Below are 60,948 nucleotides of genomic sequence, written 5' to 3' on the forward strand. Positions count from 1 at the left end.
GGCAACGACCCTGAAAGGCGACCTGACTTTGGTTCTTCCACTGGAAAGAGAATCCCACTTTTTATGGATTGATCTTTATGTGCCAAGATAGCAAGATGTTTTTATCAGAGATAAAATGTCTCGTGAAATATATCATGGTTCTGCAAAACACAAATAATAAAGAGAAATGAATAATTAAACAAAACGAGTTAAAGAGAGAATATAAGAAAAAAAAATGATTTATTGCAATGACAAGAAATAATATGTAAACGTTTCGATATCCCTATGTAGGCGTCATCCCCGAAAGGATGGTAGCCGTGAGGGATACTTCACCAAATTAGGTGGCCTTGTCCCTCGAGTATGTGTGAGCCGGATGCTATTCCTATATAGGCGTCATCCCCGAAAGGATGGTAGCCGTAAGGGATACTTCACCAAATTAGGTGGCCTTGTCCCGCGAGTATGTGTGAGTCGGACGATATCCCTATATAGGCGTCATCCCCGAAAGGATGGTAGCCATGAGGAATACTTCACCAAATTAGGTGGCATTGTCCCGCGAGTATGTGTGAGCCGGACGATATCCCTATATAGGCGTCATCCCCGAAAGGGTGGTAGCCGTGAGGGATACTTCACCAAATTAGGTGGCCTTGTCCCGCGAGTATGTGTGAGCCGGACAATATCCCTATATAGGCGTCATCCCCGAAAGGATGGTAGCCATGAGGGATACTTCACCAAATTAGGTGGCCTTGTCCGCGCGAGTATGTGTGAGCCGGACAATATCCCTATATAGGCGTCATCCCCAAAAGGATGGTAGCCGTGAGGAATACTTCACCAAATTAGGTGGCCTTGTCCTGCGAGTATGTGTGAGCCGGATGATATCCCTATATAGGCGTCATCCCCGAAAGGATGGTAACCGTGAGAGATACTTCACCAAATTAGGTGGTCTTGTAAATCCATGGAGTATCTTTGCTGCAAGAGAGAGGAAAAAACAAACAAAAAAAAGAGAAAAGAAAAAACAAGATGAAGACAAACCTTGATAATTAGGTGAAGCGCGAAAGTTTGATATCCTAATTCCAATAGAAGAAGCGATAAAATAAAATTAGCTCCTAAAAAAAAGAACGCACTGTTAATAGAAATTGTTGGAGAAATACTTTTAAGTTGAAAAAAAGGAAAAAAAAATATTTTCTAAAATTTGAATACAAGAGAAGTAAAAAAAAAAAGAAGAGAAGAAAAAAGCAAAGAATGGGAGAAATTTTGAAGTCATCTTTTCACTCGACTTCTGCTGTGCTTCTACAAATGCACCAGAAGGCTCAATTTATAGGCAACAATTTGGGGTTCAAATCAGAATAACAAATCAAATCCCAACTCAAATATGATTTCTTTTTCAAATTATGGTTGGAAATTTGATTGGATTCTTAATTTATATTTGACCCATAACAAATCTCAGCTCAAATATGATTTTCTTTTTCAAATTATGGTGGGAATTTGATTGGATTGTTAATTTTGACTCAAATCAAATCGAAATCTGACGGGATCTTAACTCAAATCAGTCCAAATATCATTCTTCATTCAAATTCTAAATTTGATTGGATATTAAATTTAAATCCAAATTTTCAAATTCGTCTCAAATTTAAATTTGAATTATATTTCCAACTTTTAAGTTACGTTGGATAAATTCCAAAAAATCAAATTTGAACCATATATCCAGCGTTTAATTTAAAGTTGGATAAATTCAAATTTTTTTTAATTCATTCCAAATTTAAATTCGAATTATATTCCGACTTTTAAATTGGGTTTGGATAAATTCCATATTTTCAAATTTGATCAAAAAATTCAAATTTGAACCATGAATCCAGCGTTTAATTTAAAGTTGGATAAATTCAAAAATTTTGAATTCATCCCAAATTTGAATTCAAATTATATTCCCACTTTTAAATTCGATTGGATAAATACCATAGATTTGATCCAAAATTTGAATTTCCAACTTTTAAATTACGTTGGATAAATTTCATGTTTTCAAATTTGATCCAAAATTCAAATTTGAACCATAAATCCAGGGTTTAATTTAAAGTTGGATAAATTCAAAAATTTTTAATTCATCCCAAATTTGAATTCGAATTATATTCCAACTTTTAAATTGGGTTGGATAAATTTCATGTTTTCAAATTTGATCCAAAATTCAAATTTGAACTATAAATCCAGCGTTCAATTTAAAGTTGGATAAATTCCAAATTTTCAAATTCATCCAAATTCGAATTTGAATCATATTTAGACTTTTAAATTAAATTCAAAGTTAAAAAAACTTCTGAAAATAATTTAAATTTCAATGGATAATTTCAGATGTCTCATTTTAAATTGTGCAAATTTATTCTTAATTGGACCTACAACGATATCTTGGTCCACGATTAATATTTTCAAAATTATGACTTAAATTCATCTTTTTGATCGCACAATATTTTCGAAATTCAGCCACAATTATATTTGGCATAAATTTCGAAAAAGGGGCATTTGTAGAACCAAAAAATTTGGGCCAATCATAAACGGCCACGTCATTATCTATTTTATTTAGGGATTAATTATATATTAACCCTAAATTAAAATTAAAGATAATTTGACAATTAAAATATGTAATTGGGTCATATGAGTATTGGGCTTGGAATCGATTTGGTTCACAATCTTGGCCCAAAATCCAATTTATGGATTAATATTTAAATTTAAATAAATCCATTTAAAGAATTGGGCTTGACCCAAAATTACCCAAGCCCAATGACCCACCAAAGCCTATGGAAACCTCTATAAATAGAGGAAACCTCAATCATTTTGGAGGTTTAAAAGTTCAGAATTTCAGAATTGAGAGAATTCACACCAAATTGAAGACTCTCTGAAGACTTGAAGATTCGAAGACCAACTTGAAGACTTTGAACACTTGAAAACTTGAAAACTTTCGAAGAACATATAACTTCGATCCAAATTCAAGAACAAGCATTTCAATCTTCACATCAAGTTCAAGAGAAAGAATCAGAGGAGGATAAAGATTAGAGATTGAATCCACTATACAACACATACTACAAATATAAAAGTTCAACTCCACGAATATAATTTCCGGAAATTTCGTGTGAACAAACATCATCTCTTGATCTCTGTATTTATACTCCCTTATTCTCTTTCATTAATTCTTTGATCATCATCAATCTTCATCGTGGACATGCCCCTTTTATCATTCCTTTTGATCCCAATTTTCCACACTTTCCCATTCCAAGTAGCATTTATGATTTAGTCAATGTAAATTTTCTAGCACATCATTGACAATGGCAATGCTCTTCATTGTGTAGTAAGAGTTTAAAATGTAGATTAAAAAATGTTTTAAAAAAATTAATTTGTTGGTTGAACTACTTTTTTGAAAAAATAATTATGGGATGGTTATTTAAAATAAAATAAATCTTCATGGAAAAAAACAATTTAAAATAAAATATTTAAATTAGAAATTGCAAAAAAAAACAATCAAAACCAAATTAAAAAAAAATCAACTGCACAAAATTTTGATTTTGATTGTTTTATTTGAATTTGCAATGATTTCTTTACTTTTTTTTTACCATTTAGGGGTCGAAAGAAACCAACAAAAACCCAAACGAACTGTTACTGTTCGGGTAGGTTCGATTTATAAAATTTTTATCCGAACCGAACTAAAAATAAAATTCGATTCGGTTTCGGTTGTTGGTTTGTTTTTGACCTATCTATAAAGAACTACATGCACCGCCTCAACCCTTCCCACTCACACCCACTCGTACCCTCTCCCCTCCCCCCCCCTTCTATAACGACAACCCTCTCCAGCGGCAAACCTTCCAGCGGCGACATCCCTCTCCAGCGACACTCTCAAGCGGGCGGCGGAACCCTTCTCCACCGCTTGACAACATTCCCATCGGTGAGACTTGAGAGCTTGTGTGTTTTCTTTTCTTTTCTGGTCTTAGATAGATCGGTCAATGAGAGACTCTTCGCATTCTTGATTTGTGTGGAGAGCCGAGAATGTTTGGATGCTTGGATTTATTCTCTTGGACATGTGAGTTTTCTCTTTATTTTTCCTTCTTTTACCTCTGCTATTTTTCCTTTCATCTCTTAGTGGTGGGTTTGGAGTCATATTGCTCTGAATCTGGGCAAGAATAAAATCTAAATTGCTCTGAAATTTGAGTTTTTTCCCTCCGTGTAGTTAAAAGAGAAAGCAAGAAAAAAAACAAGAAAAGAGATTTTTTCACCATGTTTCTGTTTTGTTTTTTTATTATTAATATAAAAAGGCCACAAAACACAACCTAGATTTTTTGAGGCCATTTTTTTAATTGGGGCTTTAAAGTTAAGGCCCTTTAAATAAATAAAAAAGGAAAAAATCGAAAACCAAAACCGAACAGATTTCAGTTATTTCTTTCTACTCGAAAACCGACCCAACCCGAGATTTTTCACTCCTAATTTTGACAAAAAACCACCCCCAAATCTAGCCAAACACCAACGCTTCGATTTCCTGAAAACTCCATTTATTCCGTCCTCTGATTAGCCTTCTGATTCATCTATTTTGCTCATGACCCAACTCATGTCGACATATTCAGATGATGGTGGAGACGAAGTAGGAGGAGGCAATAAAGACCCGGGAGCGAGATTTGTTGGTAGAGGCAATGGAGGAGAACTAATTGTGGAATACAAATAGAAGAAGAAGAGCACGGTGAGTATGAAATTCTGCCAAAAAATCTACAGAGACCAATAATGCACCAAAAACAAGTACGAAAGAACTGCACAACAAATCGAAGCGAGCTCGGACATTTTTTATTCACGATCTTCAACAAAAACAACAGTGAGAAGAAGAATTAACGTTGGAGGCACTGTGACAAATATGGGGAATTCGAAAAAAAAAAAAAAGACGAAACAAGGCGAAAGGTCATCGAGAGACGTGGTGGGCTAGCAAGTTGTTGAATTGGATCATCGGATGCACACCCGCACTTCGTCTGCCTCGTCAAGGGAAACCCTGGCCTTCTCTGTTCATCAACTCGAACCTTATTCTTCTACAGTTGATGTTACAAATCAGTCCACTTTTTAGGCCAGCAGCTTTGCTCAGCATCTTCTGGGTAGAGTTCTTTTTATCACAAGTCGTTCTTGAACTCTGAAACAAGCTCTCGATCTCCTCGGAATGGTCATTGATTGGTAGGGGTGGCTTGGGAATAGCCCTTAAAAAAAGGGAAAAACTTGTTAGTTCATAATGCATTAGTAAAAGTTTAATAATTACGTTGCCCTGTCCGACACGGAGTTATATAGTGCTAGGATCTTACCTACTCCCCAAAATTTAGCGTAGGGACTTCATAGATCGACCCCCCCTTTTTTTCTTGGTGGCGAGCCAATCCCTAGGGACGAGTAACAACACTATTTTCACTTCTTGTTAGATAAAGGCTTATAAATTAATTTGCCGAACTTCTTCATAACTAACAAATGAAATCTATCAAGATAGTCCTTATATGGTAGTTAACTACCTCATCTTTTCATGGATAGCCTTAGATACATTCATTCCATTGATTCTGAGTTTTGGGGCTGAAAAAGCTCGTCGATTCTTCCCTTCGTTCCTTTTATCTTGGACATCTCACTTGGAATGCTATGCATTCTTTTCGATCTTGTACTGACGCTGAATACCGACCCAATCTCGATGAATGAAAAAAGCAAAAACGTGCGCAACTACATCAAAAACCTCTATTCCTGAAGTAAGTAAACTCTAGTCGCTCTCGCTCCGCTCATATACTATTCGAAACCGAGAAAACCATGGTGGCGAGGAGTCGGTTGATGGGAAATCATTTTCACTTCTTGTTGGACAACTCGCTCTAATACCACTTGTTGGAATGGTATGACAACCCTGCGAAGGGTGAAAGGGTTAAATTAAACTTTAATAAACTTTGTTATACGATTGACCCAATTAAAAAATAAGTAAGCTTTTTACAAACAAATAAATTTATCTCAAGTTAAGCAATAAATTAGAATTCAAACACCTAATTAATTTTACCATCTAAAAATTATGAAGTAATTGAACTAAAATGTAGCAACTAAAAGTCCGATAAATTCTAACAAATTTTTTTTGAAACAACGAAAATTTCATTAAACTTAAGATACCATTAAGGCTACAAAGCTTTGAAAATCAACTTCAATACGCTGACAAAGAAAAATGGGAAAATCAGAGACCCAAAGATGCATTGACCCAACCTAAAGGGCTTCCATTGCCAAATAATGAGTCCTCTGGTTTCCTGTAGATATGGTGGAAAGAAATCAGAGGATAAGAGCGAGACAGCTCTTTCATGTCTGAAATCCAATTTGCCGCTTCACTGATCCACTCGGCTTCTTCACAGATCAACTTAATTGTCTCCAAAGAATCAGACTCAAGCAGATCTTCTTCAAACCTAGACGCAAACGCAAGTCTCATGCCTCGCGAATTGCCTGAATTTCTGCCAAGAGAAGATTTCTGCATTCGTGAACATCCACCATGGCTGCAATCAAGTTCTAATTTTCGTCTTGATAAAATCCCCATACCCGATCTGTAGTTGTCACAAGCGCCGTCTGTGTTTATTTTAACCATATCCAAAGGAGGAGGAGTCCACACATTCTTCCAAGGTAATCTCGCATTTTTATCTTGCACACTACATTCTTCCAAGGTAACATCGCATTTTTATCTTGCACACTACTCTTTAAGGTCTTTGAGTATTCATTTGCATATTTGAAAATCCAATCTGCCTTTTTGTCACATCTGGAACCAATTTGTGATTGAAATAGCGTTTATGTCTTCCAAATGGCCCAACAGGTGATCCCAACAATAGTTAATTATGATGTTTATAAAATCTTCATCCACTCAGCCCAGCAATCACGAAAAACAACCATGAAAACTGCTTTGATCTCTAGGGACAGGATAATCCTCGTGCCAGACCTGCTTTGAGCGCTTACATCCAACAAGAGCATGAGCCACATATTCTTCCCTTCTCGCACAAAACTGGACAAATCGATAAGACATTCATCCCTTTTCTCCTTAGATTTGACGTAACCAGGATTATATCATGACATGTTTTCGTAAGAACACTTTGATCTTGGGGGCAATGGAATTTTCCAAAAGGATTTCCACCATTCCTCCTGATTGTTATCACTTGTTGAATTCCTGAGTAATTTGTTTCTCATTGCAATTATATAGCCGTTTTTAACTGAGTACATGACATTCCTATTATAGTGCCATGTTCATCTGTCTGCAACTCCACAAGAGTAATAGGAATTTTCTCAATTTCTTCAATATCGGCCTCACCTATCACCTCTCCGATTTCCTCAAATCCCACTGCTTATGGTCATCTATGAATGCTGCACCCAAGGCTTCCAGATAGGATTCGGGTTCGGAGAGATCAATCTAAAGGTGGATTCTCTAGGGACCTAAGGATCCTAAAAAATAACGATAGTTGCTCCATTCCCTACCACCTTTCTAAGTCCCAATTTTAAAAGATCCCTACACCAGACCATACCTTTCCAAAAATATGAGGATTGAGTCCCATAATCGGCTTCCAACAGAGAGCTTTCGGTCACATAAATACCACTTATACTTTTGACACAAACAAATTAGGGGATTGGATGAACCGTCAGAGTTGCTTGCCATGAGAGCCTTGTTAAAAAGTTCTAAATCTCGGAAATTGTAACAATTAATTTCATGCAATTTATAATAATATAAAATTAATTCCCCAAGCTCCTCTTGATATTCGATTGAAGTACATGACTCTTTCCACGGCTTAGAGTCCAATCGGTACAATGTTCTTTTTATAGAGCAAAGAACAAAACCCGGATTCTTTTTATGGTTCAAGATCAAACTGTTACAACGCTCTTTTTCGGGTCAAGAGCAACTCTTACAAAGAATTGAAATTTTGAATAACAAGCTTACAAACTCACTCAAAGAATGGATATACAAATTTAATTCACAAATTTTGTAAGAAAAAATCTTAAAAAATAAAGCCCTCTAATGGCTAAGAGAAAATAAAATTGGATAGTTCAAAGATCTCTCTAAAAATAAATCTCTCACAAGAATTCAAAGAAACATTGAAGCTTTGGAGAGAAAAAACATTGAGGAATTATTGAGAAAATTGTCGTTGTAAATTATGAGAGAAGAAGGATGATGAAATAGGGAGGAGAATGATTTGAAATTGGTTTGAAACTAAAATCAATATGGATCATTAGATTTTTAAAAGGTTAAAATGAAATGGTGAGATTTAATTTGAAAATATATATATATTAATATATATATTTATTTATTTATTTTCCCTCTCAAAGGATTTTTTTTTAATAATTATTTTTAAAAACAAATGACAAATCTAAGGTAGGTTTCAAAGTAATTACAAATTAGGGTAGATAATCGAGGGATAGGCTGCGATTTATGTCGAAATCGCGGTCATGACCGCGATTCACTAAAGTCGCAGCCATTGGCTACGACTTCTGCCTGACGTGGCGCAAATGGAGCACGTCTTTGCTGACTTCCCTTTGTTTTTTTTTGTAAAATTTGGGAGGGGCAGCCCTTCCCCACTTCCGTTTATTTTTTTTACTTTTTATTTTTTTATTTATTTTATCTTTTGAATTTAAAATTATAGCCCTGCAACTCCCACCCAATATCCCTTTGTTTTTTAATTTTATTTTAAAAGACCATAATTTAAGAAAAAATACTATCATCTAAATTTTCTATATTTGGAAAGATTTTAATTACCTACCACATGATGGACATATTCCCTATAATATAATAATTTAAACAAAATAATTGTAAAACAAACAAAACCCTAATTATACATATCCCAAAATTTGGTTTTTGTTTAAAGTCTGTATTTCGCGATGCAAATGACAAAACATGTGAGTTTCATGTAATTTCTACCTTTACTTTTATGGTTTATTAATTTAATAATGTGTTATCAATTTAATTTATATTAAATTTAAATGTATTTTATTAGAACATACGAGATGAAATACAAGAAGCTAAATGACATTTAATCATCGAATGGTTTAAATAAAGTTTAAACTTTTAGACTTTAAATGACATTTTATCAAATTTAAAAATAAAAAATAAAAAATAAAAAATTAATCACATCTTAATTAATTTCGCAAAGAGTAATAAAATCATATATAAAATAAAATAAAACAAAAAATAAATAAAAATGAGGAAGTTGCGACAATGTACCGATTCCAAAAAAATTTAAAAAATAAAAAGTGAAAGTCGCGTACATTGTACGCGACTTCCACCTAATCACTGCCACGTTTGCACGGAAATCGCAGGCATTGTAAGCGAGTTTTGACTTTTATTTTAACCTAACCTATTTTTGTCAATAGTTTTGAAACATAACTTACCTTTGAATTATTATTTAAATTACATTTATTTTGTAGTTTTTTTTAAACTAACATTATTTTTGTAATTTATTTTTAAAACTAGATAATTTTTAAACTCTTTCCCCTCTCAAACGGCTTTTTCCCTCTCAAAATAATATATAATTTCTTTTAAAAAAAAAGAAAAACTAGGAAATTAAACTTCCATTAAAGAAGGAACAACGTGTTTAATTAGCTTGTTGGATCAACTGGAAAAATGAGCCAACTTAAATATCGTTTTCAAAATTTATGTGGTTAAGTAATTAAAAATAATTTTGAACATTGTAAAAACGTTTTAAAATACTTATAGAAATAAAAAAAAATTAACTAATATCATTTTGTATAAGGCCGTCGAATTTCAAAACGAGTATAACTCAGAAGTAATTGACATATATCTCCAACCAAGAGGACGTGAGTTCGATCCCCCACCCTCATAAAAAAGTATTGTGTTTTGTCTTTTAATGGTTTTATTTTTTAAATAAAGGCTTCATTTGACAACTTAAGGAACTACTACCTAGGCTACGATTGACGAAATCTGAAACTCTACCTCTTTACAAGCGAAAAGGAAAAATAAAAAAGTCTAACATAAATCTGAAACTCTACCTCTTTACAAGCGAAAAGGAAAAATAAAAAAGTCTAACATATTGAGTTACCCTTACTAAGAGATTTCTTAGCAAGGAGATGAGGGGTCTTATATTGAGTTCTCTACTACATGCATGTAGAAATGAAAGAACGTGTAATATGTTCGATATTACAAACCAAGGTAGCAATTTCATTTTGTCAATTCATCGCCCTGTTTATCGCATAGATTGCCTCTAGCGAGTCCGAATCCACTTGAATCAAACTCAAATTCATCATCTTTGCTAACACATGTCGTCCTGGATGGCCAGTAGTATTTCAGAAACAGCTAAGCTTCTTGTAGTAGAAGACAATGTCTTGAGAACATATTACTCTTGTTTCCATAATAAATAATATCGAAGATTTATGCGATCCATTACATCCATTACATCAGGCACATATGAACTAGTGTGTTACCACATGTAATACCATTATTTCTTAAAAAAAATTTCACCAATAAAAAGTTAAACAATATCACTATTTATTGACAAAGAATTAGTATAAAATGTCTATAAATAATTCAATTATGTTGGTGAAATAATTTGGAAGAAAAAATCACTTTATAGTTATAGAGAGAGTGAAAAAATCATAAAACTTTTGAAATTTAAACTCAATTATTAAAGCTTATAGTTAATATAAGTAAGGATAAAATATTTCAAAAGAGTGAATGACAAACTTTTCATATTCAACGTTTCTAAATTTCACACATTGACTTGGTGCATTTAAAATTTTATTTATTAAGAGTTAAGTTCCAACGATTATATTTTACTTAATAAAAATTTTATTAAACTTTTTTTCTTCTAATTTTTAGCATTATGAACTTATCAAAAAAAAAAAAAAAAAATATATATATATATAATATACTACTCGTATCATATTTATTCTCAATCCACTCTTAATTGATTATATAATTTAATGAGTTATTATAAATTTATAATTAATGAGAAAATAGACTTTAGAATTTAAATTAAACCATCTTATTATCTAATATTGATAATATTTTAAATAATTAGTTCAAATATTTTTGTATTATTTAAACAAAATATTCCTATAGCTCAAATATGTCATTTTTTTTCAAGAGAGAACTCAAAAACAAAGACAATTGAATTATTTATCAATATTAGTAGGAGAGAATTAATGAGTAATTCATATTACATAAATAAAAAAAAAAACTCAGTAAAAATTAAAATCAGAATTATCACCATTTATGAACTTCTTAAATAAAAATAATAATAATACTTATTGTAAAATAAGTTATAAACACTTATAGCAGGGATTCATACCTATGTTTCAAAAAACATTTCTCAAAGATTGTCCATCTTTGATGATATGTATGAAACCAAACTATAAATAACACTATCTTAAAACTTCTATAATTGAGATACTCAATCACAATGTGTTAGGTCACTGTGTAATATGGTCTTGTTAAATCTATAAAATTTAGAAGAAGAAATCAATAAATAAAAAGAAACAATTAAGAGAGAGTTAAGTTAAATTGTTGCAACAAAAAAAATAGAGAGGAACTTCATATAAATATACGTAGGAGATGAAGTTGGAACTTTTGAGATTCCAACACTTTTAATTACATTATTAATTCAAAAAAGTAAAATCATAAATCGTTAGAAATAAATAAACAAAACTTGTTGTATTGAGACTATTCACATCCATAACATTGATATTTTTATTAATTAAAATTATTAAAATTAAAAGGTATGTTTAGTAAATATAAAAATTTGATAAATGACAAAATTGTCTAAAATTGTTTTTTCAATATCCTCCCTTTTTAATATAGTATAGATGTTCGTGAATTCCCCAACACAGAGTATTCCAGCATAATATTTTCATGGATGCTCTCAATAAAATGTTGGCTCGTAGCTTTGCTAATTTTAATCTTGATACCTCTTCAAATGGCTTGGTGGTAATGTAATCCAGACTTTAATACTCATACTTTCACCTAGTAGAAACCTTCCTCGTCACAATCTACATCTTCGAAAACATCGGTAGCATGCCCAGGCGAATCCTCATTGTTTTATTCATACATACCAGAGGTAAGTAATAAAAAAGAATCTATATAGTCACAAATTTGAACTCCATATCAGATGGTTTAATCATCCTTTGTGACAGTTTCAAAATAATGAGAGATTTATCAAAAGACCATGGACCCATCTTCAAAATCTTCATATGTAAGCACTCTTTTCTAAAACAAAAAAGAAACAAATTTCCTCAAAATAGTTCCATAGCTAATGAACTCTCCACGAAAGTCTTCCTTGAAACCTCACTGGATATAACTCTGTTTGCAAGAAGCTTCCCTACAAGACAGGATCAAAACGTTTGCCCGTAACCACAGTCGAAGTTGGTCTGTTGGAATTAATAAATTAATTCCTTAAATGGGTAACAATTTCTTGTAAATTGTAGGTATTGCTATTCAGGGGAAAATAAGTGGTTTAATTAAGATCCATAAACTTCCAATTAGTGTGTGACCTGTTGGGTAGATACCGACCCGTTAACCCTATGGGATTATGGGAAACCCTAGAATCAGTCCTCATATTTGGTCTAAGCTGCATAACTAAGGAAGACTCAAACCACATAGATTCTACTACAGTAAATTGGGAATATCTTCTCATAGATCCAGGTAATTCGAAATAACTTATAGTTCTTGACTTACTCCCATGCTCAGAGGTTCTATTGTTGAGTGAACAAATGCCAAATGTTTTCTAAAGAAAATGGAATGTGAGTAGTACTTTACAAAAAACGATAAGGGTGAAGTGAGTACCCTTATGGTAAAACTCACCTCTTCAAGATACGTTGGTAAAGGAAACATAAGGGAATACAAATGCAAATGTCAAATGTTGCTGCAAAACTTAAGGCACGGAAGTTGGAAGTTTCTTAAGACTTTTAGTGCATTTGGTTTTTTTAACTCTCTTCCAGCAGGATATAGCCACTTCAGGGTGAGTTACAACACTCAAAAGAACAAATGGTCCCTGAATGAGCTAATCTCTCATTCTGTTCGAGAGGAAAAAGGAGAGGATGCAACGAGAGAAGATAGAAAGTGTTCACATGACTTTTACCTGAAATAGTGTAAAGAGAGAGAGTGAATGATACTGCGAATCTTCTAGCAGAAAAAGAAAAGGAAACGGGATTCAGGACCCACTTTTTGCTTTTGCAAGAAGACTGGCACATGAAAAAGCAGTGTGCCAAATATGTCGTCTGGCTATTGAAGAATGATATGTTTCTCTCCCTTATTTGTTATGAGATTAATCTAGCTTCTAGACCTATGCAAATGTGGTGGGTAGATTCAGGTGCTACTATTCACATAAGTGTATCTATGCAGGGTTGCATTTGGAGCCAACCGCCACGTGATACTGAGACTTTCATCTACGTGGCTGACAACAATAGGGCAAAAGTAGAAGCAATAAGAACATTTAGATTATCTTTAGGAACTGATTTTTATTTGGATTTGTTAGAGACTTTTGTTGTTTCGTCATTCAGACAGAATTTAATTTTTGTTTTTTCATTGGACAAATTTGGTTAGTCTTGTTCATTTGCATGTTTCATATATCACGTGGTAGAAAGCAAATTGAATGTAAATTTTGGTACACTATACATATGACATAAAACGATTAGACATCTTCTAACACTAGAATTAAAGACTTGTGAATGAAGGAACTCTTAATTCACTTGACCTAACAGATCTTCAGGTTGTGTTAATTATATCAAAGGAAAAGAAACAAACAAGATAAATATAGGGTGCTGGAAGAGCTAAAAAAGTCTTAGAAATGATACATACTGACATATATGTGGACCATTCCTTACAGCTTCATGTAACGGACAATAATATTTATCACGTTCATCGATGACTATTCAAGATACTGCTACCTATATTTAGTTCATGAAAAATCTCAAGCTCTAGACATGTTCAAATCTTTTAACGCAAAGTTGAACTTCAACTTGATAGAAAATTAAAACCATCACATCTAACCGTGGAGGAGAATATTATGGTCGATATGATGGATAAGATAAACAACGTCCATGACTCTTTGCACTTAACAATATGGTATAGTTCCTCAGTACATAATGCCTGGGAAACCTAGCATGAATGGAGTTGGTGAGAGGCGAAATAGGATTCTTAAATATATGGTAAGAAGTATGATTTCTCATTCTTTATTGCTAGAATCTCTTTGGGAGAAACATTAAAACCACAGTGTACATACTTAACAGAGTACCAAACAAAGTAATAAAGAAAACCTCATATGAGTTGTAGACAGGAAAAAGACCAATTCTAAGGTATTTACATATTTGGGATGTTCAGCGGAAGCAAGCCTTATAGTCCAAATGAAAAGAACTGGACTCAAGAATCATAGTTACTATTTTGTTGGGTATGTTGAGCATTCTCGGGGCTTTAAGTTCTATAATCCCACTTCAAGAACCCTTTTCGAGACGGGAAACATTCGATTTCTTGAAAATATTAAGTTTAAGGGGAGAAATAAAAGTAGAGATGTTGTCTTTGAAAAAAAAAATACTACTATTAGGAATGACGTGGTTACCTTACTTACCGTCGTTAGTAAGTAGTTTTAGATAATAACACTCAAGATGAAGTTCCAACATTTGATGCGATTACCTCTCAAGACAACACCGAGGACACATCACTCTACCTCATAGATCAATCTCAACATACTCAATAAGTGTCATTAAGAAGATCCACTAGAGAAAGAAAAAGTGCAATGTAAGATGATTATATTGTATTTCTTCAAAAACATGAGAATAACATTAGCTTTACAGAAAATGATCCTATCAATTTTTGACAGGCAATGAAAAGTTCTAAGGCAGATAAGTGGATTGAGACTATGCAAGATGAGATGAAATCCATGAGTGACAATGACATTTGAGATCTAGTTGAGTTGCCTGTAGAAAAGAAACCTATTGGTTGTAAATGGATATTTAAAACTAAAAGAAATTTGAAAGTTAACATTGAAAGATATAAATCAGTTTTGTTGCAAAAAGTTTTACTCAAAAGGAAGACATAAATTATAAAGAGACTTTCTCTCCAGTTTTTTTTAAAGACTTTTAGAATTATTATGGCACTAGTGACACATTTTGACTTAGAGTTACATCAGATGGATGTTAAGACGACTTTTCTCAATGAACACATTGTTGAAACCATTTACATGGAGCAACTATAAAATTTTGATTTAAGAAATCCAAAGTCAACGGTTTGCAAACTAAATAAATCCATCTATGGACTTAAGCATGCTTCTCGTCAATTGTACCACAAATTTCATAATATTATTACTTCTTTTGGTTTTGAGGCTAATCTAGTTGATGAACGTGTGTACTGTAAGAATAGTAAGAGTAAATATATCTTCTTAGTATTATATGTAGATGACATCTTATCGGCTTGCAGTGATTTAAACCTACTACAGGAAACCAAGAACTTTTTGACAAAGCATTTTGAGATGAACGATCTTGGCGCTATTTTGTCTTAGGTATATAGATACTGCGAGATCATTCAAGATATCTTAGGATTATCACAAAGAGTTACATTGATAAGTATTTGAGTAGGTATGACATAAATGGATGTTAACCAGGAGATACACTCGTAGCTAAAGGAGACAAATTTAGTTTGCTAAAAAGTGATCATGAAAGGAGTGAGATGCAAAAGATTCCCTATTCATCAACCGTAGGGAATCTAATGTACATTCATGTTTGCACTCAACCTGATATAGCTTTTATAGTGGGAACGCGGCAGATCTTAGTAATCCAGGTATGCAACACTAGAAAGCAGTCAAGAGGGTTATGAGATATTTGCAAATAACTAAATATTACATGCTCACATATCGGAGATAAGATAATATAGAGATCATTGCCTACTCCGACTGTGATTTGCTGTTGTTAAGATAGCAAGCAGTCTAGATCTGGTTATATTATTTACATTATGGCAGAAGGTGCTATTTCATAGAAAAGTGCAAAGCAATCACTTATAGTCCCTTCAACAATGGCAGTAGGGTTTGTGGCATGCTATAAGGCATCGATCATAGAATATAGCTTAAGATTTTTGTCACAACACTTAAGATAATTGACAATATTGAAAGACCATTGAGAATTTACCGTAACAATAATTAAGCAGTGTTGTATTCCAATCACAATAGGAGCTCGATAAAGTCAAAACATATTGACACATACAGTATCTTGTTGTCAAGGAGTGAGTTCAAAATAATCTGATAGCTATAGAACACACATGAACACATAACATGGTAACTGTTCCTCTTACTAAAGGCTTAGTACCTAAGAACTTTCATGATCATGTAACTCGTATGGGTATCATTTCAGTAGATAATGTCTTGGTTGAGTGGGAGTAATTTTACTTACAACTATGTTCTTCTATACTTTTTATGTAGAATAAAGATAATGATTTATTTGAATTCACAAAATATACTTATATATGTTTATTGTATTGATATTTATAAAGTATGATTATGACCAGTTGAGAATAGACATGAACAGATCACTATGAACGTAATTCTCATGCTGCTCTTCCACACTTGATCTATGTCATCAAGTATATTTGGTGTGGTGATTATTAAAGGTTGAGTTGCACTTTCACATGTAATAAAAATCGCCTTGGTTCCACATTGGTCTACAAGATGAACCAGATTATAACTAAAGGAGGTTTGTTTTTTTAATAATATTTTGGTTGTGCACTAAAGGGTAAAATTCATATGATTTATCATAGAATCTTGTTACCCAAGTAGGATATTGTTGGAATTAATTAAAATAATTCCTTAAATGGGTAACAATTTCTGGTGTAATTGTATGTATTGGCCGTTCATGGGTAAAATAAGTGGTCTAATTAGAACACATAAACTTCTAATTAGTGGTGTGACTTGCTGGCCCGTTGACCATAGAGGATTATGGAAATCTTAGAATCAACTTATAAATACAGAATTATGGTCTCCAACATACTATGCTTCTTTATTATCCTATTTCTCATCTAATAGGGAGGATGCCCATCTTTGGCTTAAGCTGTATGGTTGAAGAAGACTCAAACCACGCAGATTCTACTACATAAAATTTGGAATATCATCTCATGTATCCAGGTAATTTGAAATAACTTATAGTTCTTTGGCCTATCATGCTTATAAACACCGTACTTGGTCCGACTCTCTTTTGTTAAAAAAATTATTATTATTTATTTTATTAAGTGTTATTTAATTGTCTGGCTTAAAATAACATAAGGTTTTAATGTAATTGTTTTTTGTTGTTAAAAAAAGGTAACATAGTTTTAAGGTAAAGTTTTAATTAAATTAAATTTAAAAATAGATTTTTGTTTTAAAAGAATTGATTTATAATTAAAATAAAAAATAAATAAATAAAAAGATTTGTTTTTTAAATAAAGAATTTTGTTAAATAAAAGTATTTGTTTTAATTTAAAAAAGATTTTTTTACTAAAATTAATATTTAATTTTTTTTAGTTTGTTATCTTTCTCGTCAAAGTCCTGTTATGTGACCACTCCGACGAGTAAACGCGTAGGTGAGCAAAGGTGAAGAAAGCAAGATCTTTAATATTTATTTGGTATGCTGTTATATGTGAATGTGCATTCAATTCATGATTTTCAATATTTTTAGTTGTGTTTTTTATCTTAATTTTGTGGATATTTCTCCATTCTTAAGTTTTGTGCAGATTTGAATTAATATTTTATAATGCTACATGTGAAGGTTTTGGGAAGGTTCAACAACTATTTAACAGAGTAATAGGATGAGATATTTTAGGATTTTTGAATTATAAAACATTAACGAATTTGTAGGATTACAGGTTTATAGTTTAATATTTTAAGTTGTAGAATTAATATTCTGTGAGGTTGATATACGTTTAGACTTTGTAGATTTTTTTTAAAATCATTTTGACTGCAATTAGTTATTAGTGTGATAAAATATTTTGATTACTCGTGCCAAATAGTTAGGTTCGTGACACAATTATTTATACAAATGGTATTTCTCTGTGATAAAATATTTGCCCAATTATGTATTTTTTTTAATATTTCAAAGTTAATGCATAATTTTAAGGATTAGATTTTGTAGATTTTTCTTTTTTTTTTCTCCTCTAAAAAAAGACTAGTTTAAGCTTTCTAATAATTTAGGTACGTGGTTTATACCTTGAAATTATGTTGGTATCTGGATATTTATGTGGGAATTCGATTTGAGTTGGTTTATGATCGTTGTTTAGAAATAATGTGGTTGGTGATATTTAAGATTATAATGTTTAGATCTAAGTTGTGATCGTGGATGTTTAAAGTTTTGATATTTGAATGCTCTATCACTGTTTGTAATCGTTAAATATTGTGGGTGTTTAAAGTCTTGGATTTTCGAACTAATTATTTCTATTAATTTTTTATGCTATTGATGTCATTTTTTTAAAGACACACAAATCCTAAGTAGTGTGTTTTTGTTGAGTAGTTTTTGGGTTTCGTGCAAATAATAAAAATATTAAAAAAATCTTTGTTTGAATCCATGGTTAATAAAATAAAAGTTTTAAAATGAAAAAAAAATATTCCCGTATTAAAAAGAAAAATATTTTTTTTGTTAAAGAAAGTTTAAAAATAAAGGTTTGTTATTTGAAAAGAAATTAAATTTACATTCTAGGGGTTACGCACTAGTAAGAGGTTTGAGTTTTTTATATTTATGATTTTGGTTCAAGCCTTTTTGTGTGTAGGAACCAAGTCCTTTATTTTACTTATCATTATTTATTATTTATTTTTAAATAATTATTTCAGAAACTCCAATGATAGAGATTGGAGTCTTTCTGATACTCTTGAGGTGATAAATTTTTATAATGGTTTCCGTGCCACTCACACCTATCAATTCATATTTTATTACGAAGTGTGAATTAATAGATTGTGGGACATTTAGATATTTTTCTTTTGGACCAATAAAATAACAAGATAATTTTAGACAAAAATATGGTACCGTTTTTAAAATAAGTGTCGTAGGATGCTAACACTTCCCTACACTCAGTCGACACCTAAACCAAAAATCAGTTTTTCGCAGACCAAGTTTTTTAATTAGGTGACCAATCACACATCGTAGATGATTGGTGGCGACTCTAAACCCTTATCTCGAAACAGACCCTTCAAGCGATGACGTCGGCCGCTCCGTGTCGCGATAACGTTGAGACAGCTTAACGACTCCACTGGGAACTATTGAGAGTCAAGCCATATTTTTGTCGTTTATTATCCGTTTATAAACTATTTTGGTCCATCATTTTTTTGTGTGTGCATATATTGTCCTTATTATTTGCTTTTATAATTTCATATTATCATGCATTTCACACAATATATGAGCCTCCTACCCAGACTTTACTTTAAGATTAGACTGGAGATTGAGTAGTGTGACATTCGTGGAATTTCGGTTGCCCTGCGGCGTATGGAATTCTCACTCAAATGGACCTTACTGCGAAAGCATATGAAAAATTTGGGGGTCGTTTCCTCTAAGTTGTGTAAGCATTAACTTTACGCTCATTTTAGCACTAGCATAAGTTTTCGCTGTTTATTTTTTGTTTAGTTCTGTTTCGGTTGGTGTTAATAAAGTGAAGTATTTAAAAGAGTCTCATTGCATTTACATAAGCTTTTCATTTTTCACTTTATTTATTTATTATTATTATAATAATCGTTATTTTTTTACAACAATTAAAAAAAATTCACAACTTTCCCTTTTCCTTTAAAATTATTTTCCGCCAATTGTACCGAAATTGACCTAAATCTTAAATCATTAATATTGACAGTAAATTAAAGCATGAGTTCAAGTAAGACTCCTACCCAAGAATGGAAAGAGCAAGACCAAGAAAATGTTCATCAATGGTCAGAGAACATGCAGCATACTTATGGTGATGCATTATCATAGAATGTCGTCACACCATTTCAAAGTGTAGCGTTCCCAGAAAATCAGTTGGATGCCTTGAAACGATTATGGGAAGACTTAAGACCAGACAGAAATACTCAGTTCATAAAAAAATATGGCCTCATAGCACAGCTCAAATCGAGTACGGTGTCAAGCATGGTCGATTAACTAATATTGCTAGTGAGACATCAACCACAAAGAAGACAAGTTCTTCGAAGAAGAAAAATGGTAAGGTGCAAATGGTAGGAGCATACCGACACTCTTGAAAATAACAACCGTATGGTCGGACGATATGCTCCATATTATTATCCATCACCATACGGGTATAATCAACAGTATGTAAATAATACAACTTCACATTACTCTCCTTATGCCTTTCAAAATTTTCGACCCCCGGCTAGTCAAAATTTCCCACCTAGGGGTCAGTAGCATAATACGTTCTATACTCAGAGGCAGCAGAATAATAAAGGGGCACGTAAACAGACTCAATTCAACCCAATCCCCATGACTTATACTAAGCTTCTGTCTTAGTTATTTTAGAATAATCAGTTGGCGCTTGTACCTGTAGATCCGATTAAGCTTTCATACCTAAGATGGTATGATGCAAATGTCCGTTGTGACTATCACGCATGAGCCGTAGGGCATTCAACAGAGAACTGCACTGCATTGAAATACAAAGTTCAAGCTTTAATCAAGGCAGGTTGGTTGAACTTTAAAAAATAAAATGGGCCTGATGTAAGTAATAATCCACTACCGAATCATCAGAACCTCCAAATAAATGCAGTTGAATGCTAAGGGATCGAGTCAAAGAGTAAGGTTGCAGAAATTACAACCCCTATACAGGAATGATTTGAAATCCTCTTAGGTGGTGGGTATGTATCAGTGGAGTACCTATGCCCAAACTTCAAGTATAAAGGGTATGGTGAAAGTCTGACGTGCCTGTTCCATGCTAGGGCAAAAGGACACTCTCTAGAGCAATGCAATCATTTTAAAAAGAGAGTTTAAGAGTTGTTAGACTCAAAAGTCCTTTCTGTTACAAAATCTCACCAGAAGAAAGGGTAAATGTTGTGAATGATGTCTCAGCAGTTGAAAGCTCAAATGCCGCTCTTAAGCCAAAACCCTTCACCATATTTTACCTTGAAAAGCCTGATGCACCCAGCAATAGTCGGAAACTGATCACTATCACGGTCCCAGCTTCTTTCGAGTATAAAAGTTCCAAAGCAGTGTCTTGGAGATATGATTGCAAGGTAACTGTCTGACAAGAGGTATCATCTCCTTCACTCTCAGTTGACAATATCATCGGGGTAGGAGGTTTGACACGAACTGGGAGATGTTATACACCAGATAGCCTGCTAAAGCGTGTGAAGGAGCCTACTAGTGAAAAAAATAAAAAGAAAGCAAGTGAGAAGAAGAAGGAGAAACATACCAAAGCTCTTCACATCTCAATTAAGTGTAAAAACTTCCTAGTAGCAAAAGTCCTTGTTGACAATTGATCTTCTTTAAACATAATGTTGAGATCCATGCTAGAGAAGTTACTGGTCGATATGTTTTATATGAGGCCTAATAATGTGATAGTAAGAGCTTTCGATAGAGCTATCAACGCTGTTGTTTGGGATATTGAGATCCCAATCCAGATAGGTCCTTTCCCAATCCAGATAGATCCTTACACATTTGACATAACATTTCAGGTTATGGACATTACATCAGCTTATAGTTTTTTGTTGGGGCGATCATGGATACATTCGGCAGGGGCAGTTCCATCTACTCTACATTAGAAAATTAAATTTGCGGTTGACCAAAAGTTGGTGATCATATCAGGACAAGAAGACATTCTAGTCTCAAGGCTTGCTTCGATGTCATACGTTGAAGCAACAAAAGAAGCTTTTGAGTCTTCATTCTAGTCATTCGAGATTGCAAATGCTACAACTTTATAATGGAAGTTTGGAAGGCCTAAGCCACGACTATTGGAGGCCGTCTTTAAGGGAGACAATGGGAGTTTAGACAAGCTGATGAGGATGGCTAAGACCACAAAGAGGTTTAGGCTAGGGTATAAGTTAAATAGAGGCGACATCACTAGAGTGTAGAACCGTGAAAAAACAAAACGTCTAGCAATATTTGAGAATAGGGAGCATGATTACCCAAGGAGGATTGTTCCACCTCTCAGCCACTCTTTCAGAAGTGCCGGCATAATCCATCAGGAGTACGATGAGAGTTCTGCAGTGGCAGTAGTGACAGAAGAAAGAGAGGAAATCAGACCTTTTGTCTTCCTGTGCCCAAACGGTTTCAAGCTGAGCAATTGGAGCATGTTAGAGCTACCGTCTTTAGTGAATAATACGTCAAAGTAATTGTCAATTTTTTCTCTCATTTTCTTAATTAATAAATTAATTTTCTATTCCTTGTACATTCTATCTAGACCTATTATTTGTCTATAATTCTTCCATATCAATCAATTTTAAATTCACTCACTTTGTTCCTTTGCTCTGTTATTTTTCTTTGGGTCAATTTATTCATTTGTTTCTTTTTCTTTTCCTTTCTCCCTTATTATGTCTTAAGCAATAATATTGAGATTGAATGTGATAATGATTCAAAATACGAGCTCGATACATCTATATACAGCGTCGAGTCTGATGAGAAAATAAATTATGAGCTCTTAGTTGAGTTATTGAGAATGCTAGAAGAAGAAGAAAAGATGTTGGGACCCCATGAGGAATCAACTGAGGTAGTTAAGTTAGGGTCACAAGCCGATGCCAAATAGGTTAAAATAGGCACTAATATGTCTTCAGAGAGTCGCAAAAAGTTGATAGAGTTACTTCATGAATATGCTAATGTTTTTGCTTGGTCCTATCAAGATATGACTGGTTTAGATATAGATATAGTATGCACAAATTGCCAATCAACCCAGAGTTCAAGCCGGTGAGACAGAAGTTACGGAAAATGAGGTCAGATATGTTAATTAGGATAAAGGATGAAGTGAGGAAACAAATTAGGGGTGTTCACGGTTCGGTTTGGTTCGGTTTTGGGACCAAACCGAAACCGAACCGAAATTTAAAAAATGAGAAAAACAAAAACCGCGCCGAATCGCAAACAAGATGCAAACCGAATAGAACCGAACCGAAAACCGACGGTTTTGACGGTTCAGTTTTGCGGTTTAGCAGACAAATGAAGAAAGTCGTTCTTGTAGACGCAAGTCTGCAAATCTCGTCGGAGCAGAGAAACCGTAGCTTGGGGCGTCGGTCATGACGATGGTGTAGATAGTTGGATCTGTTGACGTTGTCAAAACTGTCGTGTTGTGAGTTTTCTTTATGTGTGTCGGCCATTGAAGGAAGAAGAAAAGATTCGTGGGTCTTGAAAAGAGAAGAGACTCATAAGCTATTTTGAAGAAGAAAAAAATGATAAAAGAAAGAAATTCGTGGGTTTTAAAAGGTAGATGAGACTCCATTTTGAAGAGAGAAAAAAGAGAGAAAGAAATGGGTGGGATTAATGAGTCTTTGGGAAGAGGGAGATTCATATTTTGATGAAAAAAAACATAAAAGAAAGAAACACGTATATGAAGAGACTCACGACTCATGAGAAGAAGAAAAATAAATAAATAAAGAAAAGACATCTCTGACATGACACCACATTATTTCTTTTCCTGCACGCTAACCTATCTATCTTTTACATCCTCTCACATCACCATTAATATATCAAACACTTTACATATAATATAATATAATATATGTATGTTTAAATATATAAAATATTAAAATATATATATTTAAAGGTAATCGTTTTGGTTCGGTCTGAAGTTCGGTTTTACTTTTTCAAACCGAAACCGAACCGAATAATTCGGTTTGTTTATTTCTCAGATCGAACCGAACCATGAACCCGATTAAACTAATTTTTCGGTTTGGTTCAGTTCGGTTTCTCGGTTTTTTCTGTTTTGACGGTTTTGACGTGCACCCCTAAAACAAATTGATGTAGGGTTCCTTACGGTATCTAATTACCTTGAGGGAGTGGCGAACATTGTCCATGTACTAAAGAAAAATGGACACGTAAGAATGTGTGTAGATTATAGAGACTTGAATCGTGCAAGTCCAAAATACAACTTCCCGCTTCCTCATATCGATGTGTTGGTAGATAATATTACTATATTCTTAACCTTCTCCTTTATAGATGAGTTTTCAGGATACAATCAAATCAAGATGGCACCTGAGGATCGCGAAAAACCCACAATTATTACACTATGGGGAACTTTCTACTACAAAGTTATGCCATTCATGCTAAAAAACGTTGGGGCAACCTACCAGCAAGCCATGGTTACCATCTTTCATGACTTGATGCACAAAGAAATTGAAGTTTACGTGGACGATATGATTGCCAAGTCAAAATAGCGCGATGAGCACACACCTATTTTAAGGAAGCTATTCGATCGATTGAGGAAGTTCAAATTGAAACTCAATCCCAACAAATGCATATTTGGGGCAACTACTGGAAAACTTCTAAGCTTTGTAGTAAGACAAGAAGGGATTAAAGTTGACCCAGATAAAGTCAAAGCAATCTTAGAGATGCCACCTCCACAGACTCAGAAAGAAATCTGAGGGCTTCTAGGATGACTCAACTACATCGCAAGGTTTATATCCCACCCGACAACAACTTATGAACCCATCTTTAAGTTGCTCAGCAAGAACAATGATAGGGTATGGAGTGAATATTGTCAAGCAGCATTCGACAAGATCAAGCAATATTTCTAGGACCCTTCAGTTCTTGTGTCACCAACTCCAGGATGACCCTTTATTTTATATCTCACAGTAACTGAAAACTCAATGGGATGTGTACCGGGGCAACATGATGATTCAGGCAGGAAAGAACAAACCATATATTATTTAAGTAAGAAGTTCACTGATTGCAAGATTAGATACTCTCAGGTAGAAAAAACTTGTTGTGCTCTAGTTTGAGATACCCGACGTCTAAAATAGTATATGTTGTATTATACAACATGGCTCATTTCAAAGATGGACCCCATAAAGTACATTTTTTAAAAGTCATCTCTCTCAGGTCAAATTGTAAGGTGGCAGGTTCTCTTGTCTGAATACGATATTGTTTATGTGACTCAAAAGACCATTAAAGGGAGTGCTCTGGCCGACTACCTAGCTTAACAACCTATAAATGACTATGAACTGGTGAAGTTTGACTTTTCAGATGAGTAAATCTCCACCATAACCACAGGTGAGGAAAATTTAGACCCACAAACTTGGACCATGATATTTGATAGTGCCTCTAACGAGCTAGGTCATGGGATATGGGCTATATTGATGTCACCTAAATGAGATTTATACCCTCTTACCGCCAGGTTATGTTTTGACTGCACACATAATATGGCTGAGTATGAAGCATGCTCAATGGGTGTCCAAGCTGCTATTGATATGAAAGTCAGGAAACTCAAAGTTTTTGGGGATTCTATGCTAGTAATTCATCAGTTAAGAGGAGAATGGGAAACAAAAGACGCTAAGTTGTTGCCTTACAAATAACTCATAATAGAATTGTCACAAGAATTTGATGAAATCTCATTTGATTATTTTCCATTTGATTATTTGCTAAGAGAAAATAATCAAATAGCAGATGCATTAGCCACATTAGTAGTGATGTTCAGTTTAGAACTCAATAAAAAGGTTCGTCCAATTAAAGTTGGGAGGAGAGATATCCCAGCTTCTTATATGAGCATTGAGGAAGAACCCGGCGGCAACCCCTAGTTTCATGACATCAAGCAGTATATCAAGAGTAAAGAATATTAACTCAATGCTTTAGAAAATGATAAGTGCACTCTCCGAAAGTTGACAATGAAGTTTTTTTAAATGGAGAAATAATGTACAAGAGAAACCACGACAAGGTTTTCCTAAGATGTGTTGAAGGAAGAGAGGCCAATAAGATTATGAAGGAGATCCATTAATGAGTTTGTGGTACTCATGCAAATGGCCATATGATGACTAGGCAAATTTTAAGAGCCGGCTATTACTGGTTAACTAAGGAGACAGATTGTATCAAATATGCAAGAAAATGCCACAAATGTCAAATTTACTCGGACAAGACTCATGTTATTGCCTCTCATTTACATTTTTTGGCAGCTCCCTTGGCCCTTCTCTATGTGAGGCATGAACGTAATAGTTCCTATCAAACCTAAAGCATCAAATGGGCACCGATTCATTTTGGTAGCCATAGATTATTTTACCAAGTGGGTAGAAGCAGCTTCTTATCAAGATGTAACAAAAGGAGTTGTGGTCAAATTCATCAAGAAAGAAATTATTTGTCGTTATGGTCTTCCTGAAACCATAATTTATGATAATGCAAGGAATTTGAACAACAAATTGATGAGCGAGCTTTGCGAGCAGTTTAAGATCAAGCATCTCAATTCAACCCCTTATCGACCCAAGATGAATGATGCAGTGGAAGCCGCTAACAAAAACATAAAAAGAATCGTTGAAATGATGACTGTAACTTATAGGAATTGGCATGAAACGTTCACCTTACATGGTTATCGCACCTCAGTTCGTACTTCAAGCGGGGCAACGCCATTTTCATTAGTTTATGGTATGGAAGCTGTTCACCCCGTTGAAGTAGAAATTCCATCATTGAGAGCTATCATGGAATCTAAGTTACAATAGGCTGAATGAGTCCAAAGGAGTTATGAGCAACTAAATTTTGTAGAAGAAAAGAGGTCGACGACATTATGCAGATGACAAACCAAAGAAGAATGATGAAAGCCTATGACAAGAAGGTGTGCCCAAGAAGGTTTAGAGAGGGAGATTTGGTTTTAAAAAGAACTCTCACATTGCAGAAAGATCATCAAGGCAAATGGACCCCGAATTATGAAGGACCATTGTGGTGAAAAAGGCTTTCTCTGGAAGAGCACTAGTTTTGGCCAATATGGATGGCAGCGAGCTTTTAAATCCGGTCAATCCAAGTCATGTTCGAAAGTATTATACATAATTTCCCGTGTATTTCGAAAAACTTCACTTTGATCTCAGTATTTTACTTGAAAGACATTTTGTGTATCCATTCTCTATTATAGCCTACAAATTTGAACATCTTTGAGATATGTGTCCTTTGTCATAATTGGAAATCTCATTTATAAATTATGTTCTCTTTTGTCTCTTTCTATTTATGAATGACGGCAGTTGCTTACATTCACGTTCTCCAAGGTCACTTGTTACTCGAAATCAAATGTAGGGGCATAGAAAGCCTAAAGATAAGGATATTTGTTCTCTAGAATCATTGGGGCAAATATGACATTACAAAGTTATCAAGGGCAAAGTCATCATCCCATTTAAGGAGTGTTTAGCCAAGTCTCAATTTGTCTGTGTACTCTCGATCCAGTTAAAAGGGTTTTGAAGGAAAGCGAAATGCGGTGATCGGGCTATTTGGACAATCCCAAGTTTATATTACAAAAGCAAGTGATTCACTCTATTTTTCACATCCAAGATAAAGTTTCCTGTTATCATCGTGCGTCAAACATATTTCATGCATTGTTTCATGCATTCTTTACATTTTTCTTGAATAAGTCTCCAAAAAGTCTTAGGGCAAGAAATTTCGTGACATCTCATTTTACTCGAGCAAGCGTGTTTAATTTATTTGTTGGTTAAATCGAACCCAATTAAAGATCGTGGTCGAAGCCTATGTCAAGCCAGGTACTTGCTTTATAATGTCCCATTGGTTAAATCGAACCCGATTAAAGATCGTGGTCGAAGCCTGTGTCATGTCAGGTCTGTTACCTTTTAGTTTTTCATTGGTTAAATCGAACATGATTAAAGATCATGGTCGAAGTCTGTGTCAAGCCAGTTCTTTGCCTTATAATTTCCCGTTGGTTAAATCTAATCTGATCATAGATCGTGGTCGAAGCCTGTGTCAAGCCAGGTCTATTGCCCTTTAGTGTCCCGTTGGTTAAATCTAACCCGATCAAAGATTGTGGTCGAAGCCTGTGTCAAGCCAGGTCCGTTACCTTTTAGTTTTCCGTTGGTTAAATCGAAGCTGATTAAATATCGTGGTCGAAGCCTGTGTCAAGCCAGGTCCTTGCGTTATAATTTCTCGTTGGTTATATCGAACCTAATCATAGATTATGGTCGAAGCCTATGTCAAGCTAGGTCTATTGCTCTTTAGTTTTCCGTTGGTTAAATCGAACCCGATCAAAAGATCGTGGCGAAGCCTGTGTCACGCCAAGTCCGTTGCCTTTTATTTTTTCCCCATTGGTTAAATCGAACCTGATCAAAGATGATGCTTGAAGCCTGTGTCAAGCCAAGTCTGTTACCTTTTAATTTCCTGTTGGTTAAATCGAACCCGATCAAAAGATCGTGGTCGAAGCCTGTGTCAAGCCAGGTCCGTTGCCCTTTAGTTTCCCATTGGTTAAATCAAACCCGATCAAAAGATCGTGGTCGAAGCCTGTGTCACGTCAAGTCCGTTGCCTTTTTATTTATCCCTGTTGGTTAAATCGAACCCGATAAAAGATCGTGGTCAAAGCCTGTGTCAAGCCAGGTCCGTTACCTTTTAATTTCCTGTTGGTTAAATTGAACTCGATCAAAGGATCGTGGTCGAAGCCTATGTCAAGCCAGGTTCGTTGACTTTTATTTTTCCCGTTGGTTAAATCGAACCCTATCGAAGATCTTGGTCGAAGCCTGTATCAAGCCAAGTTGTTACCTTTTAATTTTCTATTGGTTAAATCGAATCCGATCAAAGATCCAGTCAAGCCTGTCCAACAAGGTCTGTTATTCTAACCTTCTTTAAATAAAAATCTCGCCTTCCCAATAGTTTGTCTTTTGTCTTTGTCTACCCTTTTAGTTCTGCAATGATACACAAAGGGGGCAAGCTGTAGACACCGTATTTGGTCCGGCTCTCTTTTGTTAAAAAAATATTATTATTATTTATTTTATTAAGTGTTATTTAATTATTTGATTAAAAATAACATAAGGTTTTAATGTAATTGTTTTTGGTTAATAAAAAAAATGTAACATTAGTTTTAAGGTAAAGTTTTAATTAAATTAAAATTTTAAAACAGATTTTGATTTATAATTAAAGTAAAAAAATAAATAAATAAAAAAGATTTGGTTTTAAATAAAGAATTTTGTTAAATAATAGTATTTGTTTAAATTTAAAAAGGATTTTTTTTACTAAAACTAATATTTGATTTTTTTAGTTTGTTATCTTTCACGTCAAAGCCCTGTTATGTGACCTTTTATCCTTCATCTTTCCCCACTTTCTAAGTTTGTTACTGTTGCAAATCTAAGTATTTAAGAGAGGAGGCACACACAGTATAGGGGGAGATAAACAATACAAAGAGACACAAGAGAAGAGAAGAGCAGAATAATCTGGCAGCATTCTCTTGAACTCCAACGATACCCACTACGACGACAACGACGCACCATACCAGCGACGACAGGATTATCTCGATAACCTGCAACGACCTTTCCCTCTGCGCGACGATCTGAATTCCGACAGTGCAGATTTGATGACCCTTTGACAAACCAATTTCAATCCAATCTCAAACTTCACAGTTAAACACACTCCGGCGAGTAAACGTGTAGGTGAGCAAAAGTGAATAAAGCGAGATCTTCAATATTTATTTGGTATGTTTTTATTCTGTGGATGTGCATTTGATTGATGATTTTCAATATTGTTAGTTCGTGTTTTATCTTAATTTTGTAGGTATTTCTCCATTCTTTTAAGTTTTTGTGATACACATATTTGAATTAATATTTTATAATTCTACATGGGAAGATTTTAGGAAGGTTCAACAAGTATTTAACAAAGTAATATGATGAGATATTTTAGGATTTTCGAATTATAAAATATTAACGAATTTGTAGGATTATACATTTATAGTTTTAATATTTTAAGTTGTAGAATTAAATTATGTGAGGTTGATATACGTTTAGACTTTGTAGATTTTTTCTAAAAAAATCATTTGGACTGCAATTAGTTATTAATGTGATAAAATATTTTGCCCAATTCTGTAGTTTTTTTTTAATATTTCAAAGTTAATGCATAATTTCAAGGATTAGATTTTGTAGATTTTTTTTCTTATCTAAAAAAAACTAGTTTAAGCTTTCTAATAATTTAGGTATTTGGTTTATACCTTGAAATTATGTTGGTATCTGGATATTTTTGTTGGGAATTCGGTTTGAGTTGATTTATGATCGTTCTTTAGAAATTATGTAGTTGTTGATATTTAAGATTATAATGTTTAGATCTAAGTTGTGATCGTGGAGGTTTGAAGTTTTGATATTTGAATGGTCTATCACTGTTAGTAATCTTGTGGGTGTTTAAAGTCTTGGATTTTCCAACTAATTATTTTTATTAATTTTTTATGCTATTGATGTCATTTTTTAAATACACAAAAATCCTAAATAGTGTGTTTTTGTGGAGTAGTTTTGGTCTTCGTGCAAATAATAAAAATATAAAAAAAAATCTTTATTTGAACAACGGTTAATAAAATAAAAATTTTAAAATTAACATAAAAAAACAAATATTCTGGTTTTAAAAAGAAAAATATTTTTTTTATTAAACAAAGTTTAAAAATAAAGATTTGTTATTTAAAAAGAAATTTAATTTACATTGCAGGGTGTTGCACAATGGCAAAAGACTTTGAGTGTTAATATTTATGATTTTGATTTACCTTAACCAATTGAGAGACCGTTGGGTTTACAATTGAGTTTGGTTGGTTAATTAAAATCCAAATAAAACGGAACTCGCATTGGCTGCCCCTTCTCAAACAGAAGAAACCGAATCAACCGGTTCGGTCGAAACCGGTTGTTCTCAACTTTGGACGCCGGTTCGGTTCAGTCTGCATTTGGCTACTGCCTGCGGCCAATATGCAACCCTAAGTAGAGAAAGCAAACTCGGAATCATCAGTTCGTATCTGAATTCTCTCGCATTTCCGCTTCGTTAACAAGATTCTGCACTACGAACCTCTCCCAGATTCCCGTTCCCTATCGCCGGATTCCTAAATATCTCTTTCTACCTTCACTTTCGATTTCTTCTTGTCGCCAATCACTAGCTGAAGTGCGCATAATCTCTCTCTGGATACGCGTTTGTTTGTGTTTGTATTTGTGTTTTGCTTCTCATCTCAGCTGAGCTTCATTGTCGTTTTTTTGTTTTTGGATGTGGGGTTATTGATTTCTTTATGTATGTTGTATAATCTGTTGTTCTTGATGGGTTTGTTCTGCTGGTGAGAGATCTGATTATATAGCTGATTGATGTTGATGAGTCTAATTTTTTGGTGATCAATTTGCAGATAGGTTTTTTCGGGGCGGTAGCGTTGGTGGTTTTTGGGGTTTTAATTTGCCGATATCTCCATGGGTCGGAAGAAGCCAACTGCACGGGATGATGACGGCGCTCCCGCGGCAGCTCAGGGTGGTGGGAAGTCGAAGAAAAAGACATTTGCAGTAGACGACGATGAGTACTCCATTGGAACTGAATTGTCTGAAGAAGCCCAAGTTCAGGAGGAGAAGGTCGTGATAACGGGGAAGAAGAAGGGTAAGAAGGGTAATTCAAAAGCTTCACAACTTAAAGAGGAAGAGGACGAGGAGGATGGGGATGGTGTTTCAGAGATTGTTATCACCGGGAAAAAGAAGGGTAAGTCGAAGAAGGGTGGAAGTAGCAGTGCTTTCACTGCTTCCGCTTTTGGTTTGCTTGATGAGGAGGGGAATGATGGCGCTGCTGATGATGATGATGAAGAATCTGTGGTAACCCGGGGAAAAGGATGATGATGAAGGGGATGATTCCGTGATCAATTTTTCAGGTAAGAAGAAGTCGTCTAAGTCTTCTAAGAAGACTGGTTTTTCCGCTGCGTTCAGTGCTCTTGATGATGAGAATGATGAAGATGTGATTGATAATGAGATCAGAGTTGATGAAGATATTGATGACGAGCCTGTTATTGCATTTACAGGTAAGAAAAAGTCATCGAAAGGTGGTAAGAAGGCTGGGAATACATTTACAGCTTCTGGTTTTAGTGGTCTTGATAATGAGGATGAGGATGGAGATGCTAAGAAGGATGAGGATGAAGATATTGCATCAATTAGCTTCTCGGGTAAGAAAAAGAAGTCATCCAAGGCTTCAAAGAAAAGTGGCAATTTGTTTAGTGCAGCATTCCCTGATGAGGAAAATGATGGGGATGCTTCTATTTCAGAGCCAAATAAATTAAATGTTGATGGTGTTGATGAAGATGATGCCACTGTAATTGCATTTTCTGGAAAGAAAAAGTCCTCTAAGAAGAAAGGCAGCGGTATGGTTACTGCATTAAGTGATGAAAGTGTGCTGGGCAATGAAGTAAGAGATGTAGTCGGATCTGAAATATTGAATACAGCAAGTAGCAATATTGATTCTGATTTATCAAAAGCTAACAAGATGGAGGGGGTAGCAGAAACTTCAAAAAATAAGAAGAAAAAGAAAAAGAGTGGAAGGACTGCTCAAGAAGAAGATGATTTGGATAAGATTCTTGCTGAGCTAGGAGAGGGGCCTCCTACATCAAAACCAGCAGACCCTCCTCTTCCTTCACAAGAGGACAAAGTTGAGAATCCACCTGAGCTTGTTGCTCCTCCTGATGCATCAGCTGAAAAGGAAGCTGAAGAAGAGAGCACAGAATCAGCTGCAGCAAGGAAGAAGAAAAAGAAGAAGGAGAAGGAAAAGGAAAAAAAAGCTGCAGCAGCGGCCGCAGCAGCTGCTGCTGATGAGAAAATTGAGGAAGTAAACACTGAAATTATAGAACCCAAAAAAGGTGCTGCAAAAAGTAAAGTGCCCGAGAAGAAAGTGCCAAAGCATGTTAGGGAGATGCAAGAGGCAATGGCTAGGAGAAAAGAAGAAGAAGAAAGAAGGAAAAGGGAGGAAGAAGAGAGGTTGAGAAAGGAAGAAGAGGAGAGGCGTAGGCAAGAAGAACTTGAAAGACAAGCTGAGGAGGCTAAGCGTAGGAAAAAGGAAAGAGAAAAAGAGAAGCTCCTACGAAAGAAACAGGAAGGCAAGCTGCTAACAGGGAAGCAAAAGGAAGAACAACGTAGGTTGGAGGCAATGAGGAACCAGATACTAGCAAATGCCGGGGGTTTACCTCTAGCTACTTCTGATCCTAGTGCACCAGCTAAGCGACCAAAATACCAGTCAAAGAAGACTAAACCAGCACATCATCAAACAAATGGGAGTGCTCAAACTAAGGTAGTGGAACATATGGAAGAAAAAACACAAGAAAAAGATGTGGTAGAGACTGAATTATTGGAGTCTGAGAAGATTGAAGATGTGGAGGAGTTGATGCCCGTGGAAGAAAAATCAGATGTTGTTGAGGCTACTGAAGATAATGAAGTTCAAGAAGATGAAGATGAGGATGAATGGGATGCAAAGAGTTGGGATGATGCTGTTGTTGATCTTTCCTTAAAAAGTTCCTTTGCTGATGAGGAGCTTGAATCAGAGCCTGAGAATGGCATGAAAAAAGATAGAAAGAATGGTGCACCAGCTGCACGTGATGCAGGTAAGCTCAATAATGTAAAATCGACACTTGTAAGTTTAAGAAGTATTTTTTACTGGAAGGTTACTCAGATGAATTTAACGTTAATCAAAGTAAATGATATCAATTGATAAGGATTACTTTCATGGGGGCTGTAGATGCACATCCACTTTGATATGATCAATTGTTTTTTTTAATAAAGTTCTGTAGTTTACGTTGTTCATGCAAAACTTTGGGCATTTATTGTTGCATCTTTACTGATTTTTCAACCAGTTGAATTGTTACACTAATCTTATCAGTAATTTTCCGTATAATTTTTCTATTGGTGGCTGTTGTGTGTCACCTAAAAATATGTCTTGGTTACTTCAATGGGATGTGTGTGAAGGAAGGGCTTTGAAGAGAAGAAGATTTTTTTTTTTGTTTTTTAATGATACTGTACTTAATCATGTTCTGGTTCATTTAGTTGGAGTGACTCAATGGATTGCTGAAGAAATGTTTGATAACCTCCTCGTTTATGGGATAGCATTAAAACTTTGTCTTCTTATAGGACTGCTAATTTGGTTGATGTATTGAGATAATGATTGTGTTCGAGTTATTGTATTCAACCTTTTCTTTATATTTTTGTTCTTTACATGACATTTATGACAAAACACAGTGAAATGAGATATACATTGGATGGGGTTTGGAAATAGTGTTTCCAATCAGGTGCATTGTGCGTGTTAGGCGAAGAATTTTGTAACTACCCTAATCTTATTTGACATCTGATCCTCCCTCTTTCCTCCATATCCCCCGTGCCAGAGTAGATTTGTTGACATTGGTACATCTCTTGCCAATGATTTCTCTCTTAGATTCTGAGTCGGTTTTTATTCTTGCTTGATCTTGGTGTAAATGCATTTTCTCTCTCCCTTTACTAATTATAGCTTAAGTGATCTTATGGCTAATTGAAAGGATTTTATGTAATTTCCTTTAGCTTTGGAATGTTCATCCCTTCATATTTTGTATATTTCATCTACTATCTGTTTCCCATAAAAAAGAAAAAATTGCCTAAGGGTAGTGCCTTCAATCATCATCCATGGAACCTAAACCTTGCTTTTGAAGTCATGACCTACAGAAATTTGTAAGAGTCAATCTTAGGTGTCCCCAGGATAGCACAAATGTTAGTTAAAGTCTTGAAAATAGGAGTTCCATATTTTATAAGCCAGAATGTACCTCATAAATAGGTGAGTTTGTGATTTTGATGCCTTATTACTGAGTATACCCATACGAGGAGAGAGACAAGTGTCTTTTTTGTTTGTCTCTCTTTTTTCTCCAATTCTATCCAAGGTTTTGATCTTTCCATGAGAGAGAGTTCAAGGCTTAAAGCGTAGACTTCGAAGATAAGGATTATTTGTAAGCCTCATGTATGTTATCATGTCCTTTTTCAAGGAATATTTTATTTGTTTGTTTATCAATCTTTTGTTTTATTATATTTAGGTGTTATCTTACTGATTTTCATCTCCTTCTAAGCATTTTCTTTCTATTTTTAATTTTTAAGGTAGAAGCTTGATTTTGCTGTTTTCAAACACTTGCTTTATAGGTGCCAAGCCAGCTGCTCCTGCCCAAAAGAATTTACCTTCTCAGCCTTTAAAATCTCAAGATATTGAAAACAAAAAGAAGCAGCATGAGGCTGAGATTGTGGACAAGGACAAAAGAAAAGATGATGCTGTTAAGAAAAAGGCTCCAATTCCAGATGTTACTCCTAAACAACAGGAAGAAAATCTCCGCTCACCCATCTGCTGTATTATGGGGCATGTTGATACTGGTAAAACCAAGCTATTGGACTGTATTCGGGGTACAAATGTTCAAGAGGGAGAGGCAGGAGGTATTACTCAGCAGATTGGGGCAACATATTTTCCTGCTGAAAACATTCGTGAAAGGACTAGGGAACTGAAAGCTGATGCAAAGCTGAAGGTTCCTGGCTTACTTGTTATTGATACCCCTGGGCACGAGTCCTTTACCAACTTACGTTCTCGTGGTTCGGGTTTATGTGATCTTGCAATTTTGGTTGTTGACATCATGCATGGCTTAGAGCCACAAACAATAGAATCACTTAATCTCTTGAGAATGAGAAACACAGAATTTATTGTTGCTCTGAATAAGGTAACTACCATTTATTTGCATTTGCATTTGGCATTTTTCTTAATAATGTTTAATCTTGTATTCCCAATTATGCAATTTTCAAGGTGGACAGACTTTATGGGTGGAAAACTATCCGCAATGCACCAATACTTAAAACAATGAAGCAGCAATCCAAGGATGTTCAGAATGAGTTCAATATGAGGCTTATTCAGGTTATATACATTATCCAATTTTTTGTTTTAATTGTTTGATCATAGCTCCAAATGAACTTCGATTGAATGCATTTTTTTTGTGTCAACAGATTATCACTCAATTTAAAGAGCAGGGATTGAATACTGAGTTGTATTATAAAAACAAAGAAATGGGGGAGACTTTCAGTATAGTACCTACAAGTGCTGTTACGTAAGTTTCATTGACTTCTTGATATCATATTTTGACTTCCCTAGCAGTCAACATTTTTTTTTCAAGTTTTTCTAATAGCTTGTTTCCAAATATGTTAGTGGTGAAGGTATTCCAGACTTGTTATTATTATTGGTGCAGTGGGCCCAGAAAACCATGACGGAGAAACTTACGTATAGTGATGAAGTGCAGGTGTTCATTCGCTGTGATTTATTATTATTTTTTCTCTCTATATATGTATGTATGTATACATATGAATTGAGGAGTTCAAAGCTGATTATTTTTGATTGTGCACCAACAGTGTACGGTCTTAGAGGTCAAAGTTGTTGAAGGCCACGGAACCACTATTGATGTCATATTGGTTAATGGTGTGCTGCATGAAGGAGATCAAATAGTTGTTTGTGGCATGCAGGCAAGAACTATGCTCATCTATGAACTTATGGAATTTTCTGATTGTCTAGAAGGTCTCAAAATGAACTTACAGAAATATCTTGTTATAGGGCCCAATTGTTACTACTATTCGAGCCCTGTTGACACCCCATCCAATGAAGGAGCTCCGAGTGAAGGTATTACTTCTATTAGCTTCTTTTGTTCATATAACTAGATGATTGATCTTGCTGATAGAAGATAAGAAAAATTAAAGGTAATATGTCAGCTTGTCAATGTATTCAACCTTTGGTTCTTTCTGTATATGAGGGCTGGTTAGTTTATGAGTTATTTATGGGAATAACTAGTGCACGCTTGAGTTAGTGCGTGGATATTAGCAGCTTGCAATTAAAATTTGGGAGAGACGATTGTGATAAGGGGAGGTAGGATCTTAGGATCAGTTGTGGGAGATAATTATTCTCTTTAATGCTCAGTAAGACCTTGCAATAGAAAAAATTGTAATTCAAACGGAGGAAAATGAGAGGTTCATAAATGTTCCTCCTGAGATCAATACAATCACAAGAACGTTTTATAGTATGGCTTTAGGTTACATTCCTTAATTGACGAAAAAGATTTTAAATCTAGTACCAGTTTGGTTGGCATGGGTGATTCTAGCTGGAGGGGGAAGGTTGATAGAGGGAATGTAGTCATTGGTATTTCTGAGTATTTGACGGTTTCTTGGTTTTGTCTGCCTAAATATTTCCGTTCACTATCACTAGAATGGCTGAGATTTTATGTGGCCTGTATGAATATGCAATCCTTGACGATGTACTATTATTATATTATATGCGACTGTTGCGATGAGCAACTGGTGATGTTGGTTGTATGACTATGATTTTAGGGAACATATCTGCATCACAAGGAAATCAAGGCTGCTCAGGGAATCAAAATTACTGGACAGGTAATTCATTTTACTGTTAATCAAGAAATTCTATTTTTTTTTCTTTATGATCATGAATAGTATGAACCTTTACGTGGACACATATGATAAGTCATTTCTTACGAAATAAAACATAAGAAGCACAGACATGGATTCGGCGACACGTCAATTTCTAAAAATGTAGGTCATGGACATGAGACTTGCTATTTTTTAAAATTTTTTTTAGATGAAACAAATACTCAAGTTTTAAAAAATAGAAATATTAACAAAACTATTTAATATTTAAATTAAATTAAATTTGGCTTAAATAATTAGGAAAAAGTAGAGATATTCAGGGAAAAAATAAGAGCCCGAGAGGCTTTAAAAAAATATTGTAAAAAAACACAATAGTGTTATGATAAATACAACCTCCTACTATTTTTTTTTTTGATAACTGGGGATCGAAGTTTTGCTTTCCTACACCTAAGGGCACTCATGCCTGACCAAGGCCTGAAACTTGGAGACATTAAAGATTTTTGGTATTAAGCTCACCGGAAAGTTCGAACTTAAGACCTCTAAACAATATGATCAAGAGACCCCAAGTCTTTGGCAATCGGGCTTCTCCTTGGTGACTTTGACCACCCCGTTTTTCTTTGGAATCAAGCCTATACAATTCTTGTTGGTCTTCTTATTTATTAATTTTTTTTTGTAAAAGATAGGGGAAAAGTTCCAAAGATACAAATTTCCAGATTTCCAAATGAGTAAAAGAAAAAGAGAAGAGAAGAAAAAAACGATACAAGCAAAAGAGAATCACGACGAGGGTATTACAACCATTGATAAGAATAAGGAACAATATAAGCCAAGGACTGTAACAGGAGAAACCAATAAAAAACAAATCTTGAAACGCCATAAGACTTCAAAACCTACTTGGGCGAAGAAGAATCCAATGAAGGAAATCCTCAATAGCTTCCTTTAATTCTTTAAGTTGTCTTTTAAGTAACCAATCCCCTTCTTGATATGAGAGAGATATAGTTGGATATTTTCTTCAACGTTTTAAAAATCGCAGTTTACGCCTGTAACAAATAAAAAGAAGCTTACGCCTTAGATAACAAAGGCGCAAGCCTCTGTTCTTAAGCCTTTGAGGCTTAAAAGGCGTTAGCCTTAAATGAAAATGGTCTTTGGCGGTGGTGGGGTGAAATTAATAAGATGGTGTAATTACCAAGGTGGTTTAGTGTTCTGACAGAAAAATAATTGCCTTAGACATTTGTTTGATATATTATTTTATACATAAAATCTTATTATTCTATAATTAAATAGCAACCTGGACCAAACAAAAAGACAAACTCGGTTTGTCTTTATTTGTTACAATGAATAAAAATGTAAATCAGCAGTGTGTTAAAATTTTATTTTCCTTCTTTCCCTCCTATCTGCTCTGTTTTGCTTTGTTTTTTCTTTTTTCTTTTGGTTATTACATACTGTATTATGGGTTGCAAGTTTTCTTCTACTCTTTTTTTAGTTTTGTTTCTCCCTTTTTTCCTCTCTTTTTTCACCTCAACTTGTTTTCCAAATTTTTTCTTGATTTATTTTTTATTTTTTAGTGATAATGATTTTGAAAGGTTAGATGTACTAATGTACATTAATGGACTATTGAGATATTTGTTAGAATTTTTAAGGATGTTTTGTACTTTTATAATACAAAGTTTAAAATTTTTATGATTCCTTATTTAAAATGAGGCCTACTCCTCATACCGCCTCGAGGCTTACGCCTCGCCTCTCGTTATAAAAAAGCCTTGAAGCCGACTTAAGATTTTTAAAACATTGATTTTCTTCTCAAATGCTGGTTAATTCTTTATTTAGAGAGGTGTTATGGTCATCCAAACAGGATGGTGACATACTAGAAATCAACTTGAGAGATGTAACAATGTCATCCTTCAAACAATCCAGGAGAGTAGGCAAGGACCCAGTGGAAATGGAGACTACAACAATTTGAGAAATTCTGAGTGCAAGCTCGAATCTTGTTGGTCTTCTTATCGATGATCCCTGTTCTGAAAAAATTCTTAAGAACACCCTAATGATCTGACTTAGTGGTGTTCCAAGCCTTTTCAAAAGTTTCTCTTGTAAATTCGTTTGGATCGGATGCTTTTTGTGATCCTAACTGCTTGATTGCAGTAAAAATTTCCGATTCCTCTAAAAGGCCTCTCAAGTCAATATGCTGTTTCTCTACCGATAGGTTGCCACAATGCTCCCTTTATGATGAATCTATGATCCTTGTCTATAGCATAAAGGGTTGAGAAGAAGCCCAAATATTTCTTGGTCGATTTCCTCTTGATTTGACAGCAGCATATCTCCTCTGGGTTGAGATAGAATTTTTACTAACTGTTCCCCGTCTGTGAAAGAATTTAGAGTTCCATGTCATCCTTTAGCGATTTTAACTTGATGTTCTGTCTCCATAATTACTGTTCCTCAAGGATCATGTCTGTTACCGTGGCTTTTAGTTTAGATCTTTCCTTTAGTTGCTGTTAGTTAAAGGTGTGGGCTCTTCTATGATGTCAAGGCTGTCAATCTTCGAGATTAATGAAGTTTTTTCTTCTCTGCTGTCTCCAAGACCTTATATCTTTCCTTTAGTTGCTGTTCGTTAAAGGAGGGGGCTCTTCTAGGATGTCAAGGCTGTTAATCTACGAGATTAAGGAAGTTTTTTCTTCTCTGATGTCTCCAAAGACCTTATTCCACTTTTTGAGATTCTCCAAAAAGCATTTTCAGTTTGTTAATGAAGTAGTAGCCAGCCCACCATCACTGGGGGCTTTTGTCCCACCATTTTTTGAGATTCGGATTGAAGAAGAATTGTGAGTTAAATGTGTAAAGAGACTTGGGAATAAGTTCAAACCGTATGGGTGGTTACCTTCCTAAGATATTAAAATTCTACGTATGGTTGTCCTAGTTCGACATACATTTTTGCTGGGACAAAAATAGATATTAATAGAAAATAATGTGAGCATGCAATACTTAGCTTGAAAAGGACTGCCAATTGTTTCTCATTCAAATTCCATTTTCTTTTTCTCAACTTTGCTTTGAAAGTTCACGTGTTTGAACTTGTTCACACCTTGTCTAAAATTAAATAGAGAATTTTAGAAGCTCTTACCCTATACTATGGAGGTTTGACAAGTATTAGGTCGCATTCCAGAGGGGATTTCAGATCATTACTTAATTAATTATTATTTTTAAAATGAGAAATAAGAGACTCATTCAGAGTGCCTAAAGCCAAACAAGAACAACCTAAAGGACAAAGGGACAAGGTTTCCTCTCTCCAAAAGAAGATATTAAAAAAAGGCCATCAAATCTAGGTTTGGTGAATGTATAGTTAGAGAAGACTTGTGTTGGGCACTCCAGATTTAGGTTGTGAACTGTATTATGTCGCAAAAAGGTTGTAAAGAATTTGACTTATTTGTAAACATTCTAGCATTTCTTTCCTTCTAAAAAGCCAACATTTTCTTTGTTTTCTACTTTTCAAGATTGGATATCTTGCAATCGAATTCCTGCTTTGTACTTGAGCTTATCATTTTTTTTTTGATAAAAGGGAACCAGAATTTCTACTTTTAAAGTGTCGGGGATTCATTAGACACATTTAAAGTTACACAACCTTGAACTTTTGTAATTGAAACCACCTACATTTATACTCCCTCTCCTTAATTTGAAGACATTTGCATAATTCACATTTTGCTCTCAGCTCTCAAAGACTTACTGAATTTGATATTGGGTGTTTTGCCTCGTCTTTCAATCTGATATAGGACCAAGCACGTTCCAATTTGATCTAGGGCCTGAGACCTTACCTCATTCATTTAGAAAAGAGTATTTGTCTTTTATGGAGGTCACTTGGCCACCTATCTATTTATTTTCTATATTTTAATTTTCATAATTTTTTCCTTCTTATTTTTTAAAGAGCTTGAAAGTCTTTGATTGTCTAGTATGTGTTGGACATAGAAACATTCCTGAATTGTAGTGTTTATGCTTCATAGGTCTTATCATACTGTAATGAAATCGAGTATTGCTTCTGTTGAAAGATCTTAACAAAATCTTATTAGAATATGTCTTTTGAATATTTGTGTAGGGTCTTGAGCATGCTATTGCTGGCACCAGTCTTCATGTGGTAGGTCCTGAGGATGATTTGGATGACATCAAGGATTCAGCTATGGAAGATATGAAGTCAGTTTTGAGCAGGATAGACAAGACTGGTGAGGGAGTCTGTGTTCAAGCATCTACACTTGGTTCCTTGGAAGCATTGTTGGAGTTTTTGAAGTCCCCAGCAGTGACCATTCCTGTTAGTGGAATAAGTATAGGACCTGTTCATAAAAAAGACGTCATGAAAGCTAGTGTAATGCTTGAAAAGAAAAAAGAATATGCCACTATTTTGGCTTTTGATGTTAAAGTGACTCCAGAAGCCCGAGAACTTGCTGATGAGCTGGGAGTGAAGATTTTTATTGCTGATATCATTTATCACTTGTTCGACCAATTTAAGGCCTATATTGATAATCTTAAAGAGGAAAAGAAGAAGGAAGCTGCTGAGGAAGCAGTCTTTCCTTGTGTTCTCAAGATTTTACCAAATTGCATTTTCAACAAGAAGGATCCAATCGTGTTGGGGGTTGATGTAATTGATGGCATTGCCAAGGTATTTATATTTCTTTTGTAATTATAGTCTCCTCATGATTTTGTATGATTGGAATGCTTTGCTTTGGTTCCTTTTTGGGCTGTCTTTTGTCATTTTTTTTTTGGAATACATCTGTTCTAAGTTTCAAGTAAAAAAAAGGCAAGGCACAATCTCTTTCTGGTTGCATTTTTGTTCCTAGAGTGCACTTGGATGTGGACATGACATCCGACACTTTTGGACATCTTAAGAGTATTGGATCTTTCTGTAATAGTTTCAACAAGAATACCTTACTGGCATTTGGTCATATTGGGCATGACAGAAAAGAAAATAATAATGGTGAAAAATTTGATTCAGGACCACTGGATTGTTGAATGTAAGTGCGTTTACTGTTGAGTTATGTTGGCATGAATATGTTAGATTGGTGTTAGGTTCTTTGTAAACCTTTGTTATAAGTTTAACATTGCTTAGAAATATGTAATTATTTTGTTCTTTATTATATAAAACATTTGAATATTTTCAGAAAATTGCAAATATGTGTCCTGATTTTGTTTGTGCCTTTTAGGTGTGTGGGCCTTAGGATTATAGCTGTGGAATTTTTACAATTCTTTCTGTTGATATCCTGGATCTATGTTTAGATTACTTTGGTATATTTTGTGTCTGAAAGCTCTTGAACCGAATTAATGAAACAGTTTACATTCCAAAGTGTTCCTAATTTTTTATCAATGTTCCACTCCCAGCAGCACTTGCTTGAAGAATAATTTGTTGATAAATAACGTGTAGTTCAATCTTTGATGTTTTACCATTGCTTGCAGGTTGGCACACCAATTTGTATTCCTCAAAGGGAATTTATAGATATTGGTCGCATTGCATCTATTGAAAATAATCACAAACCTGTTGATTATGCGAAGAAAGGGCAGAAGATAGCCATTAAGGTAACCTTTTTGTTATCTATGGAGTAACTGTTGCTATTGTTATCATCACCATAATTTTTCTATAATGTTTCAAACCTTCTCTTGGGGTGTAAAAAGAGGGGGGGGGGGGGGGGTAGTTGGAAATGTCGACAAGTTGATGGATAGGTTTCTATGCGACTATGATGCCATCTTAAATTCTTAAAATCATCCTTGTTAGAGCAACGCGAGCTAAAGTTTGCTTGGGTTCTTCCAACAGATAGTTGGCCATTCTTCGGAGGAGCAGCAAAAGATGTATGGTAGGCATTTTGATTTAGAAGATGAACTTGTCAGCCACATATCAAGGAAGTCCATTGACCTACTCAAAGCCAATTATCGGGTTAGTTTACTTCTCTCTCTGTCTCTCTCTTTATCTGTCTCTCTCATTGATAGTTTTGGCCAACGGATTGGTTATGCCAATGTATAGGATGACTTGTCCATGGATGAGTGGAGACTGTTGGTGAAACTGAAGAACCTTTTCAAGATACAATGAGATGAACTAAACCACCATCTCGATCAGTTTGCCACTTTTCAAACGGCTGGTTCGGATATGGTGTCATTGGATTGATATGCCGAAGATACAGAGAACTTGGGAGGGTGGAAGGTCGATCTTTGAAAAGACGCTCATGCCGAGTTTATGGAAAGGATGACGGTATTCATCAAGGTGGAAGGTATGCGGCATAACACAACTATTTTTCTTGCATGAGAAAGCTACCAACCAAACAACTGAAGTGTTCTCGTCTTATGGAGTCATTGATTACCTAAGTTTTGTTGTGATTATATCTATAGCGATTTTTTGTATGAAATAAGTGGTTGCGAGATTGTCAAATTGAGCGAGTTGGTCAAGATCTGTGATTATATGTTTGACATTCTTCGCTAATTTAATATTTTCGGGGAAATTCTTTTCCTTTTCTTGCACATTGTATTTGAAATTATCTGATATTTTGTTCTTTCTAATGGGCAGATATCATCTCTATTAAGTTGATGATATCTGTGTGAGGGCCATAATGTAAAAAATGTCAATAGAATGAAGAAATATCGACTAAATGTTGGCCATGAAGGGTCCGTATGGAGAGATTCATTAAAAAAAGGAAAATATATTAGGAAAAAGAAGTGAAGTGAAAAATAAAAATCTAATCGTGACAACGAATTTATTATGTTTTGACAATCATTTGATTTGAGCTGTAAAATAGCAGTTTAGCATATTTTATTTCTAATTTTTCTTTGGATATTGAAGTCGCTTATATTTCCCTCTCTCTCTGTGCGTATGCGCACAAGCATACTTGTATTTACTTATTCTGACCATTTGAAGGTTATTTGCCCAAGTGGTTATTAAGACCTGTGATGTGGTGTTTGTTGATGCAATTTTGATGTCTAAATTAGATACATGACAAATGTAAATGACAATTTTTTTTTTATTACAACATGTGGGATGTGAGATGTAACTTACCACCTCTTGATTGGAGATATATGCCAATTACCGCTGAGTTATACTAGCTTTGACAAGGTAAATAAATATTCTGATTGGTGTTTATGGAGTTGTAGTCTAAATATTAAGGATCTTGAATCCTTAGGATGGAGGATCTGATTGTGTATCAATCGAATCAATGTGTTATAGGTATGATCTTGTGATGGGTTATCAAAATTTTTTTGATAACTGGCGGGCAATAGAGTCAATTTGCCGATAAGTGTAAGCAAGTGGCACATCGCCATGCTATTAAGTATTTTGATTCAAGTTCTTTATTTTCTAAGAGGTGGAATAGAACAATTTAGTTGAAGCGTAATGCAATATATGTCCCATGGTAGGTACGGTTCTTCTACATTTTTTTGAAATTTGAAATGATTCGTAATAAGATATTGACTACAATGGTAAAGGTACTGTTAGGTAAACCTGGTCAATTATTATGTTAGGAGCACAAATGAAGTTTGTGAGTACCTTACGAGGGAAAGGTATGTGCCATGATGATGGGGGCTTAAGTTGAACACGGTTGGACAATGACGTGCTTTGTAGCACAAAGTCAAACCATATATGTTGAGTCGATGTAGCAGTTGTTAGTACTTCTTCTAAGTGTTGGTTAGACTACAAGATGTTGTATCAAGCAGTTATGGTGATTCCAGAATGACCTTTGTTAATATTCTTTATGATCTTTTGGTCGGAAAATAGGTACTTTAACTAGTTGAGTTAGGTTTAAGTTGACATTTTGTTATTACACGTGGAAAGGGAGAAATTGTCGTGTCAAATGATTCTAAGATGTTGAATATGAATTATTTTTAAGTTTAAAAGGGTTTCTTTCCCATTCTCTCTCGTTTCTTTAACCGTCTAGCGAATCAAGTGGCAAAATCTTTAGTAAATCTTTGCTTCTTTGGCATAGTGTCTCTATTCGGCCTAATTTTTCCTGCTTTTCTATTCAAAGCTTATTCGGCAGTAATAAGGTATTTTCATTGGGATTCCACAAGGATTCATTAGGAAATTCGCATTCTTGATTCTTTCTTTTTGAAGATTCTCAAGCATTGAATTTATTTTCCCATTTGTAGAGCATAAGGAATTTAGAGGTTGCAATTGTGAGTATAGTTGGGTTTTGATGGCTTAACGGTAGTTACATCAAACCATTTGGTCATCGGTTATATTCTTGAGGTTGAAAGTTCGAGTCTAGAGAAAATTGGTGGATCATGTAGTTGATTTATTGCTCTGGTGAAGTTTTAGCATTAATTTTGATACGTATACATACGTTTGAATAAAATGCTTGACTTTATTATTTAGACCTATTTTTATTTTATTTTATTTTTTAAATTGAGATATTTTGCCAATATTAGTCTTTATTTTCATTTTTTTAACAAAAGGAGCTCATTTATATATATTACCATGTGAAGTGCTTCTGAAATATGTCTTAACTTTACAAACTTATTTAAAATTTTTAACAATAATTTTGATAATAAATTACACAAAGAAATTATTGCATAATTTTGAAACAAAAAAATGAATGTTATTCAATGAGGTTTAATATTCTATGGCATCCACGTAAATTGGTATGGTTATCTAATAACTTAGATTCTTCTTCAAAAAGAAAAAAAAAGTTGTGGATGGTGGAAAAACTTTCCATTAAAGACTCAATAAAGATTGTTCAAAGCCATTAAAAGCAGTTCCAGTAAAAAGTAAGAACTATTAAACAAATGAAGAAGAAAAACAAATTCATTTGTGAAGACTCATTTCTTAGAAAAGGGAAAAAAAAAAAAAACGAATACGATATTAACCAAAATACATCTAATGTAATTTGGATATATATTTTTAAAATAGCAGACAAACAATAATCATAAATATAACATGGACATGAGCATACAATTTAATTGGTTAAGATATTACTTTTTTCTCTAATGGTACCTATTTTCCGTTTTCCAGATGCCTGTTGGTATTCTAAAAAAAAAGATCATTGTTATGCTCCTATAGGAAAAAAAAAATATTGGGGACCATGAGAAATCCACCTTGTACCTTTGATATCAGTCTTCTATGTTCTCACCCTCCCTGTTTCCCAACAATTTCAAAAACCAAAGGACACTCGGACAATGGGAAGCTATCGTTGAGTAACGGGAAGCGGGTTAGCCCCCGAAGCCCTACCCTATCTTACTAATAATAAGAAAGGGGTTCAAAATCCGCTGTTTCTAGGTTCAGAAAAAAGTTCGAATCCTACTAAAGAAAAAATAAATAAAAATAACAAAAGAGGCTTGAAGGGAAGAAACTTTTGATTTTCCATCTTCGCCATTTTACAAATTATTGCTATGTAATAAGTGAGAAATAAAATAAGAAATTTTGCCATTAAAGAGCCTATTCCACTTCCTCACCTAAATTCTTGGGCTCTCTAATCTAGTCCTTCATTTCTAGGAATTATTACTATTTAGTAAATGAAAATAATATGAAATATGAGTATTAGTTTTGCCATTTAAAGAGTTCATTATTACTATTTAATAAATTTGGCATCAGCCTCAGGTATTTTTTCACCTCATTAAGAATCCATTATCCTCCCACAAATAATTTTTCTCTCCTTATAATTTAAACTCCTAATACCATAATTTTTCTTTTCCCATTTGTTCAGACTTTGACTAATTATGAAAATTGCATTAGGTCAAAAGTTTCAAATGTATAAAGAGTGCAGGAGTTTCAATGGTATTCTTTTTCTGCTCCATTTACCTTTTGATAATTCACTGTCCACCAAAGGCCATGCCCTAATATCAAAACATGAGGAGGAGATTCATCAGTAGAACAAGTGGAAAAGTTATTTGTTGAGGTTGAAGAATATGATACATTACGATATCTGTTGGAGGGAAAAATACAACATTACACATGGACCAATTATGTTAGTTCTCTAAGACCAACAAGTTCAACTACTTAAGGGAGAAGACCAACCTATCCTCAGTTGAAGAAAGAACTAACTAGAGAATCATCTAAATTCTTTCCAACTGACTTGAGGAAGTCGACCTGGGCCTCGACAGCTCGTAATCGCTTGTCGGAGTGATTCCAATGGCCTTATACCCTCCCGTTGCCTATAAAAGGGACACCACTCTGCTCACTCAGGCATGCAATTATGATTCGAGAACGACTTACTTTTGAGTTTGAATCATACTGACTTGAGCATCGGAGTATTTGTTCCTCCTTGTAGAAATTCACACCTCATCAGCTCGTTGCCACATGGCTGACCTCGCTAGCTCGGCAGAATCTTTGATCAACAATATTTCAAGTGTATAGATATTTCAAATTTATTTATTTATTGTTTTTGTGTTCATATGTTCCCAACTTTTTATTTTCCCTTTTTTAACAATATATTTAAATTAATCATTAATAGTTAATTTAATTTGTTTAATGAATTATGAATGTCATAATATTTTAAATAATTTCTGTAGATATTTGAAAAGAAAAAATAGTCTTTTTTTTTGTTTTTTTTAATACAATATGTTGGGTGGGGGATCCAATTCACAGCCTTTTCGTTGGACATATATGTCAGTTACTGCTGAGCATTTCTAGCTGACAAAAAAAAAGTTAGTTGATTTAACATATTTTCCAAAAATAGCGCACAAAGAACTTGTGCTCTATTCATACAATCCTCTCTTTAAAAATATATAAAATAATAAGGGGCAACAAGAGTAACAACGTAAAACTAATGTGTTTTGAAAAATGACCAAAAGTATTTAATATTGTAATATTGTGACAGTGGGCAACTGTCAGATTTAATTTTCAATTTTATTGAAGGCAAATATGCCCCTGAAAAAAAAAACCATCTCGATTTAAGAAATCTCTAATCAACTTATACTAGTGGATAATAGTTCTAGAAATTCAACGATCTAAACATAATCAATATTTACAAAAATAACTTGGAGATCAGTTTGATTTTATTCTTTAAAATCCTAAATTCAAAAGAAAAATACAAAACCTAAAAGTTGAACTAAACTTAAAGAAGATTTAATTAAGATGAAGCTCGAGAGTTTTGGAAATATAAATATAGTAAGTATATTGGGAGACTAAATATCCACACCATGTCTTCTGTGCGTCTAGCACACGTATATGCTCCTCACTACAGAGTCTTTGTCGAGTTTGCAATCGTACGTCTACATGTCTTGAGTGATAGTCACATTTCCGCTTCCGCTATATATGAAACTATCTACGGGGTCTGTATCCACAAATATACAACACTCTAGGACATATACAAAACTCTCTATATGAAACTATCTCCACAAATCTTCTCATTCTATTATTTGAAGAATGCGTCTGCTGGTGCGTTTAGAAAAGGTAAGGTACATGCTCCCCATTACAGTGTCTCTTTGAGTTTACACGGGTTGTCACTCTCTTGTACCTTTTTAATTTTTTCAAAAACGCATGCTAGTGCATCATCTCTAGAATGAGTATGTGCATTACAGAGTCTTTATCGAGTTTGGGATTGTGTGTCTGCATGACTTGAGTGACATTCACACTTTCACTTCCTTTATATGTGGAACTATCTACGGAGTTTGTATGTACAAAGTCGCTGATCATGTAATTCGACAAAAGTGATAGGGTCCACACCCCGATTGCTAAAATATCATCTGAAATTTGCATTTCTACGATAAAAAATAGCCATATGAGTAGGAAGAAGATTAGAAGTAGATTTGCTTTTGTAATACTTCCCACTCATATTTGCTGCTACGTTGTCGATGTTGGCAAATAAAAAGGTTGTTCTGGATGATTCACTTGGACAACAATAGAAGGTATGCTTTTTCATCGTAACATAGTCTAGAAATTAGAGATCATTAGGACACTCTTTGTCTTCTACATGGTGATAAATGTTATTATTTATCAGTATTACGTTGTGGTCGGAAGGACTGATCCACGCCCGACGTTATCCTTCATCTGCTCATTCTCACTTACGATAATGAGTTCCTGCATCAATGAAGATGCCATAAATAAGGTTTTTGAGTTAAATTCTAATTGGGCAGAGAGATTGATTTAACTCTGAAACATAATCTAAATTAATTTGTATTTTATTTTCCATGTAGGTTGAGGTTTTAGGGATATAGTCTTGAGTTTGAAATAGTGGCCTGCATGGTATAATTGTCAAATGACGCAGTGACAGTTCCCGTTCCCGTAAATCCAAGAGCAGCAGATGTGAGTGGAGATAAAAATGTAAATTTACCCCTACATAATTCTCACAAAAGATGCATTCGCCATTTTTTAAAATCACAAAACTCTGGTTATTTTTCGTTAGCTTGCCGTGGATTTCACGATTCTCCAATCAATATGCTATTTATATTTAAATCTAAAATACTTTTTAATTTAGTATTTTAATAATGAAAATTGGTTTTTATGACAAATATATAAATCATTATTTTGAAAAATAAAATTTATAGTATTTAAAAATAGCATCTATACACGAATATTGAATTTAGTTATTCGTATATACTTATTTTAATTAAATACTGACATGTTTATTTTTGTATTTTTATTATAAACAGCTTTTCAATTTTACCATTAATAATTATTTTCAAATTTTAAAAAAGTAATTAGCAGAAATTTCTATGTTAAAATACTATTTTAGTTTTTGTACATGTTCTACTTACAACTTTGATTTATTTTAATCACTGTACTTTTAAAATGTTTACCTTGGTTTCTTTACTTTTAAAAACCCTTAATTTTATTTTTAATCTCATTTTCTATCATAATTTCTATACGACACTAAACTCAATATATTTTTAAAAAATGTAAACCATAATTTTGTATTAAAAAGTTTCCGTGTAGAAGTGTTGTGTTAAAATTTTTGCAAATAGTGATTAAAATGGTCATTTTTTAATAATACAATGATCAAAATGAACATTTTAAAATTACAAAAACTAAAATGAATTAGTGTTGAAAGTACCATAAACTAGGATGAATCAACGTTGAAAGTACATGGACGAAATGCACGTTTTGAGAGCAGAAGATCAAAATAGTATTTTAACTAAATTTCTAACATAAATAAAAAAAAAATATATATATATATATATATATATATATATATATACTTTTTAAAATATTAATATTACTGCAACTTATCATTTCTTTAGAGTATTACAATTAGAAAAAAATGGTATACAGATTCAAACACTCTTGAGATATGTTTCACTAGTGCCTCGATTTATCAATTTAAGTTTTAAGTTTTTAGTTTTATTAGTCTGTGATTTATTTTTAACATGATATTGGAAGAAAAAGATATTGAGATTAGAAATCATTGAAATGTAATTTCTTCTCTAGTCATATAATTGCTAATTTTTGGAGCTTGGTTCTACTTCTAACATTCAAAATCTAAGTGAAAAGTAAGTTTTTTTTGGTGAAATAGTGTTGAGAATATATATTTAAATAAGATAATTTATCATATAATCTATCAACTTCGAGAAAAAGAAGCTTTTAAACCTAAGCACTAATTAGGTACTTTCTTTAAAAACACTTTTAAGTGTTTTTTGCTTTAAAGTTTTTAAAAATTTTAAAGTCACTTTTAATTATCTAATTACCAAACACGCGAAGAGCATTTTAAGAAGTACTTTTTAATGAATAAAAACAGGTTTTTACCATTTTAAAATTATGCCCACCTTTTAAGTAATAAATATAAGAACAAGAGCTCGATCCAGAAGAGAGATAGATTTACATATGAAGAAATTATTTCATCGCTAGTAGTTAAGATATTGTACACACATGTGTTCTAATAAGCATAAAACAACTAACAATGAGATTGGAAGTTCGAATTCTCACTTCCACATATCTTCGAACTAAAAAAAAGTCAAATATATATCAAATCCCATTAACAACAACCCACACCTTAATTATTTCAAACCCTAAACGACCTATCACATTAAACTTCACAGTAATATTCTTACAAACAATACTTGTTTACCGCTCCTGCTAACTTTTTAGGGTTACATATTTTTATTGGTCAATTTCGTATTTAATAGATAAGTAGCTACTCAAATTTTTAAGTCGATAGGATTGATAGATAAACATTTTTATATATTCTTATAGGCCACTAGACCCGATCAACTTGGTCAATCCAAACGTCACAGCCATGGCCACCCACCCTCCGATCAAAACCCTGGCCGACGACCGCACCGCCGGCGCGTTCCCGAGCGTCGCCCCCAACCACCCGAACCCCACGAGCGCCACGGTGACGGCGGCCACCACCGCCCCTAGCCTAACCCTGTACTCCTTTATGAAGGCGGCCGCCAAGAGGGGCACCATGGCCCCCATGGAGAAGGCCAGCGCCGAGGCTGCGGCGGCCTGAAGAGGGTTTGGCAGATTGTGTGGCTCCTCCTGTTTCAGCTGATGTTGGTTTCTTTTGATGTGGGCTCTCTCTATGTCCAGCTGAGAGTAGACAGAGACGAACTCACCGATGGCCATGCTGCAGGCGCCGGCGACAAGCCCTGCGAACCCGGTGAGGATCATGGCCTTGACGTCGGGCTTGACGGCGCCGACGCCCATCATGAGGGAGGCGGTGGAGACGAGGCCGTCATTGGCGCCGAGGACGGCGGCGCGTAGCCATTGGGCGCGTTTGGAGTAGTCGAAGGGCTGAGATTCGATTATTTCTATGTGGTCGTGGGGTGGGAGAGGGAACTTGGCGGCGGTGCAGCTGTTTAGGGACGCGCTCTGCAGGTTCAACGTCGACATGGAAGAAATTAACAGAGAAAATAGTAATGGCTTTAGAAAATGAAAGAAGATGAAAAAATAATGAAGAAGAATAAGAAGATGAAGAAGATGATGTGTGGTGAACACACGCCCCCCATCAAGTCTATTTAAGAGCCAACATCTTGGCATTCAATCAAGCTCGCTGCCGAACACAACATAGAAATGCAGAAAAAGAGATATTTTAAATGATGTCGATATCGATTGAAATATTGAAGTCTCGTATAGATAAAACATAGATATCAATAAATATTTCTTTAAAAGTTGGAGAGAAATTAAAAAGTTGTAAAAAATATTTAAATTAATAAATAAATATTTTTCTATTTCTAAGTAAGATGAAAATGATTAATATTAATATTATGTACACATTTGTGACATTTTGGTTAATATTTTTGATATTTAATCAAATTACCCTTTATATCAATATCAATATTGAATATTGAATCTATAGATAAATAGAAATATCGATGGACATTTAGTACCATGACTAATGTCCATGACTATAACTATAGGGTAAGGACTCATATCTTCAATATACAAGAAAATTAGGTAAATTTTTAATTTTATGGGCGAGTGGTATTATATACTCCATTATTTTATTTTCTTTTTGATTTCTTGATACCGGAGGATTCGAATTTGAATTTTGGGTGATAACATCTTAACTTCTTACCGCTGTGGTGCCTTAAACTATGCCATTCGGTTGTATTGTATTTGTACTTCATTATTATAGTCATCTAGCACATGCTATGTAATTTCCATTTTGTTGGCCTCTCTATGATATAACATGACTTTATCTCATTGTTATTGTTATTATTGACCATTTTTTTTAGGCTATTATTGACCATTAATAGATTATTATTTGAACTAAAAAGAAGATTATTATTTACCATGAATATTTTACAATATCATATAGTACTTAACAAATTTCTTAATGTTTTGATTTCGATTTTCTTTAATACCCTTTTTATACATCCTATTGTTCTATTTACTCTTATTATTTTCTTATTGTTCTAAACATATCCCTGGTTATATTGATAGCTTATGGTTTATATATTGAATTATTTTTATTAAAATCAAAATAATATGTATGTTAATCACATTAAATTAAAAATGTTCTTAAAATCCAATAAAAAATAGATTTAAAAACTTATAATTCATTTTTCAAATTGGTTAAAAATTTTAAAAATAACTTTGGAAAAAAAAAAAAAATAAAATAAATGTTAAAATACATCACACATAACATGCACATAAAGATTTTCTAGCTATCATTTAAAAAGTGAAGCTACCCATTAAAATTTGCACACAAATTAAAGTATATGTGTGGATTTCTTATGTGGTATACATTTATTGTTCATATGAACAAGTGGAAATACCACCAATAAAATGCTTATTGCTGGTCTCCATCTTTGCTTCTTTTTCTCTTTTTGTTTATTTTTTTTTTCTCAAAAGAGAAAACTTTGACTGTGAATGAAGAGCTTTTCAATCTTATATGCTTGTCATTATCTCTTCATATATATATATATAGATTTCTTTTATCAATTATGGTTTATTTTCAATTTGTAAAGTGGAAGAAGCATGGTTTATTGATTAATTTCTTTTTTTTTTGTTTAGTTTTTGTCCACATGAAAACATTTCATTTGAGGGAAAAAAAAAAGTTTTGAAAGGGAGCATTAGATCCTATTAGATAACTATTGTACTTTTGAATTTCTATTTTTTGAAAATTAAACTTATAAACAATACTTTCCCGTGCATGTTATTTTGTTTAGTCATGGATACTTATTATACATTTTCTTTTGAAGACTATAAAAATAAAAGTTTTAAATTTTTTTTTTGAAATTTGACTAAGAAATTAAATAGGTTTATAAAGAAGGTGAAAACCATGGTACTAAATAAATTGTGACAAATCAAGTATAATTTTTAACCTTACCAAAGAAAAATGAAAGGATTATTAAATGGGTCTTAGAAAATTTAACATATGTAAGCCCAAACTTTTGTACAGTGAAATTTTAAATTTTAATTTCCAATCAATTGGGTTGTTTAACGTCGTGAATGGAGTATTCACTTCCATGATTATCTAATCAGGTAAAATACCATCAAAGCGAGCATAATTTATCGTTAATTGACATATATCTCAAACCAAGAGATTGAGTTCAATTCTCATTCCCACATATTATAAAAAGAAAAGAGAAAAATTATGTGAAATATACCCGATTTTTAATCTCTCTCTCCATCCATGCACACATAAAATTGTTGAAAATAATCTTTCAAGCTCTCGGGTCACCTTATTAAGTATTCAAACCAGTGAAAGATATGAGTTTAGATTATGTATATTAATTTTGTAACTTTATGTTAGGCAATTAGTATTAAAACTAATTGAGCTTATTGAGCTAGTTTGAGCTTATTGAACTTTATAATATATTCAAAATTTGTGGAGTTCTATTTCAAAAAATGAAAGGAGCAATCTTTATATATTATAAATTTTTAGATATTATAAACTTTTGTTAGATTTTTTTTAATCTGAGATCCTTTGAAAGTATAGGTATGTATAGAAAATTCTCTTCTAACTAGTCAATTTTTTTTGTAAAATGCAGTATCACACTTTTTCTTGCTATATCATCATTCTACCAAAGTTCTCTCTTAGTACCAACCTCGGTAGGATTTTTGACAAAATATTACATTAGAAACTGTCACACATCGGAAGAGTACATTGAGATGTTGTGCTCCAAGTGCTATAAAAATGGCTCATAACCTTGCATTAAAACACTTTTAAGCATGATATACTAACTATGGTTGTTTGAGTGATATTTGTTTTGAGAAAATATTTTGTATAATTGGGACCGGGGAGAGAATTCTATGCGATTGTTATAATTTTTCCATAGTGAATTTTTCTTATGAGCTATATTTTTCTCTTGTCTGTAAATTATTATGTTTTATTGTTGTTATTTCGTCTTAATTAAATTTTCAGTTAATTTGGGCTTAATAATTCTTGCAGTAAGAGTAGGGGTTCTTTCCCATCAACTTCATCATCAATCCTACCTATTGACATGAGTAGCGGCTTCAAGAGTTTAGTTTGACCACAAATGCATATAAACATAATAGAAAAATGTTAATTTTAAACTTGAACTTAGCAATTGTATCAATTTACAACCGTTCGCAAGATTTTCATTTGAAAAATTGTTGAAAGAAATATATTCCGTCGTGTCAAATTACAATTTTTTTGTATGAAATAAAATGGATATGATTTAGAAAAAAAAAGAAATTAGAGTTGGGTTTCAAATTTAATTTTGAAAAATTAGATTTTCATTAAATTAGTGAGTTTTTTTATTATTTTATTAAATAAAAGGATAAAAATTATTACATTTACGTGAGTTTAGATTATGAATTTAAATTTATTAAAAAAAGATATAAAAGTTAAAATGATTTATTTTAAATAAAATACACTTTTCTAAAAAACAATATTTAAACATCAAAACGGACTTGATATTAGATCCATCACAAAAAAAATATATTTAAAAAAGAAACATAAATAGAAAATAAAAAATGCTAAAAAAATAAGAATAAAAAAAATAAATTACAGAGTCGGTGTGACTCAAATCTAGAACGGGGAAAAAAGCCATGTGGACCTTGCCAAATAACATTTTATTCAATTTGTAATTTACAATAGTAAATTTAAGTAAATTTCAGAAGTACGTGTCCCTGATCTCACGTGGATATCTCTAGAACTCTTTAAACTATATCGCCTTTTTTTTTCCCGAGTGGCAAGAAACGACAATAAACCTTTATTCGTTTGGATCTTTTAACTTGTTTAATAATTTTTCTACATGTGATGATGTAAGATTTTAAGCAGTAGCATGAAATTACAGTGCATTGCCATGACAACATAGTTTATGTTTTTTGAGTAAAAAATGATTGGTGCAGATATTTTTGCTATCAACATTTTTGTTTTCTAACTAAAGTTGATATGGCTACAGCAAAGTCTATCTTCTTCCTATTCAAAATTTTCCTCTTTAGACAAAAAGAAGAAAAAGGAAAAAGATCAATAACAAAGCAACGAAAATGATCCTTCGACCTAAATTTGCTTTTGCAATTGGCCAATATTGCTGACGTAATTTTCCACCTCCAAATTTAGGTTAACTTAAATTTTTAGTAGTATAATAATATGAATAAAATAATTGAATTTATCGTCATCAATCAAACTTGAACTTTTAGATTAAGCGGTAATTAAAAAAACTCACCGCAACATATTATATATTTGTAGTTGCAACTCTAAAATGAGTCACAAAATTAAAATCCAATATTATTAGTTTCACAATTTTAGTAGTATAATAATATGAATAAAATAATTTAATTTATCGTTATCAATCAAACTTAAGCTTTTAGATTAAGTAGCTCAAGCTCGGCCATAGGTGAGTTTAGGAGCTCACCTATGGCCGAGCTCCTAAGCTCACCTATGACCGAGCTCCTTAGCTCGCCTCTGACCAAGCTCCTTAGCTCACCTATGACCGAGCTCCTAAACTCACCTATGGCCGAGCTTGAGCTACTAAGTTTATCCATAGCCGACCTTAATCATTGCCGACCTATGGCCTGACATCTAACTGTCTTGTTGTAACAACGATAACGGATGTGTCCTTTCACTCCACCTATAAGAGGATCTTCATTCCTCTTACTCAGGTATGCAATTCTACTTTGAGAATGACCTATTTAAGCTCGCACCTATAATGACTTGAGCGTCAGAGTGTTTACTTTTTTTTTGCAGGTCTTACCTTGCATGAGCTTGCACCTCGTCAGCTTGGCCAGTTGCCACGTGGCCGACCTCGGCAGCTCGGCAGAATTTTGCATCAACATGAATAATCGAGAAGAAACAAGACATAAATGGATCAAATTGAGAGAAAATCATAGCCTGAGTGAGTAAAGAAGACATTACAACACTTATTTTGAAGCCCAAATATCATAGAGAATAGTGTCGGGGCACTCGGAAACATGCCACGACACCTACAACACAAAATATAGTGGAAGTTGGAATTTTTGCCCGAGAGGTCGGTGCCTAGGCGCTCCGTACTTTTTTCGTCCGTCTATTTCTCCTCGTAGTGCCATGACGCTCACTATGGCGCCATGACACTGTAGCGATTGTTTCTTTATAAATTTAGGTTTTACGGACGTCATTGGGGAGATTTTAAAGACATTTTACACACTTTTGGGGGAGAGACACAAGATAACTCGAAAAGGAGCTTAGAGAAGGGATTTTCAAGGCTCGAGATTGTAGAAATTGAGTCGGGGACGATTAGTCAACACAACAAATTTAGTTTATTTCTTTTATCTTGATTTTCGTAGTTTGCTATGGAACTTTTCTTTGAGACTTTATTGTTTTACATTAAATGAGTAGCTAAGTTCATTTGTTTTAGAGATTGATGTAGTCATTGAACTCGAATTGATTGTTTAATTCTCTTGATTGTGAATGATTATGAGCATTCTATTTATGGATCTCTATGCGTAATGTCTTTAATAATCTACTAGCCATAAATTAATTGATTTTAGACTTGAAATCTTACATTTCAGGAGAGGTGATTTAGAGTTAAAAGTGGGATGTATAACTAAAAGGGTTTTAAGATTGAGAGATTTAGAAATCCTTTAGAGATCCTTAAAAGACTTATTCAATAAAGTTTTTACTTGTTATAGAAACTAAGTAATTGGTTCATAGATTCAACAAGTGAAATCAATTTCCTAGGATCTTTCTCTCCATTGCTTTTATCTTTATTTTAGTGCATGTTTATTTGCTAATTTGATTCTATTCTCCCATTTGATTTTGATTGTCTAAATAAAATTGAGCAATTGGATATATGATAGTTTTTTTTTTACAAACTATATATGGTACTTGAGAAACTCAATCTAGATGATGATATCGATATTCACTTACCAACTATATTAAAACTTGACACCACGTGCAATTGCGGTGAACAATTTCTGCTACATTATTAATTACTTCTCACAGTAATGGCAAACCAACTTTTAAAAATATAGAGATCAATTTAACCTATGATTATAATAGTTTAAAAATATAAGACTAAAGTTATAATAATTTAACCCAAATTTAATTTAATTTAATAATTGTGGACAAACTTCTATTGAGATAAAACTTTCATCAGTGGAATTCCATGTTCGTAAACGTTTCTGGTCATGTTTCATATCAAACTAGCCACTAAAAGAGATTTTAGGAAATTACTTGAGGGGGAAAAAAAACTAGTTAGTAAATTTCATTAAAATATCTCGAGAAAATTACAAATTTTAGGAGAAATTGAAACTTTAAAAATTGTTGAGAAAAAATTAAAACCATATACATTAGGCCATATCTTTTAAGTTTTGATTACTCCAAATGAGGAATTTTCACGGGGCGGGACCAAGGAGTTCCTCCTCCCCACCCCTATTTAATTTTCCATCCCCACGAAATTTTGTGCATATCGAGGTGGAGATTTTCCGTGGAGAATTTATGGGATCGGGTTTCCCACAGGAAAATTTCCCCCATTTTTTTATTCTTTAAATTATTTTCGATAAATATTTAGTTTCTAATTTTTTAATTTTTAAAGATAAAACTTCATTTACAAGATACATACATACAAACATAGACACACGTACGTACGTGTGTGTCTATATATATATATATTAAGAAAATTATATATGTGTATATATATTTATTAAGAAAAATTATATATGTATATATATTTTATTAATAAAAATAGTGTAGAGCGGGGAACGGAAAATGGGAACGGAAAATGTATTGTCGTCCCCATCCCCGTCCCCGTTTAGATGGCGGGAAAAATTTCCCCCATCTTCGTCCCGTGAAGAATCTAAACAGAAATTTTCTGTGTCATTTAAGCGAGTCCCATAAGGGGGGACCCACAAATAAAAAGTACATCCCTACCCCAAATTCGTTACTTCCATTAGAAATGTTAATAGAAATTGCTAACAAAAGCTAGAAAGTGTTAAAGTTCTTCGATAAAAAAAGCTAGGAAATGGGATGCTGAAGAGGAAGGCACCACACACATCGTGTTGAATTGAGAGGGAAAGAGTGGGAATTGAAGATAATAAGTAAAAAGTGTGGGAGAGTTTACCTTCCAAGTTCCACATGACTCATCTCAACCTATTTTTAAACTTTCAATTTTAATTATAATAGGTAAATGTTGATATTGATTTTTTGAAGTATTTGTTTTTATCGGTTCGAAAATTCAGTTTAATAATGTATTCTACCTACTTGCTCGTTTCTTTGATTTTTTTTTACCTATATACTATTGTTTTTTTATCGTGTTGGTCGATTTCTTGTATCATATTATCAAATCATTATTGTTAGTTAATGTAATCAATGTACGACCTTTATATTTCTAATTAAACTTATTAACCCAGCTAAATTTTGGGTTTTTATCTTTCACTTTATTGTTAAAACTATTCAACTTGAATGTTTATCTTAACTGAATTTTTTCATAAATGTTTTACATTTTTTGGAAAAGAAATTCTTTATCTTTTGCTAGTTAATTTTAATTTCATAAAATTGAACTTGAAATTTGTTCAATACATGCATGGTCAAATTAATTCATACCTTCTTTCAAGTAAAAAATAAAAATTTACCCAAAAACCAACTATATAAATCACCTGAAAATTTGCCTAAAAAATCACCTCAAATTCAAGTAAACAACCTAGAATTCCTCCAAAACAAAACGATCCTAATACAGAGACAACTATCCTAATACTGAGACAACTATCCTGCAGAACAAATTTAAGAGCTCTTTAATGTCATCTTAGATATTGTTATTTCACAAAACAAGTGATAGTCTGATCTAGATCACTTGTATATTTTCAGATGACTAAGAATGACATCGTATATTTTCGTCCATTAGGGATGACGTAATGACAAGGACATGAGACTTTGTAGTATCACTTATCATGTGGTTTTATATTCGAGCCTTGTGCTGCTGGCAGTGTTACTCAATCCAGATAACAAACTTCGTTTATAGGGATCCATTAGTAAATCACACGACATTGATTTCGAGAAATAATAATAAAAAAAGACACCGTATATTTTCTCAACTAGGACAATGTCACTTTTTCTTGCATGGACATGTCCTAAACGAGGGCAGGGTATCCCCATTTAGGCTGCATACAGCGTAGGGGTGGGGGACATTTTTTCCCGTCCACGCCTCGCCGTCCTTTTTTTTCCTAATATATATTATTAAAAAAAACAGACCATAATGAGGCTCCTAAATCTACTCAGCCAACGACCCTATACATTTTCTTCCCTCACGGATTTTTCCTTCATAGTTTTTCTCCTCACCCCCTTTCTTTTTTTGATTATTTTGATTATGAATTATAATATGTTTTTAAGAAATTTCTTTTTCAAACGAGGATTCTTCGCAGAATTTCACCAGTGAAAATTTACCATGGAAAATTAACTTTTAATTTAAAATTTCTTGAAAAAGAGAAGAGAATTCTCAGATATACCAGCATCATTCTCTTTGTTAACGTAACTTCAGCAAGGAAGTTGAAGCCACACACCACGTCATAGTCAAAACAAGAATATCTATTATTGTGCATTTTTGTTACAATATTTTTGTTAAAGTTTAGATTCTTTTTCTTCTAAACTTAGGATATACTTTTGTATAAATAGAGCCTTTGAGTGCCATCATAATACAGTGAAATATAAACATCATACCTTCTGTGTGAAACTTCCTCTTGTGAAATTCTAACTTGGTATTAGAGCTGTAATGGCCAATGCCTCCTCCAACACCTCTACCCACCTCACCTTTAGCAGCCCACCACTCAATCAATTGTTTAACCAAATCACCACAATAAAGCTAGATAGAACCAATTACTTGTTGTGGAAAAACCTAGCCTTATCCATATTACGAAGTTACAAACTAGAGAGACACCTCTCCGGCGAGCACCCATGCCCGCCCATGTTTGTGCAACAGTCGATTGGTAATATGGAATCAAGCCAAACGAACATATCTGCACCATCGAGTTCCTCTATAGCAACAGAAGCAGCCGTCAATCCACTATATGAGTCATGGGTAA

General features: G+C 33.7%; 3 protein-coding genes across 3 annotated transcripts; 2 read left to right on the forward strand and 1 right to left on the reverse strand.

The window, feature by feature from the left end:
• Positions 1 to 31,183: 31,183 nt before the first annotated feature.
• LOC111025005 (eukaryotic translation initiation factor 5B) lies at positions 31,184 to 43,637 on the forward strand. The gene is made up of 12 exons (XM_022302849.2): positions 31,184 to 33,352; positions 34,905 to 35,467; positions 35,551 to 35,658; positions 35,748 to 35,848; positions 35,947 to 36,037; positions 36,147 to 36,257; positions 36,346 to 36,411; positions 37,113 to 37,172; positions 41,236 to 41,793; positions 42,585 to 42,704; positions 42,940 to 43,059; positions 43,147 to 43,637. Exons 1-12 carry the CDS (start codon positions 32,125 to 32,127, stop codon positions 43,210 to 43,212), a joined length of 3,192 nt encoding a protein of 1,063 aa, XP_022158541.2. The 5' UTR covers positions 31,184 to 32,124; the 3' UTR covers positions 43,213 to 43,637.
• Positions 31,194 to 31,604, forward strand: LOC148208095 (uncharacterized). The gene has a single exon (XM_088119564.1). It carries the CDS (start codon positions 31,194 to 31,196, stop codon positions 31,602 to 31,604), a length of 411 nt encoding a protein of 136 aa, XP_087975690.1.
• A 7,226-nt stretch (positions 43,638 to 50,863) lies between the features above and the next one.
• On the reverse strand, positions 50,864 to 52,023 carry LOC111025004 (vacuolar iron transporter homolog 2-like). Its single transcript, XM_022302848.2, has one exon. The coding sequence runs from the start codon at positions 52,018 to 52,020 to the stop codon at positions 51,226 to 51,228; it is 795 nt and encodes a 264-aa protein (XP_022158540.2). The 5' UTR covers positions 52,021 to 52,023; the 3' UTR covers positions 50,864 to 51,225.
• Positions 52,024 to 60,948: the final 8,925 nt, after the last annotated feature.

The sequence above is a fragment of the Momordica charantia genome, assembly GCF_013281855.1.
Source record: "Momordica charantia cultivar OHB3-1 chromosome 11 unlocalized genomic scaffold, Mcharantia_2.0 BLBB01000011.1, whole genome shotgun sequence".
Lineage (NCBI taxonomy): Eukaryota > Viridiplantae > Streptophyta > Magnoliopsida > Cucurbitales > Cucurbitaceae > Momordica > Momordica charantia.

Excerpts from the sequence above, each read along its gene's own strand:
- LOC148208095 (XM_088119564.1), top strand. The coding sequence starts at position 31,194 with ATGGGTCGGAAGAAGCCAACTGCACGGGATGATGACGGCGCTCCCGCG.
- LOC111025005 (XM_022302849.2), top strand. The coding sequence starts at position 32,125 with ATGGTTACTGCATTAAGTGATGAAAGTGTGCTGGGCAATGAAGTAAGA. Across the intron at positions 35,468-35,550 it reads TTATTGTTGCTCTGAATAAG|GTGGACAGACTTTATGGGTG; the intron begins GTAACTACCATT and ends GCAATTTTCAAG. Across the intron at positions 36,412-37,112 it reads TGAAGGAGCTCCGAGTGAAG|GGAACATATCTGCATCACAA; the intron begins GTATTACTTCTA and ends CTATGATTTTAG.
- LOC111025004 (XM_022302848.2), bottom strand. The coding sequence starts at position 52,020 with ATGCCAAGATGTTGGCTCTTAAATAGACTTGATGGGGGGCGTGTGTTC.